Here is a 72,089-nt window from a genome sequence, read left to right as displayed (position 1 = left end):
TCTTGTGCTATAAACTTCTTAAGTAAATCAGCAGATTTTTGCTGCATTGTGATGGCTGTAAATCTCAGAAAAGCATTTTGTGAATGGGTCAATGCATTAGCACCTCAAGCTCAATTAGCTACGCTACCACCAGGTTGTGAAAATCTACAATAAAAATAAAACCGCTTTAGCCCATTAGATTAAAAGTGACTATAAATATTAAGTGTTGTTGTAAATGGAACCAACTTTTGGGTATGTCATCTAGTTTTTGAAGTCTCGTTTAAGATTTAATTCTTAAAGGACATTGGCATGGTTTCTTGCTACAGAGTACTAATACCTCATGAGAAAGCATTTAAAACATGAATTGAGGGAGCATCTATTAACAATAAAATACAGCTTTGTTCACACTCTATTTACATTTTGTTTTATTTCATTTTTCATTGTGTTTCTCAAAAAGTTACTTGCTTTGAAAAACAAAGTAGTCAAATTTGGAAACAGATATGATTTCAGTAACCAAGTGTAGCACTTTAAATGGGATACTTATAAAGCAAACTTAGACCCGAGTAAGTTTTAATAAGACAATTTTGATTAATAAATAACCTTTTTCAAACTCATGCTTCACATTTGAATACAAGGCATTACTGCAAAATAAGATGAAATAAAAGATGAAAAGAAAATTGTTTCCTGCCCCCATTCCCATGGCCCCAGTAATTCCGCAGCCCCAGGACCTGTTGCCTTCATGGAAACCTCTTAGGGAAGCAGTGGTATTTCTTAATGAACCAGAACCAGCTTCTCAGTGTGGTTCTGGGTAGGCTCAAAGAAGGGGAACTCATTTATGCTCACAGAGACCCAATTTACCTGAACTTCCATTGCTGTAACCCCAATTACAAAGTTGTGAACTTCCATCCCAGAAATTTATTAAAAACCAGGAAAGCCGGACTGTTACACTTGCTGGATTTACTCATGATCCTAAAGGTCAGCATACGTATATTTATCCATACATAAATTGGAGAGAAACGGGTGTACTTTGTGTGAAGTCCACCCCTGTTTAAAGGGCTAGTTAAGGAAATCCTCAGCGTATATTACTAGTATTTACCTGGGGGCAGAGGTGCAGGAAGACACCTGGACAAATCTGAAAGCACTGCTTCATGGTCCATGGCAGCGCAATGCAGGCCAGCTTCGACATAGCTTTGTTAGCAAAGAGGGACATTTAGCATGGGCAATGACTCTTGCAACAATATGTTTTCCAGACACTGACTAGCTCCCATCCAGCCGGTTCATATGGGAGATCTGTGCTGCTTTGACGTGCCCTTTGCCGGTTTCACGGACCTGTTAGTACCACTCATCTATTTCTCTAAATCCTTGTACTGTGCCCATCACTGAGGTGGCCAAACATATTCCCCTTCTACAGACAGCTATTCTATGGCACTTGGGGTTCTAATTTGTCTGTTTTGTACAAGCTGCATGGTATTTAAACAGCTCTGTCTCAAAGCTTCAAAACTTGCATGTACATCCCTTTAAGTCATGTTACTGAGAAGGAGCTGGTAAAGATTTTGTTTCCCTCTCTGTTCTTCTGTCATGATTAATAGTGACAGCTGAAAGCAAGTGGCAGAAGGCCAAGGAATCAAAGGGCATAGCAATAACAGTTCTGTTTCCCTGCAATTCACAAATTATTTCATTATCTTTCGACACTGCAGTCGGGGTGCAAATCCAACACTATACCAGCTGCCTGGGTTACAGACATTCAGGTAGGTTTGATCTGATTGAGTAACGCCCACTCTCCAAAAAACTTTTTCTAGTTCTAAGAGTAGACAGACCACTGGAAAATTTGATATTTTCTCTTCAAAGACCATGTCAATGTACTTGACTGTAAAGAAATCATTTCTGTATAAGCATTGCAGTCTGCTCACTTTGAAAGATCTGAATGCTCATGTTTTGCATCCGTTAAAAAATTGAATGCATTTTTCTACCTACTTTATAAGCTGATTGTCAATGTACTTCAAAAAAGACAAGTGGAAAAATATATTTCATGATGTTTTTAAATCATCTTCTTACGGGCTTCCTGAGATTGACAGCTCTGCAGAAAAAGAAAGATTCTTCATTTGAAATTAAATAGAATAACTTGGAATATCTGAAATTGTCAGGAGGCTTTTTGAAAAGATGTCCTTATGCACGTAACTGCAAGTCCATCTGTTGTTTTAATTTGTCTCTCTAATAATTCCCTGGAGTTTCACTTGGTTTGAATGTTAGAATAAATAGAAAGGAATCAAACCATGCATTCTTTAAACAAAATTTATCCAAAAATACAGTTCTGTGCATTAACTCTTGCCTGTGCCAGCCTCATTTCAAGTTTCACTGTTTTCATTAACATTTACTGAGCATCTATTTAAAGCAAATGTATTCATTCCAACAGTTTCTCTGCCTTAAACGGAACTTTATACAGTTTAGAGCTTAAAGATAATTGAAGTATGCAGCTTAGTTAAAACAGATAGCTGTATTAACCATATCATCTATTTATACTTCCGGATGTTCTTAAATTGTCAAAATTTCACTAAACATGTATTTCAAGTTTCAAGATGCTTGGCAACAAGAATGATATGTTACTAGTTCTGAAAAAAATTTAAAAGCAATTTGTTTACCTGATTTCAAGTAATTCTTCTTATTTGGATAAACAAAGAATAACACACTGCATATTAACAATTTTGCTAGCTCTGATGCATGATTCATCTTGCTGTGTACAAACTAGTGAAATTTGCTACATCTTTTTCAAAGTCTTAGAAGATAATACTAACTCTACCTCAGTGCTAGAAACACTCAGGATCCAGGCCACTTCTGGAGTGATTTAAGGGGAAGAACCGTGGTCTTCAATTACATTTAAATAGCAATTAAAAGGAGAGTATAAACTGATTATTTACATTACATAAACTGATTGTTTACATTATTCTGCAGCTAGAAAAAAAAATCAAATCATTGCTTCCAAACTACCTACAGCATAACAATCTAAAGAGGCAGTCTGCTAAATTCTCAACTTTTCCCCCAAGCCTAAATTCTACTATTTGTGTAGTTGAATTGGATGTTTCAGGCTGAAGCCAAATCTTGATCTTTCATGTTGATAGAAATGCATTGGAACCAATATGTCCAAGGCCATTATACACGCAAATAGTATCTTGCATTGAGTACCATCTCCTTCTGTTAAAATGGATATTTGGAGTGAATACATTGGAATTGGTCCCTAAAATTGTGTACTAAAACATAACTTGCCAATTTTTTCATATATTGTCAATTGTTTCTGTAACTGACTAGAAAAATCCTACAGAATCCGACAAAGGAGGCTTTGTTCTCATTCAAACACCTTATGGAATTTACTAGCACTTACAGGTCGGCCATTAAAATCTCAAAATGGCTAAAAAGGAATAAAATGCAGTGACTAGCTACCCTTATTTATGTTTATTCTTAAGCCCATTTTAAAACCCAGGCTAATTTCTGAGGAATCATTCTGGATTTTACCTGCCCTCTTCCACAAGCGACATTGCTAACTTGCATATGCCGTCATTGCTTTCATCCAGTGTCCACACGAGCTAATGATGAATCTCCCATTACATTTAGATGAATTTGGATTGGTCTCCCCCAGGGGCCTCAGCATGTGCCTGTTCGGTTTCACCTGAACATGGACAACCAGGGAAAGGGGGCATTCTTTGGGAAACTCAAAACAGGTATCAGACTCTCAGGAGTGCCTGTGCTGTGATTGTTTCCATGATCTACTTCAGAGTCAAACCTTCACCTGGTGTAAACTGACACAATTTTGGCATAAACTGCAGATTAAGAGATTGGAGGACACAGAATGGAGGAGAGAAAAAATAAGCCTCTGACCTGAGGTTCTATTAAATCTCCTTAGTTACCTAAACCACACAGAGATGGGGTTGTTATTAGTTTTATTCTATATATGAGGGAGGACAGAAATGCATTAACCGTACACTAAAGAGCACTTCCTCCTCCAGGTTCTCCTTTCAGATTCATGAGCTCCACGAGCTCAGAAATTGCCACCTTCTCACTTCTGTAGAGGCCATGGGCAAACTGATTCTCCAGTCTTCACCTATGCTTCTTAAAAAGCTTCCCTGTCTGTCCCCCCCCAGTACTCATAGAAGGCTACCAAGTCCCACTGGTAACCCTGATCAGTAGGCAAAAGCCATGACCTACTACCTGAAACTGTTTTAACTAGCCCAGAACTTTTTAACCCAAAGGGGAAAGTGAGACAGCTCAGTTGGAACACGAGCAGTGCTGCTCTCGTCTCGCAGCACTTTGGCAAAGAAGGGTCACAGAAGCTGGACGTGACCCCATGGACAACAGCTTCTTTTGATGATGCAGCTATTTGGAAAGGAAATCCTAGGGAGTATTTTAGTATAAAATGCAAGCCAGGGAGAGATTATTATTTTTGCATTACCCATTTTTCCAAAACTCATCCAGCAATGCATAGTCATGTCTGATTTTTGACTCCTTTCTACTGAAGCCTTCCTTATTCAATGCCATTACGACTAAAACACATCATTTCATATTGTTTTCACAGTACATTGACAACCTAAGCACCTCACTCTCCAAAGGCATCACTCATAACTGCATTAGCTTTTCCACCCAGTATCACCATATTCTACTGACTCTGCTTAAATCAGCAGCTTATAAATGGATAATGTCTCTCTCCCAACCTCCATGAGGTGAAACTGTTATAAAAAATGTGAACAGTGAAGTATGTCAAAACGGCAGGCAGTCCAGCATGGCATGCTTACTCCAGCAGAGATGCCAGAGTGAAGTCAAGCTAGATTTCTGCTTTGAAAGGCACAGACACTCTAGCCTCTGCCAAGTGACACCAAAAACTGCATACTGATGTTCAAAGACAACATTTCTTCCCTTCCTCCCCTACCAGCCTTCTGTCACCTGTGGACTGCTCCATTTGCAGCTATCAAAGGAATAAGGCTTTTAAATGGTACCTGAAGTAACATGCTATACACCACTGGGTGCATAAACACGTACAGAAGAATTAACTGCCCGAGAAAGATAACGATGATTCCCGAAGGCAAAAGGACACTAATTGGGACTATCATCAACATGGCTGCTTTAGGTTGCTAGAGGAAATAAAAGAGGATTCAGTTCTTCCTGAGGTTAATATAGATGTGGGAAAGGCAACATGAAAAGCTGAAATAGTGAGGGGGAGAAAAAAAGGATCATGCTTCTTCCATCATAAGGGTCCACTCGAGCGTAACCTGTATGAAGTTTCACTGAACTAGATCACCTCCTTAAAAAACCATGGGTTGCTCCTTGCCAGGGAGAAATAATCAGGGAGTGCAAGAGGGGAAGGTTGAATTTAAGTTCTATATTTCCTCTGCTTCTTTTTGAAGATGCATGCTTATTTGGTGCCTCTTACGGGCTGCTGTGACTAATGCCACAGTCAAGTATGCAAAGTTCTTCGAAGACATAAAACCAGCATGGATCCTGCTAAAAACACATACATCTCTCCCTCGCTGGTAGGGTCTCTGGGAGTATGCTACATTCTGCACATCCCTAAGGCAAATGAACACTCAGATTTTAGCAGTGGCAACATATTAATTTTAAAAATCACTGAAGTGCCCCTGGCTGGAGGGAGCCCAGCCTAATCATTAACACTTATTGCCTCAGGGAGGGCTGAAGACTCCAGTTCCCCAATATTTCTGTATTAAGTCTGTTAAAAAATATAAGCCCTAACCAAAAGCAAAACAAATCTCTAAGTCACTCGAATATTCTCCCAGAGATGCAAAAATGCTGCAGCAAGAAATATCCTTTAGTTGTTAGTTATGCTGCTATTAACTACGAAAACACCCTCTGAATAAGCAGTAGGTGGCAGACAGTTCTGACAGAAGAGACAAAAGCTTGCTATACATAGGCGCTACCAAGTTAAAATCTTCAGCGTGGTGCACAGACATTAAACTCCACCTAATTCCCCCCATTAAAAATGTTTCTTTTTTGTTTCATTGGTTTCATTCATCAAGAACATTTTGCCCGACTTGCATGTTCTTTTGGGACAAATTCCAGAACTCTGTCAGCTGCTGTGCTGATGGGGACCCGGTGGACCAGCAAGTTATGCTGCATCATGCACAGAGAGTACTTGCAGGGAGTTTAAGACCAAATAAACTTTACAAATATCATCATTGGGTTTAAATTACATGCTTGGTGAATTCTTTCTGTTAGATCTAATCTAAAGAGGTTTTTTTTTTCTCTCTCCTTCCTGAAGGATTCATTTGCCCCTGCTGCTTATTACTCATCAAAAGTCATCATTTTCTATCTGTGACATCCTGATAGGCTGTTGCCGTGGAAAAGATTATGAAGCTGAAAACAAGCAAGATGATTTGCATTAAGAAGTGAGTTTCAAAGTATGCAACTTTTGTTCACAGAGGGACTTAAGACACATTTGATCAGGCAAAGATAATGTTACAGGGGAAAATAAAAGATTTACTTGAGAGAGACCTTTTGCTTTTTTAAATAGCATAATGATTGGTATCGCAGAGCAAATTGTAAAATCAAATTATTAAAACTATTCTTTTCAAACGCTCCTTTCCTAGATGTTCTTCTCTAGTTTATCTTTCTCTTCTACTGAGCTCTGGAATAACAAATCTCCTACTGGCCAAATACCCAGCTGATGTGGCTCAGCACAGCTCCATTCACTTCAGGGTAGCTATGCCACTTTATCAGCAAAGGATCTGAATCTCTCCTTCAGAGCAGAAATAACACAGTACAACAGGAAAAGGAACCTCTCTGTGCAAAAAGGATCATTTGAGGAAAATCAGCCCTTGGTGTACTAACAACTAAGTGTAGCTGAGTGTAGCCAACAACTGCACTGCTTCATGGCATTTACAGCCTACCAAGTATCAACTGTTGATTGGAGCATGAGATAAAAGTCTGTTTATAATTAGACCTGACAACATTCACACACCTTGATTTGGGATGAAAGCATCCTCTTACCTCTGAGCTCTCTTTCAGCAACATACAGCACTCCAGATGTCAGGCTTAGCAATAGAAAATTCTGCTGGAGTGAGGAAGGGAACAATTTATTACTCCTTAACATAGGAATTGCATGGGGCTACTCTGCTGCTTTCCTTTTTGTGCTTTTCTTAGGTGAGGAAAGAAAGAAAACCTAGTTACCTTTAGACCCTACCTGGACAGCTAGATTTCTATTCTTTGATCTACCGCAGGTTTTTCTTCCTGATATTGAGTACATCTCTCAGGCCCAGAATACCCAAAGACACCTCCATAAGTCAAAAGGACAAACCCAGTGATGGGTCCTTCTGTCTCTAAAATTAACAGTTTGTCTGCAAGATGATGCTGGATAACTGCCTGTGTATTAAAAGCAGTACCTATATAGATGAGTGGCTGCACTGGGTTATATATTTGATTGATAACAACTTACAGTATCCTACTTTCATGGTGAAGGCTGGTTTGCAGCAGCCCAGGCTGCTGTCTTAGCCGAGATCCTCCCTCTGGGCAAATATCACTCACCAGTTAGTTCAAGGAGGACAAAGTCCAGGAAGATGCTGTGGAATGATTGCTGGAGGTGATTTATTGATATGTCCCCCTCTTAAGGGAAGGTAAACCTCCAGGGTGGAGTGAGGTGGATATACATGAGATCTGTTCCATAATAATTCCCTGAGCAACATAACTTGCAACCTTAGATGTTAGCAACACTAGGGGAGCTTGGTATGCTGACTCTGAGAGAAACAACACGGAGGGTGGAGCAGAGTGGAAGCACTGCAGCCAGGCTCTGTGGTATCACCGTAGGGATGGGAACTGGCACTACTGAAACAGGAATGGAAGGTCCCTGCATTGAATCCACTGAAGCAAGGAGGTGAAACAATGGGGTTCTGTCAATGCTATGGCCTTACTTCTGATTTATATCGTAAGTGCCAAGTTCTGGAGTAGACACACACGAAATCATGTCCTCTGGGTGAACTTTTCTCATTATAATCTCATTATAATACCAAGACACGCCTCCATCCCAAAAGCTACTCACCTTCAAGGTGCAACCACCCCTCACTGAATGTGTGCTCTGAATTTTCTCTAGCATATACCTTTAAAAGTAAGCCAAGGAGACATTATACCAATCCTAATAAAGTTATGTATGACTAGAGTCACTCAAGCTCCACCTAAAAATAGGAAAATAGTATAAAAGACCTTAAGAAAGGAGGAATGTCAGGGAAGACACCGTCATAGACAAGTCGGGAGGACATTGCTGACTTCTGGGATCACTTGACAGATTGAACCTCTCTTCCCCCCCCCCCACAGGGACGCCTATTAGGTGAGATTCGAACCCTCGGTTACACCGAGTGCTTCTCCGGGAAACTTAGAAATCTCTGTAGAGTTTTTCCATAATTTAGTGTGCTTGTAGTCGACTGTATTATTATTTGCATGTGCTTTGCAGACAGTGTATTTATCACCAGAAATCCAAAAGAACCTGTACTCCTGTTGCTTTAATAAACTATACTGTTCATTAAAATCCAGCCATGATAGTTCATTGAATGTGACCAAACTCCTTAAGTCTGGCTGTTCTAGTTCATTGAACGCGATTAAATTGAAAGTACAGTGTGCTGTTAGCGCATCCATAATCACGATAGTTCAATATATTGGACGGGACCAGAATTATAGTGCTGAATTGGACATCACTCAGAATCTAAGCTTAGCCACCCCCAGCCCCTCTGATATCTGAGGACAAGCTGGAATGAAAGGGGGTTTATCTTTTGCCAAACTTCTTTACCCTTTAACGCAACAGATGCGGGTAGCTCTGCTAACCTGCCTTTTCTGGCAGCTGCCTCTCTGAGGCTTCAGGAGGAATTTGCAGAATTTCTTAATTCAGTCTTAGTTTTTGTTGTGAATTTAGCTCATACAGCAGTGCAGTAATCAACTCTACCGCTTATTTATTTATTCACAGAACACTAAAATGTGATGAATTTCAAAACTCAGTGGCTTAATTATTTTATTTTCTCCTGCTTTTTCCCCCTTTTTTTCATTATCTTTGTTCATTAAAACTAATATTCCTTGATGAGAATATTGGAGCACGACACAACATTAATTTTACAGCAGTTTCCCTATGAATATAATAAATTAGCTCATAATAGACCCAGATCATTTTCATTTTAAATAGCATATTACAACACATCTCACTGAATTCATCATTATATTACTGTTAATCAGTTAACATAAAGTAGTGTTGAATTTGCTTGTTAAGCTTAAATAATAACCTTTATCTATACTGTTGACCTTATCTTATAATGTCCTATAACCTTGCATTTGTTCCAGCATTTTGGGGGATCTTCCTAGAATGCTTGCATTGCCAGGTCAGTGGATATATTTCTTTATGAAGTTTTAATCTATGCTCTGAAATACTTTATTGAGTATGGAGGAGATGGACAATATTTCCCAGGGATTTTAGAACTGTTTCAATAAACTGAATATTTTGGTGTGTTAATTCAATAGTGGAAAGCTGTAGATTCTGGGCTTATAAATTTTGCCACTGGATTCAAAGGCACAGTCAAGAAAATCAAATTAACATTACACCCAAGAGCAAACGGATTGAAACTCAGAGAGGAAAGTCCCCATAGCCTTGAACCAATACAAAGTACACAACTGTTGGCTGTTCCTCGTTACCTGTGAGACTTGCACAACTCCTCAACTCTCCGAGTCCACTCCCTCCTCAGAGCTAGAAAGCAGAGCATCACCTGTCTCCAGTGTATTTTGCTGGAGGCTGTCACACAGCTGCATGTCACAGTGTGTCTACTGGCACATACAAGCCGCATTAGAAAAGAGGAATTTTACGACATCTAAAATTAGTGGCTGTTCTTCACCTGCTTTGCATTGGTCCAGAGGACCATAGTCTTCAGTGCAGTCACTTGGCTGTAAAAACCCCTTTCAAAGGATGGGCTCAGTTTGGAAGCCATTAATAAAGAAAGCAGCCTGTTCATATGTGTACGAATTTGCAGTAGGGAAAAAGACATATGCAGAACTAAGTAAATGTTTTTTAATATAAAAAATTTTTTACCCTCTCTGCAAGCCTGTCCTAGTCCTGAAAGCTAACCATCATGCAATGTGACACATAGTGAAAAGGAAAAAAATCTCTGCAAGCTGAAATGAGGTGGTAAAGAGAAAACAGGGTAGGAAGGGAAGTCAAGACTTTGAAGGTGTCTTTTTCTTTCTCCATCTTGCCTACAATTTTCTGCTACAAGCATCACAAGAATGGCAGATAAAGATCTGTAGTAAAATTTGAAGTTCTTAATTTGATCTGCTAATTACCTGTTTAATGCTTGTACCTATCTTGACAAAGCAAAGAAATTCAACCTCCACTATTCAAGTTCTTAATTCCTCCACTGCCTGCAACAGCAATGTTGCTATTGCATTCCCTACCCCTAGGAGCGCGATTATAAAGTTTAATGTCCTCCTACTAAAGTCAATGCAAGTAGGGGTTTGACCTGCTGGTTTTTAGCCTCTCATCTCCATAAGAGAGGAACAGATAACCACAAATCTAAAAGTTGGATTACTTCCTGAATATTTTTTTGCTATGCTTTATTTAAAAGTGTTTTGAGAGTATTTTGTCTGTTTAGTCCTTGCAAAAAGTTGGAATGTTTACCTGAATATTATACTTCAGCCATATTTCACTTACAAGTGCTCTAACAAGAATTTGGTGCTATTTTTCTTTTTAGTCCTTTTATGAAGCATGAAGAACATCAATGGTTCTAATATGCTACAAAGTTACTCTACTCCAACCTGCTCCAATACTGTAGGTCTCTGTGTGCAGCTTAGTTTCAGATTATATCCACATCTCACTTACTTAATTTAGGCTGGAAGAGCTGCAAATTGTTTTGGTTTTGTGCTGGTGTTGGACAACAAATGTGTATGTCATCAAGAGAAAAAAATAGATTAACTGAAAATTTTTTTTTAAAATCCTTTCTTCCCTTATTTTAAAACTCAGGTCAGTTTTCCAATAAGAAATCAAAACATTTTTTGTTAAAAAAAACCCTCAACATGAAATGTGTAGTCTTACACATTTTACTTCTTTTGGCTGAATGTGTTTGCTGAATTTGATGAGAGCTCATGGAATTTTTATCACCTTGAAACAGGATTTTACATAAATAAAAATCTATCATTCTAAGTGTAATTATATAAAACTATGGAAATCAGATCCAAGTTGTTGGTCTTTTAGAAAACAAAGGGGTAGTGAATAGGATCCAGAAAATAATTTTACCTTTGTATATTACTTTTGTGAAACCTATACAAGAATGCTCCAAGTGGCTCTGGCATTCTCATTTCTTAAAAGTTGTTGACAAATTGAAGGGCTTGCGAAAAGAAGCCACACAAATTAGTTTAGGTTTGGAGAAAATGCCTTATATTGAGAAACAAAGATCTCGGTCTGTTTAGCTTACCAGAAAGAAGATTGAAAGGTAGTTTGATTACAGTGTACAAATCTTAAATAGGGGAAAACACTGGGTTGCACACAGCTGTTTAATCTAGCAGGAAAAGGCAAAGCCAAAGTCAAGAGCTGAACTTAAAACCAAATTGAATTTAAAAATAGGAAGGTGGGGGAGGGAAATGAGTATAATTAAAAGTAGCAAAAGAAGACCTGGATTCTCCACCTATTTTTAACTATATGAAAACTGGATGCTCTTTCAGAAGACAAATTGTTTTAAACCCCAACAAGTTATTAGGGTCAATATTGGGGTAACTGATTGAATGTTAAATGCCAGTATTATTGAAGAAATCAGACTCAGAGACAGTATGCTAGTGTTCAATGAATGAAGTATGTCTTACTAGTAGAGCAGAAAGCAAGACTAGACTGAAAAGCCCCTAGAGGGCATTAGCCTGGGCTTTATGCCAGCATGGCAGAGGTTGTGACAGGGATAGGGAAGGCAAAGGGCTTACAATATATTGGGCTGCTGCTTGCTCCAAGATCCTTGGTCTGAGAGTCTCTTGGCCTCAACCTCTACAGAAGACAGGCCAAAATACTGCTAATTTGTGAAGTCAGTGCTTAATAGCTTTGGCTGTAATAAAAATGTTTAATAATTACAACATTCAGCACTTAGAATGAATTTCATCAGCATCCCTGTGGACAACTCAAGGTTAAGTGCATCACGAAATGGCACTTAAATTGCTAAGTCATCAAAAACCTACTGTTGACTTCAGTTCCTCCAGGAATATCAGCTATCCCCTGTGAAGGCTTCTCCAGCTGATTGCTGGTACCAACAGTGAGTAAATATATAAATAGGTAATAAGCATTTTAAACACTTTTCTTCTCATTTATCCTTTTCTCTTCTTCCCCTCCAACCCTGTCAACCAAAAAAGCAACAACAGCCATGTAGAATCATAGAATCATTTAGGTTGGAAAAGACCTTCAAGATCATTGAGTCCAACCATCAATCATGCCCACTAAACCATGTCCTGAAGTGCCTCGTCTACATGCTTTTTGAATACCTCCAGGGATGGTGACTCAACCACTTCCCAGGGCAGCCTGTTCCAATACCTGACAACCCTCTCAGTAAAGAAATTTTTTCTAATATCCAATCTAAACCTGCCCTGCTGCAGCTTGAGGCCATTTTATCTCGTTCTATCTCCAGCCACCTGACAGAAGAGACCAGCACCCACCTCACTACAACCCCCTTTCAGGTAGTTGTAGAGAGCGATCAGGTCTCCCCTCAGCCTCCTCTTCTCTAGACTAAACAGCCCCAGTTCCCTCAGCCGCTCCTCATAAGACTTGTGCTCCAGGCCCCTCACTAACTTGGTTGCCCTTCTCTGGACACGCTCCAGCACCTCAATGTCTTTCCTGTAGCGAGGGGCCCAAAACTGAACACAGGACTCGAGGTGCGGCCTCACCAGTGCCAAGTACAGGGGAACAACCACCTCCCTGCTCCTGCTGGCCACACTATTGCTGATACAGGCCAGGATGCCGTTGGCCTTCTTGGCCACCTGGGCACACTGCCAGCTCACATTCAGCTGGCTGTCAACCAGCACCCCCAGGTCTTTTTCCACCAGGCAGCTTTCCAGCCACTCTTCCCCAAGCCTGTAGTGCTGCATGGGGTTGCTGTGACCCAAGTGCAGGACCCGGTACTTGGCCTTGTTGAACCTCATACAATTGGCCTCAGCCCATCGATCCAGCCTGTCCAGATCCCTCTGTAGAGCCTTCCTACCCTCCAGCAGATCAACCCTCCCTCCCAACTTGGTGTCATCCACAAACTTGCTGAGGGTACACTTGATCCCCTCGTCCAGATCATTGTTAAAGATATTAAACAGAAATGGCCCCAATGGTTCCCCTGGGGAACACCACTGGTGACCCGCCACCAACTGGATTTAACTCCATTCACCACAACCCTCTGGGCTCGTCCATCCAGCCAGTTTTTTACCCAGCAAAGAGTACACTTGTCCAAGCCATGAGCCGCCAGCTTCTCAAGGAGTATGCCGTGAGAGACAGTGTCAAAGACCTTGCTGAAGTCCAGGTAGACAACAGCCACAGCCTTCCCCTCATCCACTAGGTGGGTCACCTGGTCATAGAAGGAGATCAGGTTGGTCAAGCAGGACCTGTCTTTCATGAACCCATGCTGGCTGGGCCTGATCCCCTGGTTGTCCTGCACATGCCATGTGAGCGCACTCAAGATGAACCGCTCCATAATGTTCCCCAGTACCAAGGTCAGGCTGACAGGCCTGTAGTTCCCCAGACCCTCCCTCTGACCCTTCTTCTAAATGGGCATGGCATTGGCAAGCTTCCAGTTGTCTGGGACCTCCCCTGTTGACCAGGATTGCTGATAAATGATGGAGAGTGGCTTGGCAAGCTCCTTCGCCAGCTCAACGGGATTAGGAAAAAAGCTTTGAAATATACATACATACAGTATGTATATCATACAAAATGTATATATAATATAAACATTAAAAGAGTTTTCATGCACCAAATGTGTGCACTACATATATATTAGCGAAGAAGAAACCACTTATCCCTATTTTATTCTATTTGCAGGCCCTTCAATGTGCTAAATACAGCATAGGCTGTTGAGGCCATGTTAATTTTAGCTAAATACCATTCCAGTTTTAGAAAATAACTTGTGCCTAACTGCTGATGAGATACTTCTGTATCTTATCTGTTACAGAAATATGTTGATTTGCTGCAGGTGAAGATCTTGCCCATTGCCTTTAGACTCTCCATCCACTGTGGCATATAGGAACATGTCTTGTTTTAATTCTGATTAGAGCTGATTGTTTAGCATGCCTTCCTTCATCAAATATCTATCAGAGACATCAAGTATCTAAATGACATCATAGTTTTTGTAGACAGATCAGATCTATAGCTACATTTGTAGTCTTTTTCCCTTCCTCCCACTTAGTCCTTGACAGAAGCCTTACGTTTCCTAATGACCTATTAGAACTATAGTTCCCATTGAAACAGAAATAGCAAAGTGTCTTCAGAAGTTGACAACATAAGGATAACAAAGGAAATATTTTTTTTTCAAAATGCAGTGTGTTTCTATATGGAAGCCCCAGGATCTGTACCTGTATTTTCATTTCTTACTGAGGGATATACAAACCCTGTTACAATTTTACTGTTGTTTTTTAAATGCAAATTCAACAGAAACTTTTCATTTTGCAGGCAGAAAAGAAACCTTTGCTTTTCAGTTACATTTTAGTAGAGCTTGATTTTGATAAGTTGTTTTATTGTTTTCCCACAGGTTTTTGGTAAAGTATTTTTCATTTTGCTGCTTGATTTATCTAAGATGTGACAACATCATTTCTGGACAATGTCACTGAAAAAAGAATTTTAGAGAGGATTTGGATTAGTCCCAGTTTTTGCAGAACTGTCCTATTTTTTGCAGTTCCATCTCATGTACACTTAAAATTACACTACCAGGACATTAAAGAAAAAAAAATAATAGCTGTATTCCTGGTGCAATGCGCACATACAATCTGTTGTCTATAACCACTACCACAGCAATGAAAAAGTACATTTCAGTCACATGAGGTTTAAGACTGACAGATAAGTTGTTTTTTATAACACACCCAATACTTTTCATAACTGCTGGATCTGAAAATTCAGAGAGAGACAGACTACCTTTTCACTAAGGACTTAATACTGTTGCTTTTACTTCCAGTGAAATCAGGAATTAGTTATGAAAAAGTAGATTATCTGAAGACAAAATCACCTGAATTTTTACCATCTTTGAACTTGATACCATGCCCTTAAGATGCCCGTTTCTTCTCTGTCTTGCACTGTTGCATAGCGCAAACAGAATCAGCTCAGACGTATGAGGTAAAGGAGCTACAGAAATGCCATCGTGTATGCGGCATAGGCTTCTCTATACCTATTGCATCACCTCTCTGCCCACAAATCTTCTGAAGTCTGAACCTTGTGTAACAAATGCTAAAATAGCCTAGAAAGAAGGTACAAATGGTTTAATCCCTATAATCATTATTTATAATTTATTTATGAACTCAGTTCATAAGACTCAAAACATTCCTGAGAAGGTCTAGGTATTTTTCAGATTTTTCATATCACGTATTTATATTTTTTTTCAGCATGAAATTCTACAAATCATTTATAGTACATATATGCATCTATGGCTCTTAAAAACAAGAGAAAATTAACAGGTCTTAATAAACTTTATGCTTGACTTACTATTGACACTGACTATCTAAAGGAAAACAAATATTGTAATCAGTTTTCCTTAGGAAAGCATCTCTAAGTTAGTGTTGCATAAAATAAGACTTGCTCATATTGTAATGAATACAGCTGTGAAAAATATTCCCTTTAATTCAAAACCAGGCCAGTTTCAGCATCTCAGGGTTTCAAAAAATACTACACTTTTGGCACTAAACTTTGGACATCTGAAAAATTCAAATTTAAAATCTAATTTTTATTTGCTTTCCATTTGATGGTGTGGGGAAGCTGGAATGTAGGCAAAGCACTGATTTCTCTTGAGTTGATATTTTAGTTCTGTTTGAATACAATGAATTGTAGTGTATAAATGAGACAAACCTCTCAGGACATGAATTCAATTTCACCTCTTGTGTTGAGCATCATTGTAATTACTCAAATGATTAAAGTTATACACAACTTTAAGCACTTCACTGAATCGGGGCTGTAATGCTTTAAAATATCAGGATGGAATCAGGCAGCACCAGTATGGTCATGATCAAGGGAGGAGGGTGTTTTTCTCATCTCCCAATTTCTTCCCACATAATTGGATCACATTACAATCAGGTGGTTCTGCCTAGTAAACTTAGAAACATAGCACAGGAACATAAAATCAGTTTATCAGAATTTGTGGAGCTTTTTGTGAAAAATTAAATTAATACCAAATCAACTTAAATAAAAATATCTCAGTTGTCTTTGGATCAATATCCTAGCTAAAAGAAATTAAGAGAGAAAAACTGTTGCAGAAAAAATAACCAGTCTTCTGAAATTGTGAATAAGTTCTCAATAAATCCAGGCTCACCTTTCATAATCTAATAGCTTACAAAAACTCATGGCATTATATTAAACATATTTCTTATGCCTCTTATGTAGTTCATGTAACACTTGCTATAGGTATTATTGACAAAATCAAATGGGTAGATATATGGCATTTCATATCTGAGGGGGGCTATTGGTATTTTTCACTTAAAACGTGTTTTCCAGTGAAAACCAAGAAAAAAAATTCTACTTATAAGCTTGAGACATAGGCAGGCAGAGAAACTCTATCCATAAAAATCCTCTTAGCTGGAAAAATACTCTCTAAATAAACAAACAATAACTCAGTACTGGCAGACAACATAACAAGGGACAACAGCCATAAGTTGCAACTTGCAAGGTTCAAATTGGACAACAGCAAAAACTATTCCACCATGACAGTAGTAAGTACTGGAACAGGTTGTCCTAAGAGACAGGTACTTTTTGTCTTTGTCATGTAATTAAATGATGACCTGTGGAATATATTGTTCATCCCTGGGACAGTGGGTGAGGTACAGGTAGACCAGATGAGGGGAAATACAGTAAATATCCTTAAAAAGCAAAGAACAGAAAAAAGAGTCAGTCAAGCTTGATTCCAATTTCCATTCAAATACTCAGACAACACATTATTTAAAAATACCTGGAATAAAAAAATAGGGACATGAATGACACACTGTGGATATATCATAAGCAAATTAGATCGAACCAATTTATTTTCCTTCTCTGACAGTGAAACAGATTTTGTGGATAGATGAAGTGGTCTGTTATACATCTTAGCTTTAGTAAGGATTTACCTCAAACGTTATTTTTGTTGGCCAACTCAGGAAATCTTAAAAGGTCTAGGGAAATATATCAAAGCTCCAAAGTTGGTTAGAAAATCAAAGTAGTTATCAACAACTTAATGTTAAAATTGAGGGCATCATTACAGGACTCCTCTTTTGCTATAGTATCGATCTATACTTTCAATAATAGCTTGATGACTGAATATGGCATATGCTTATTGAACACTATTCGTGGCACCAGGCTGGGAGGGGCAGTGTACAGTGAAGAGTGCAGAATTCAAAATGATCCTGGCAAATTAGATGTGCCATTTTGAGGGTAAAGAGAGATTACAATTTAACAGGAGCAAGTGAAAATCAATTGTAACAGAATTATAACAAGATTATTAAAACAGAACTATAAAAAACACAAACTGCCTACCCATCAACAATGTCATGCTATTGCAACATTGTGTAAAGCCCTCACATACTGGGAGGCATTAATAGGCATACAGTCTGCAAGATACCGAATGTAGCCCTCCAGTCTTATCCAACCTTGGAATGGCCTCAAAGTATCGTGTCTGCAAATGTACTTCAATAAAAGGTATAACTAATTGGAAAGGTCAGGAGATGAGTAAGAAGACTCAGCGGTATAAGAGTTTAATGGCAGGATAAAGAAACTAGTGTTGGTTTTAGTCTATTGGGGAAAAAAAAAGCTGGGTTGAATGAGTGGATAAACAGTACTGCTAAAATATTTAAAAAGCTATTGTTCTCTTCATTTTCTTTGTAATACTTTCCTTGTGTTCATGATCATTAGAAGCAGAAATAACAGACTTGAAGCGATCCATGGGAGTTTCATATTAGGTTGCAGAGAAGACTTTGTAAGGATGGCGAAGTACAAGAGGCTGCCTGCAGAAGCTATGGAGTCTCCAGCGTTAGGAAACATTTTAGGGCAAAACAGACAAGCATCCATCAGGACTGACATAGATATACCTGATTCTGCCTTAGCATGAGAGGATGAACTTAATGACCTCTCCAGATCCTTTCCAGTCATCTGATGACACAAGCAATCACACACAGTTCAGAAAAGACCCAAGGAACAGACATCAAAACTGGAGTTCTCAAGAAATTACTTCAGAAAACAAGCTGTGGCAGACACAAGGCTGCTTTCAATGTCTTAGTAACCAGGTTATATTTGGATGTTCATAGGGATGAATGGTCAGGCAGAGGGAATTAAACTTACAGAGAAATACACTGGACAAAAATGGGGGAGAAAAAAATACACTGAGGTAGAAAGTGCCCAATATAGGCTTAAAATAACTCTTGTCTGTCGTTTCTTGTGAAGTATAAACTGAACCAAAGGACAGAGGACTGAAAAAAAATGAGAAACATACCTAAAGATGTTTTTAAGAGAAATGAGAACTCAGATACTTACCAAATTATTCAGCTCCATTCTGTGATGCCCATATTGGTCTCCTGAAGAGAAACTGGCTAGATTAATAGAGTTACTTGCTCTCTGACTGAGTAATTAAGGCTCACTTTTCACTGCATAGGACAAGAACTCATATGCATTCAGAGCAAATGGGTAAGCATATAGGATATTTTCTTCTTGCTACTGAGATGGGAACGTCTAGCAGAAACAGCTGACAAACTATTGCCCATCACTTGAGGAAGCTACAAAGACCTGGAAAAAAAACCCCACCCAAACCCCCAAAAGCACTCCAGCTACTTGGGAGACTTCATTTCCTTGTACTGCAGCTTATACTGTGATTGGTAGCAGTTTTGTTAGAAAGGAATCCATGATATAAAGGGATATTACCTGGATGAGATGATAATTTGGAGGAGCAAAAATATCAAGTATTTTAGGTAGCTCAAACAGGAGCAAGAGAGTGGAAAACAAAGGAGAACAAAATGTAGTAAGAAAGAAATCTAAGGGGCAGAAGAACAAACAAACAAAGAACAAATTAATTGCCTGTAACAGAAGCAATATAAGAGTGAGAGAAGATAACAAAAAAGCACATTATTTGGAAGCTGGTGCTGGACACTTATTTCCCAATAAGAGCAGTTATAAGGAGGCAGTGAAGAGATTCCTTTGAGTGTAAATTCAGTTTGGTAACTTAGCATCTCATTTAGCTATCTAAACCAGTACTAAGGGTGTGTTAAGCCCGAGGTTCAATGAAAAAGACAGTCTTGAGTTAAGATCTCATTTGGTTTCTCAGATTCTAAGTTTCTCAGACAGCCCAAAGGTACAACAAACAGAGAGGTAAATTGTCTGTGGGCACGTCCACAGAAGAAGTTAATGTCAGAGCACAGGCTTTTAGCAGCATAGCCAGAACTGAAGACCAATATCTTCTTTTTGTTTTAGTGTCTGAAATGCATAAGTGTTGATGTGTGCAAAAAGAAAAAGCCTCTTTGGCCTTAGTCTACAAGTGTAAAAGGTTTCACATCTTTATTTATGGGAGGCCAGTGTTGGATGAAATTGACCATAAACTACTTATTCCTGTTGCCAAAAAAGGTCTGACAAACACCCCCACTGAGAACAGAGCGCGCTTTTTTCTGCTACAAATATAGGATTTGCAAATTGAACACAAACCTGGAAAGATTTGTGGCTGTAGGCTCACCCTCTAGAGCATTTCAGCAAATCAAAGCAGCTGAACAAAGTCCAGAACTAAATTAAATGCATGTCAGTCTGAGGAAAAGGAAACATGTACACATCAACCACCACCTGTCCAATCTCGGATAAACTACAAATGGCAATCGTCAGAGTTATGGCTAAGAATGCAGAGAGTAATGAAGGCTGTGATCACAGTTCTATTATCAACTTGAAGGACAGCAGCTGGCAGTAAATGAGGTTTTACTTAAGGCCACAAGACGGCAATTCCTAAAGGGATAATGTTTAAAAACCTACAGGAACATAAGAAGTTTCTTCCTCACTGAGGTTGACCAAAAGGTCCATTAACCTATGTCTAAAAATGGTCACTAGTACATGTTCAGAAAAGAGCCGGCACACTTTACCTTGATGTTCTCAAATCTACAATAGTTTAGGGACCTGTGGAGCCTGAAGCTGTAACTAGACCATCATGTTTGATTCCAGCCAATGATTCTATTCACCATTAATTTAGTCATTTTGTTTTCTTGTTGTTCATACTTTTCTACTTCGCACATTGAGTTCTGTTTGGTTTTTTAAAGCTGTTCATTTCAAGCCCGATAGCTTCATTTGTTACCCCCAACCTCTTGTATTAAAGGTCAGTGAATAACCATTCCTTACGTAACACCGTATCGGCTTTTAACATACCACATCTTAACATATCCCTCTTTAGTCATACCCCTTTTTTCCATGATGAAGTGTAATAGTCTATTCAATTCATCTCACACCTCTGATCATCTCTGCTGCCCTCATCTATGCCTTTTTTGTCCTATTAGCTCCTTTCCAAGGTGGAATAACAAGAATGCCATATTGTGTTCAAGATGTGAGAAACACCATTATTTATACAGTGGTATACCGTTTTCAGTTCTGCTCACTGTTCCTTTACTAACGGTCTCTCACAGTCTATGTGCTTTTCTTGACTACGTTTGAGCACTGACCAGCTCTTGTTCCTGTACGATGACAACTCATTCAAATGCCATTACTGAAGACACTTTGCATTTACTCATTTACTTTGTATGAAAGTCATTTACAAATTAAAAAAACCAAACTAAACCAAACAAACAAGATAGAAGAAAGGACAGTTCTCCTCCCTTGTTGGACAGAAAATACTATAGTGCTCTCAAAGTTGAATAATTGAAGAAAGTGAGTGCCGGATAGCTTCCAAAAAATAACTAAACAAAACAAACAACACTGAAATAGTGTGGTTACCTCAAGACCAAAGATCCCTGAAACAAAGTAGATTTATATTTTGGGCCGAAATAACCCCATCTCGAAATGTAAGCATCCCTTAGATCATTATTTGAACTCTCCCGACATAACCTTACCAGAAAATGCTATGTCTAAATGAGTATTTGGCCGTATAAAATAAATTTTCTGTAGACAAGGCTCTTTCTGACAGTGGGGGCTAGTTTGGTGAAGACAGTGAGAACTTAGACCTTTAAAAGTCTCCTTGTTTCAGGTAGGTTCATCCCTGAACAATACAACCTGCCGAACATGCTTGTTTCATAGCTTGTTCACAGAGTTAGTAACTTAATCTTAAATTATTTTGCTATTCAGGACTGTGTATCTGAGTTGCATTTTAATGTTCCTTTTTCCTACGATGTAGTTAGAAAGTTTAATTTTTCATCATGCTTGGGTTTCCTCCTCCCCCCCTCCCCCTTTCTGTTTTTTTCCCCTCCACCTAACAATAATCCAAACTCCTTTCTACAGACAGGAAAATACAATGTGATTCCCTTAGAATTCCAGCCTTCATGCTTAGGGGTAACAAGAAAAGATATGGGACTCATTTTCAGACACCAAAAATAGAGTCACAAGTCATCTAAATTCTTACAGATTAGAGAAGGTTAAAAGGAAGCACAAACTGAAAACCTGCTCATCAGAAAAGACAATGGGGTCAGATGCCAGCTGTAATGAATATTCTGATTTATAATTTCTGGAGACTTTGCTAGGGCATGGGTAACTGCAAAACCCTTTGGTTTCATCCTGGTGTTTAATGTGGGCCCCACCCCCGTAGCCCATCAGCTGTACTCTCGGAGTATAAAATGGATTCTGGATCCTGTGAACAATGCAAAGTTCTCTCTGCTGTGAATTTCTGACTTTGCACAATCAACAAGAGAAAAGAGTGGCATGTTCTCATCTCCTCAAAGAATTAGTCACTTGCAAAATCAGCGCATTAAAAAGGGACCCTTCTACTAAGCCACAACTTTGGTGCATCAGCTGCCTGAAAATATAATTTAGAGAAAGGTACAAAATAGTGGAATAGTTTAGAGACACATAATAGCCCTGTAAATTTTTAAAAAGAATAAGAAATGTTTTTCTGTACCTCCCACACAGTGTTTTGTAAATGGGTTGTTGAACGTCTTTGAATTCTACATTTTGTATGAGTTAAATAAAATCCTCCCATGGAGAAGACTGGCACAATCTAGGAACTACAGAAAAAAATAACAACACTAAAAATCTGCACTAATTATCATATTGGTAACTCTAAGAGAAACAGAAGAATCAGGTTAGATAATGCCTAGGTTAGACACGAAATTGTCTTCCTATTATAAGTATTAAAATAACTGGCTAAGTTGTTTCATATCAAAGATATAAAGTAATATATAATAATATATATGTGTGTATATATATGTATAATATATATAATATATATGTATATAATTCCACATAGCTTTTAAATTCATATTTTAGGAACAAATACTTGTCTTACCTATGTACTTGTCCAAGTATTTTCCCTGTATTTACGAGGTTATCAGATGCTGAAAAATCAGTTAGTATGGTAACATTCTTTGTCTGCTACAGAGATCTCTAGGGGAAACGATCAAGAATTCTGAAAAATATTATTATATTGCAAAACGGTGTGGATATGGTCAAGTAATACACTGTGCTTAAACCATAACTACAGTACTCAGTATACACGTACCTCATCATCTGTTGCAGGTTCTTTAATCGGCCCTTATTAATTCTTTCCCAGCTACCCCAATATGGCAAAAGGATTTGAAAAGGAGACATTTGTCAGAATTCACCACTGTTAGAGGAAATATTCAGAAACAATGGTAAAACAGACTCTAAACATTCATACAAGCTAATAAACTGATTTACACCAAGCTAACTGCAGATCACAGCCTCAGAAACTGCTGTGTGCTAACAGTTGGCAGGTAAATGATTTCCTAATCTGATTTAATCTGTTTCTCTGAGCATTCGTTCCCCCAGGATATCAAATTACCTCGGGGACTACTTATCAATATACAACTGCTAATCAAAGCAATTGCTCAACATTTGAGATATATGTAGCTAACACAGCAATGTTTTGAACACTTAGGGATAAATAACCTTTCGATCAGGTAATAACAGTGACCTTTAAGTACAACCTTCTATTAAAGATGTCCACTAAAATTAATTAAGCAGCTTTGACAACATAATGTGCTTAAAATATTCTCTAACCCACCCATAAAATTCTCAATATTGAAAAAATATCTGCTTATGACTGCATTTTAATCAAATTAATCTTGCAAATTTATGTTATACATTTCAATGCCATCTGAAGGTGAAAGTTCTGGTGGATTTTAAGTTGTCTTTAGGTAGTTTTACATCCTTTTTATTATCACCATGTGATGGGTTGACCCTGGCTGGATGCCAGGTGCCCACCAAAGCCGTTCTATCACTCCCCCGTCCTCAGCTGGACAGGGGAGAGAAAAATATAACAAAAAGCTTGCAGGTAGAGATAAGGACAGGAGAGATCATTCACTAATTACCGTCACGGGCAAAACAGACTGATTTGGGAAAATTAACTCAATTGATTACAAATCAACCAGAGTAAGGTAATGAGAAATAAAACGAAATCTCAGAACACCTTCCCTCCACCCCTCCCTTCTTCCCGGGCACAACTTCACTCCCGGATTTCTCCACCAAGCCCCCTCAGCGGCACAAGGGGGATAGGGATGGGGTTTACGGTCATCACACGTTATTTTCTGCCGCTTCACCTCCTCAGGGTGAGGGCTCATCACACTCTTCCCCTGCTCCAGCGTGGGGTCCCTCCCACGGGAGACAGTCCTCCACGAACTTCTCCAACGTGGGCCATTCCCACGGGCTGCAGTTCTTCACGAACTGCTCCAGCGTGGGTCCTTTCCACAGCGTGCAGTCCTTCAGGAGCACACTGCTCCCTATGGGGACACAAGTCCCCTATGGGGTCACAAGTCCTGCCAGCAAACCTGCTCCGTGGGCTCCTCTCTCCACAGATCCGCAGGTCCTGCCAGGAGCCTGCTCCAGCGCGGGGTTCCCACGGGGTCACAGCCTCCTTCGGGAACCCACCTGCTCCGGCGTGGGGTCCTCCCCGGGCTGCAGGTGGAGATCTGCTCCACCGTGGACCTCCCTGGACTGCAGGGGGACAGCCTGCCTCACCATGGTCTTCACCACGGGCTGCAGGGGAATCTCTGCTCCAGCACCTGGAGCATCTCCTCCTCCTCCTTCTTCACTGACCTTGGTGTCCACAGGCTTGTTTCTCTTACATGTTCTCACTCCTCTCTCTGGCGGCTGTTTTCTCACCCTCCCAAATTTTTTTTCCTTCTTAAAAATGTTATCACAGAGGCGTTACCACTATCACTGTTTGGCTCGGCCTTGGCCGGCGGTGGGTCCGTCTTAGAGCCGGCTGGTATGGGCTCGCTCTCTCTCGAACACAGGGGAAGCTTCCAGCAGCTTCTTACAGGAGCCACCCCTGTAACCCCCCCCGCTACCAAAACCTTGCCACATAAAACCAATACACACCATTATAAACATTATAGTAAAATATAGTATGCTATTTTCCTCTAAATATTTATATATTTTCCAAAATATTTATAAGAAAAACATTTGCTAGATAATCTCTACAAAGCACTCTGGGAAAATAAAGAGAGTACTGGTTGCATACACTTTAGATAAATACTATGCAAAATATGAGGGACTGAACGACTTGGAGAGAAATGGGTTATAGGTGATTTTGAGGCTAGATTCCCAATTCAAATCCTCTCCTTTTCAACTTTATTGGCTGCTTGAGTGCCGCAGAGGCCTGCTCAGAGACCAAGACCCATTGTGCTAGAAAACATTAGACAAAATGAAGGCCTCTGCTCCAGAAGCACAGGCCATACACTGGGCTTTTTTGTGACAACAAGAGCATTTCAGGTCTGCTGACCCTTACAGGAGAACAAGTCTGAGGTAGATAAATTACAGAAGAAATCACCACCACTTTCTGATTTCATTTGAATGAAATCCATTTTAAAATACCACTTATAACACATTTTCTGTTAAAAAAAATTCAAAATATATGAATGAATGTTTAGGAAAAAAACAAAACCCTTAAGTGATCATCATGGTGCGGAAGGAAAGACCTTGAAAAGGCAGTTAAAGCCACCACTGAAAACCTGTCTGAGGACTTTTATTTGTATTGAAATATGAGAAGTTAGTTATGCTAGTCTCTCATCATGGAGGTGTGCAGCGAAGACAATAAGCACTCTGGTACATTATGTTTTACTTTTAAGCTCTATATTTATAGAAAAATGTATTATTAACATTAGCTCAAGTTTGACATTTCATCAACATTTACTTGGTTCCACTGAGGCTGTCGGTTTATGGTGCATGTGGATGAGCCATTCTACTCTTCACAGTGAAGTATTTGTTTTGCTTTTTTTGTAAGCATATATGAAAAATGTCAATAACGAAACACAAAAGCAAAAAAAACCACGAGAAGAAATAAAAAGCCTTCCCATGGAATATTTGAAATTTCAACCGATAACAAAACAATGTAGATGGAAGAATGAGACTAAATTGTGCCCTACTTTTGGGCAAAATTATGATCGACGGAAAAAAAAAGATTGTTCACCAATAGGTAATTTAAGAGTAGCCTGTGTACAATTTTCCTCATTATCTTGGCAGGCAAAGCTGTAATAAACATGCAATTAGTAATATTAGTGAGATACATTTTTCTTCAAAAGACAGTCATATTATATTTGCTTATGAATACATTCAATAATTTTTCAGTAAGTTTTGGCAATTATACAATACAGAGTGTTAAGGATTCAATGCAAATAAGCAATTACTATTTAGAGAGAGCATTTTTTTGAAGGTAGTAGACTGTCATCCCTTTTCAACTGCTGTAATAATAGTGAAGAGGAAATTACAATTTGAAAAAATGCCACATAGTCACATTAATTGTTTGCGTGATTCCAAAATCACAACTGGCTCACATGAGCTGCCTATTTTATTTTTTTGTGTGTGATGCTGCTGGTGCCTTAAGTCAGTATCCGAAGCACTGCCCTTTGTGTACTGTTAATCAGCCTCCTAGACCAGTGTAATGCGAATTCAGAGCATTAAATTTCCTTTAGGGATTCTGCACTGGCATAGGTGACTGCACAAATTGCCCAGTAGGGCCTTATCCATAAGGTACTGTGCACCTGTAATTTCTGTTCACTTCACTGGAGCGGGGGGAGGTGCTCAGCAGTCCACTCAAAGCTTCAGTGTACTTAAGAAATCCACCTTATTTTTTGGCTGGTCACAGCTGGCTGTACATTAAAATAACAGGAGTCTCACAGCCTGTTGCTGAAACTGTCTCGGATGCTCAGTTTTCACAGTCTCAGTCTCAAATACTCTCCCAGAGTCTCCTGGGAACAATGCACCTGCATCCAGTTATCTTCATATTTCAGCACAGAATGGGAACCAAAATACCACCCTGGACACCTCCTGCACTTTGAGGACACCGATATGTTTCCCAGCTTCCAGGACAGTAAGCAACTAGTATGAAACCAAACATCTAAACATCACCAAATGGACTTTGGTGGCTGCAACAGCACAGCTACAGCCTGTGGTCGAGATTCTGACCCCAGGTAGGTATAAAGTACAAGACTTTGCAGAAAATTTTCATCAGTGAAAAATTAATACCTTGGGAAATGGAAGGCAACCAATTTCTTTCTCATTATGTGTTCATTTCTTAATCTGCAAGGGATGAGTTTTGTCATCTTTGTAAAGCCTTGCTGAATATAGCAGGATTTGCACAGGTGTAAATGAGGGCAAGGTGTGTCCAATTATTTTAAGTTTTGAATTAAAAAAGGAATTACTACTAGATTGCTGTGACCCTTCATTTTACATAACTATCAGCTTATCTATTTTGTTTAAGAGAGCTTTTGTACTGTCATTGTAAACACTCACCATTGATTTGCAGTCAGATGACTAGAAAAACATCATTTTCATTCTGGAGGGAGACACTATGCTCTTTCAACTTATGTACCAGTTGGTAAAGACAAGGAGAGTTAGAGATATACACATTCCATTTAACATTGTTTACCTTTCATTTTCCTAAGAGCACTTACTTTTTTGTTTAGTTCAGGATGATAATAGAGCCTCAGGAGATGCAGGTCAGCTGTGATCAGAACCCATTGCTTTTTCCACACTCCCAGCCTTAGGTAGAATCTCAGATTTCACAGAATTGGCATTGTCTAATGGAGGGAAAGAAAAAAAAAGGGGAAGAAGAAAAGGAGAAAAAAGATCTTAGATGGAATAACTGGTAAAGGGGTCAACAGTGTTTGAAGAGCTGGTATATTTTAAGCAAACATCCCCACCTTGAAACTTTTCTAATCAAGTTCTGAAGCTTTCCAAAGCTACTTAGCTCTGATTAAAACAGAAACATTTTGGCAAGAATACCAAAACCCTGATGATTATTTATGACAAGAGCCTTTTATAGCATCTTAGATGTACAAACTGGCCTAAATATTCAAAAAGTCAAACAGTCCCATCTTAGAAGATCTAATGAGGAAATGCAATAGTAGTATGAGTTCTGTTTCTAGATCCTCCCTTAAAGAACATGGCAAAAGCTTGACCGCAGAACATTATGCTATTGATTATTTACCTTGTGGACTCTGGAAAGTAAAGCATCTTACCTTTTCTCCTTTTTCTGTCACTGAGGGGTTTTAGACTGTCATCTGAGCCACCACTAGATCAATGTTCAGTTTCAGCTAATGTCCCTGTCCTTTACTTTATCTTCTATGCCTCAAGCCTCTCATGTCATGCTCCTAATCCTCTGGAGTCCGCTAGCACAGACAGCATCAACTTTATGGACTTTGTCCAGCTGGGAAACAATTTGGGAACTAGAAGTGGAAGAACCTATTTTATCCAACACCCTTGAGATCAGGGATCTCATCAGGCATCAGCTCACATCTCATATGCCCCAGACAGAGCCCTAAATTCCTTAGTATTTGGGAGGGGTTGTTCAATTCATCGGTAAGCATTACAAGCAAAGTGGAGAAGCCACAGACAGAAGAGAGAGGAGGAAGAGGCAGGAACCCAGGTGAGCCGTTGTACACCACCGCACCCCCACGGTGATGCTACGGCATCTGGGTGCATACAAGGACTGCACACACGGTGGGAGGACGAGAAAGCTGTCCCAGACCACTCTCTAGCCAGGTGGCTTATCTGCTCACTTGTAAAATAGGTAGTACGGGTTCAAATCCCTCCAAGCAAAAGAAAAACCCAGAAGTCTGGGTGGGATTCCTCCCACCTGGTCTCTGACTCTGTTGTTTAGGACCAGTGTTATGGTCAGCACAGATCTCAGCCAAACTAGCAACGGAGTTAGGTTCACTGACTGACCAAGTGCACTTTGCCTGCCTCTGTATTAACTACTCCCACTGTCTAGAAAAGGATTCCAGGAGAATTCCTCTGGTACATTTGCCCATACTGTAGATATCGACAGTTATTTTGAAAAACCCATCTCAATCTCCCTCATGTTGATTGAGTTCCTTGCCCGTGTAGCTGGTGGGGGCAACACAACATTCCTCATCCCTGCATTTAGTACAAACAATTCTTCATTTTCTCTAACTTCTTTACAAAGATGCCAAAAAAAATTGGTGTTGGTTCCAATGAAACTTATTAGCTTGGTAAGAAAATTATTTCCGATCTCTGAAAGGAAATGTTTACATCTCGACTGAGACAAATAGTATGAATATCAGGAATCATAGCGTTTGACTCACAAACCAATACCATTGAAGAAACAAATCACTCGGCAGCAGTATGCATCTTGGTTAGTCTCCTTTCACACCTTACCTTTACCACATACTATTATGGGTAAAGAAATGTCTTGAATGTTACCATAAGACAGATAAAGCTGAGTGAATTAATATCAGACAGTAAATCATACTTGCATCAAAATCATTAGGAAAAAGCACTGACCATTATTTGGTTTGACTTACCTGTTCAGGCTACTCTCCATCTTGCCAATCTGACTCTCCCTTAAAGTCCTCCTACAGTTTCTCTTCTAATTCTCATTTTAATATCTTGTTTGGTTTCCATTCTCCCTTTCTGCTGAAATCACAGCTAATTATCAGTAGCCACTTGTCACACATCGTCCTTTAGTTTGTCTCCTATTTTATCTTTATTTTCCTTCTTCTATGCCAGCTATTCCTGTACAATCTCCTTTACTTCCCTAGATTTCCCAGAACTGTGTATGTATTCCCCTCAGTGAACTCCTGACTGTGTCCATTCTCAAGCAACAGCAAACTGAGCCATCCATTGACCTCCAAGCTTCCCCATCTGCTGCCTTTTGAATAACAGGTGTTAATAAGACAAAAAACCCAAAGGTTGGTGATGTTTTCTGGAAGCTGGCATATCCAGATTTGTCTGAGCTATTATTCCAGGTGTCCCAACAACAAAAATAGCTGCAAACCCACAGAAATAAAAGCATGTACCTTATCCTTCCATTTCACCTTCTTCCTTTCTCTAACACCCATTAATTTCTTCTGTCACATCTCACCACTTCCCAATACAAACATTATTTGTGATACCACCTGCCTTCATTCACCTTCTTAATAGAGTGCAGCCAATTAAATGATGATCCCCAAGAAAAATAAAAGATGGGGGATCTGAAGCTAGCAGCACTGTCTAGGATCTTCATCTTGTATCAGCTGTAACTGAGGTACTTTCATATTCTTTATGTTTCCTCAAGGTTATAGATTCCTTCAGTAAAGCCTGCATCTTCATCTATGCCTTAAATTGGGTGAACTGGATTGAGCATACTAAACAGCACTCAAACACCAGTAGCATCCATTTCAGTTATTGTTTCAAATTTACAAGTGGTTCCTGTAGTTCTGAATCAAGTTCAGCAGACAACTCAAAAAACAAGTACTTGCCACATTTTGTCAAAGGCGGGCAGATAAAAATCTAGCGAAGCCTTGACCAGTGATCAGAGGAATGCCAGTCTGAGGCATTCTAATGCTTGGGTTTGTTTTCTGAAGCAAGCAAGCAAGCTTATTCTGAAACAGTATAAGAAGCACCACTGAAGAAATTAGAAGGGTGGATGATGGGGTGACAATTCCTTCTCTCGTGCTTTGTACCGTTTCATTTGGTGCTTCAAAAGTACTCTCCTGTAATTGAATCTAGAGGAAGGATTAAAAAATTTATTAGGTATTTAAGCTGTGACGGTAAGGTCAACAGTACATCAGGACCTGCAAACAGAACTCCAATGGGGATAAAAGAAATTTTGTAGGAAGCCAAGAAAACCTACATTAAGGCCGTGAGCTCTTGTTTGTCATGATTCTCTCCCCACCACTCTCACAGTGACATAGCTCTGCAGGACTTTAACAAAATTTGTATACTTTCAGGCTATACCTATGTCTGTTTGTCCCTACATACATCTCCCTATGCTCCATTAACTTGTGTGTTATATTAAATATATGCTATGGTTTGGTTGAGGAAAATCTTGCTCTTTAAAAACAAATAAAGCCAATCTTTGGGGTTTTTTATTTTCTATTTCCATAAATTCTGCAATATAGACTAATTCAGAAGAGTTGCATGGAAAATTAAAGAACTTGTTAGCTGCACTTCAACTGAAAAATTCAGAAACGTTCAGTCAGACGGAGGACACTTGTGGCAATGATGCTCACATTTTGCTTTCAAATTACCTGTTTCTTCTCCCTAAAAATAGAATAAAGAGAAGGAAAGCTGGACAACTGTAGAGAAATAAAGCACCAATTATGCCTCTCTTAACTGTTCAACCCAAAGGATTACATTCTGTGCAGTTAGAAGGGGAAAATCATGCAATTGGCACAGGTAGAGGTGACAAAATTAACACATACAAATTTCTGATCTCTGTTACTGAAGCTCCTGCAGAGGAACACTGTCATTTATATTGAATTACCTTTAATCCAGCCCTTTCTTTTCTTAGTGCACTATCCAGAAATTTGTAGGCACGTTACTGGACATATCAAAACCAAATTCAGAAATAACATGACAGGAGAAAAGGATTTTATTTATTGCATGTATCTTTAACCAGATAAAGAATGTTGAACCCCATGCTGTTGCAGATGCCTCTATTTGATCTAATAGACTCCTTGTACCTAGTACAGCAAAAAGCTCAGATTTTCAGCAGGAGGATTGTATGCACACAGAGCAAATACGCTGATTGACATAAAAACTGCAGAAGAATGGTCTTACTTAATTGAAGTCTTGAAACAAAAAAATCATTTGAACTTTCTGCACAGCACTGCATCACCTCTTGAAATGCACACCCTGGGCTTGTCCTCTGCACAATGATATGAAAGGCCCGGGCCTGATTCTCATTATAATCAGCCTAGAAGTTCCAGACCAGACACGAGCTAGCCTGGCTCACCCTGAGCAGGACTTTGAAGAAAGAAACAACTGGAACAAACCCAAAACCCTTCCATAGGCAAGTCTTTCACCTTTAAATGCAGCAATTAAAGAGAGTTTGTGTCAAGTCAAATTGAGAACAGATGCAAATATCCCAGATTTTGCTAACTTCAATCATATGAGCTGCTCCTTCAGGGGGCTCAGCCCGGTCCCTGGTCTCCAGACCAACTATGGTTTTTTGCTTCTGTACCTCTGCTTCCGTATTAGCATTTCCTAAGTGCCTGTAAAACTATTTTATTTCATCTGAACTTATCACGTTCCCTTTAGTGTATCTCTATTTGGATAGCAAGTTGCAGCTTAGCTGTCTTTTTTCTCCTGAACCATTCACACAGCACTGCTGGAGACAGTGATAACTGCTGCAATTCTCCTAAACAAACAAGCAAAAAAACCAACCAAACAAAAAAGCAGAAAGTTGGTTTTCCTATATCTGATGAGGGCTATGCATGTCTCATAATTTTACAGTACGACAGCTTTTATACCCCACGTGTTCTTCTACTTCTAAGGATTACAACAGTTTAAACACAACAGGAAGCTTTATAGGGAAAAATAAATAAAATTTCTAGCTACAATCTATGCATGGTAATTTGTAGTTCCAAACAGCAACCCTAACTACTGCTAGCAGCTCATAATTTGGAATGGATTGCTAAATTTCACATTTTACTTGTGAAGTGTTGGCTTTTTCAGAGTGGGGGAACCATAAGGGCAATATTTGTTACTATGAAATGCATAAAAGACTGCATACTTTTTACAAGGCCACTAATATAACTGAGTCTGCTAAATTATGCCACATAGTGAACTGATAAACAGTAGCATTACCTGAAATTGCCAGAAGCTCATGCCTGAAAGCTCTAAATTATCAGTGGTCACTAAGAGCAAACATATGAAGCTGGGTGTCGGAGCTGATGCTGCACAAATGCAGACGTGCTGCTGTGGGTGAAACGTGGCTGACTGCTTGACGCCCACCCCGCTGCTCGCTCCCTCCCTCCCGCTCCTCAACAGGGCAGGGGGAGAAAATGAGATGGAAAAGCTCATGGGCCAAAACAAAGACAGGGCGATCCCTTACCAAAACAGACTCGGCCTGGGGAAAATTAATTAATTGACAATTAAGATAGATTTTGATGGTGACAAACAAAGACAAAAACTAAAACACCTTCCCACCATCCTCCCACCCCTTTTCCCAGGCTCAACGTCATTCCTTCATCCCCAGCTCCTCTACCTCTTCTCCCCCGCACAGTGCAGGAGGACGAGGAATGGGGGTTATGGCCAGTCCATAAAGAGCTCCTCTCTGCCACTCCTCCTTGCCAGCACCTGGGCACCTGCACCTGGTACATGTGTTCAAAACTAGTGGTTTATATTAGCAGCGAGAGAATTATCACCCAATGGAACAATTTACCTACATGCAAAATAGCAAATCCCCCCCACATCAACCCTTTTAATCAACGTGGGTGAACAGCTATGGATAAACTTTGGTCCTACTATTTACTGGCTTGATGCTGAGTGAAAAATCTTTGCCTTCCTTATACATAACATCTAGTTGTGTTATAGGTTCTGGCCTTAACAGTCTGTGAACTCAACCTCCTTCAGATCAGAAACACGGTGCTCCGACAAGCGGGCTAGAAGGAGGTGGCTGCTCTCATCACACGGCTCCCGTTGCTGCCCTTGCAGGATGTAGGTGGCTCTTGTCAAGAGTCAAGAGCAGCACAATATCCAACCCAGTTACCGATCAGATGGGAAATGCACGGCAGGCTTGGGCAGAGCACTACACAGCTCGGGAACACCGATAGATAATCCCATCCTTCTTCAGAGCAGATTGTATTAGTGTGTGAATAAATGAAGTGTCTTCATCAGCTCAGCGGGCAAGTAATGCATAAATAGGGCAAGTATCCAAAGTAGTTATTCCTGTATGTAGCATTTGTGTAAATCTCCCTTCTCTTGCAGGAATAGAAGTCACGTGATAATTTTGATAAGTGGAAGTGCAATTGCGGTGGGTAGCTCATAATAGAGCATCATCATCAAATCTGTTTGCATTTTAAAGAGCTTCTAAACAAGTTGTTATGAAAGACAAACATGGTCTTGTTTTAATAGTAAAGCGGACTCTATGTGAAAAAAGATGATAGTAAAGTTTTTGCCAATAATGCAGCACATTAGTCAAGAATATTTATCCAGCTCCAAATATTTCCCACTTTTAAAAATTAAACTGATAATTATTGCAAGAAATTAGGCCTGTTTCTCATACTGTTTTGCTATTAATTTGTTATTTTCTCCCAAAGCAGCTGCAAATGTCATGTTGAGCATGAATAAAATGTTTTAAATTGCTCTCCTTCAGATCAAATATCTAGATTTTCATTTTGGCTCCTACTAATGGAGTATACTTAGAAAAAACTTGGAAGTGTGTTTTCAATCTACTAACAAATTCTAGTCAGGACTAATCAGAATTCAGATGTCATGCTTAAAAATGATGCCTTTATGTCCCAGACCCCATAGGCATCTTGAATTTTGATTTTCAGGTTCTGCAGGCAGGTGTTTAAATCTGTGCTTCCATCTGTGGCAGGCAGTGCTCTGGCCTTGAACGCATGGCAAAATTTGTTATCCATCTTGTGGTTTTATCCTTTATCAGACTCAAGAAACTTTATGTTCCTGTTCCTGGGTGTTCTGAAAGATTTAACCCACGATTCATTCTCAAAAGGTGGCTTATGGATCAGGCAGTCGTAGATACCACAGTGATTGCCACCACTTAAAAACAAAAGAAAGCAAGAACTCTAGGGAAAAGAAAAGCTATTTTACATAAAAAGCTTGCAATTAGAACATTTCATTGGGAGAAGTAGGACCTGGAATAAATTTCTTTTTCTGCTTGCAGACAGAGAAACAAACTTCTTTCAAGGTCCACTAGACTGGCTGTATCATCTAATGGATATACATGCTGATGGCACACAATCCATCCTGCTGAGGATTTTCTAACAAACAGAAGAGAATTCATAACATCTTGTGCTACAGATAGTACAAAGAAGAGCTTGACAGTGTAGCCTAATGATTAGGATGGTCATCTGGAAAGAAAGGTTTGTGGTTGAAATTCCTGCTCCAAAGAACAGGATTTTAGTCAATGATTATACCACATAATAGGGAAGGTATGGGTAGGAGTGGAACGGGGTTTCCCCTCCTTTTCCTTCCAGAATTTGCTGGAACCAAAATTCTGCAGTTTTGACTGTGAATCAAGTCAAACTAGATTTGTATCCAATGGGCCAAGTCTGTACTTGACTAGAAAGTTTAGATATTCTCAGGTTCAAAGAACCAGTGAGGTCTCATTATGGGATCCAAGATTGCCTGGTCTTCCTATCCGCATACCCTTAAAGATGGCTGCCAAGACTACTAGACTATTAACAAAAATGGTGTTTATATGGCAAATATAGATAAGATATACTTTCATGAGCTAAATATAGATAAAATAAATCCAGCATTTTGAAAGACCAAAGACTTCCTCAGATTTGTACCGTTCTAAGATCTATGAAATTTCCTAATCTCCAAGGAAACAAAAAGATTTAGTCTAATCTTGTTTATTCTAGTATAGTTGGGAGAATTTCGGAAGAAGGCCTAGTTTTAGCTGAACATATGGTCCAGTTATACAGATTATACCATAATGAAACACAAATAGAAATGCTTGTGTGACACTTTTAAGAGCAAACTGGCTTGAAAATTTTGAGTGCAGCATTTTTATTGATTGAATGACACAATGAATTCTAGCATCCCTCTGCATTGCCAATGGATAATTATGATTATTATGAGGAGCATGCTTTGACTGAAAAGTTAAGCAAGTCTCAACTTTCTATAGCTCTGAAAGACTACTGCCCTCAAGAGGCCACAGGAGGAAGCACAAAGCAATTTTATATTACAATTTTCATTTTGACTTTTAAAAAAAATTAATTAATATGAATATGAATTATTCTTTTCACCCTCTAATATAATTAAGAGGACACAGCACCCCTAGAATTAAGGAGTACTTCAAGTGGAATATGGGATTCATACAGCCAGGTACATCCATTTTAAAGTCACTGGACCAAGAGCTTAAACAACAGCCAGATGCAAAGAAAACCCATTCTGCCAAACTTGCAGGCTGAACTCCACAGATTGTCATTCACTATTGCAAGAACATAAAAAAGTGACTTGCAAGAGCTGAAATCACACACATATATTACTTCCAAACTACAGACCATGTAATTTCCTTTACTTCCAGAAGATAAAAAAAAGAAAAGAAAAGATTAAAAAAAAAGACATGTTAATTTTATGAATTCAGGTTTTCTCAAATGATTTTCACCGAATGAACAGGACTGTTAAATATTTTAATCTGAATATTTAAGAAGTGTGTCCCTACAGACAGTTTAACATACAGCACATTTCATGTACGGCTTTACCCATTTACTCACAGGCTGTTCTAGAAAGTTTATCATTATAGTAACCAAGCACTTCATAAACCTGAATTTATCTTAATGATATTCCTTTGAGATTACTGTCAAAAGTACACACTTATGTTACCAATAGGAAATGCTAATAGACTGCTTTCTCAAAGTACTCTTAAACAGAAGAGTTTTTTGATAGAATATCCCCAAATTTAAATAGCAAACCAAACCAAATGTCAAAGGCCAGAAACTGCACCCTGCGTTCTCTAATCTGTTCCTACATGGCTCAGACTGCAGGGTGAAAATGCTTAGATCTGCCACACATACCTCTGTCACTTGAACAGAGCAACCCTTTGAGAAAGTTGAGTTCCACAGCTGTAGCAATCTCTGGAAGAATAGACATGGGTTTGTCATCTTTCCTCTCTTTTCCAGATCAGAGCCATTTTGTCAAGCACACAACTGTGAAATCTGTGGTTTTCTTCCTAGTTATATAGGATGACAGCCAGGGATGTAGCTTTTTCCTTCCCATCCCTCTTCAAGCTTCCTTTCCCCAGTCTTTTCCACACAGCCTTTGCCCAGAACCAGTCCCACATCCTTCCCAAGGCTGTGGAGCCCAACATCTCCCTCACCCTGTTCTTCCTACCAGTATGAATCCCAGTCAGCTTCTTTCTTCCACTCTATATTCCCTGCATTCCAAAGTTGTCCCACTGAATTTGACTGCAATTTGGCTATGTATCTTCCCTGCCAGTCATCAGATCCTTGCTGGAGGCAACAGGGTATCCAGATGATACCCTTGATAGAGCCAACAGTGTTTACGTGCAATTTAAAGGAAGTCCACACATTACCTTTTAATCTGGGAGTCTTTTTGCACATTGGTTGCTCACATGAGCTCCTTGGAGCACCTGCTCTCAAGTCCATGAAACCTCCTGCCAACTGCTTTCCCCGGCCACCCAGTCCTGCTTCTTAAAGCTCTCCCTTGCACATTACCAAAGTCCTTTCCCCTTCTGAAAATATAAGCTTTCTGGTTTAACCTTTTCCAGATATGCGAGAGAAAAGATTCATATAGGCATAAAGAGAGGCAACACACACAGTTTCTGAACACACAGTCAGTTTCTCCCTAAAGATAAAGCTAGGCATTATAGATGATTAGGTAAACTCACTCACTGCTTAAAATTAGCTCCCCTTCTGCCAGACATTCATGGGTGGAGGTGGGAGACCCAGATTTATTTAAGAGGAAGAATTCCCCTTAATTAATTTCTTATATAGACTCTCCCTTCAGTTTCCTCAGCAAAATGAAAGGCTCCTCAAGGTGGATCCAGGTCATTTGGTTTGACCCAAGTCCTCTCTTCTATAACATTTATTTTCTTTATTACCATCTTTCAGCTCGGTGTTTTGTTCTAAAGAGTCCTTTGACAAAATTTTCTTCTCCAGCTTAGCACCTTGTATGCCTACCCACGCTTTCTTACCACTGTTTCAGTCTAGACTGCAAAGTCTCACCTGTGTTTTGTCTGGCGACTATCCGTATTCCTTCCTTCTCCCTTTCATCTGAAAGGTAGGACAAACCACCTTCCCACTTCCCGTGATCTCCTTACAAGATTTATTGTTGATCAAATTGTTTTCATTAAAACCAAGCATGATAACACTGCCATAATCTGAAATTATGTTTTGAAAGACCAGGAACATATACTAACAGAAGCATTTTTAACAGTCATTTCAATAGCACCACTATAGAAAGCTTGCAGTAAAAGCAAACTGTACAAACAAATTATTTAGAAAACCTTGCCAAATCACCATTCTGGTTTACTCTAGTTCTTCCACCTGCATGGGGAATTCTGCTCCATGTTGAAATATTGGCCTGAGGCCTCACAGGATGAGGATACAATATCCCCAGCAAGCAGTAGGGAAGGGAGCATGCTCAGTGGAGGCAAAACATGAAAAAAATTCATTTTCTGAGGCTACTAAACAAAGAGCTTTTCAGCAAACTATAACTCAGCAGCACCTAAGCAAAGTATGACAGAAACAAATGAACACCTTGATAAGCATGCAAAATTTGCTTCTGAAAAGCACGTATGTATTAAAGCTTTTCAGTGAAGCAGCTGTGACAACTCATCATGGGTATGATGAGTTATTCTAATCTTACTGTCAAAAACAAACCAAAAACCCAACAATGGAACTGTTCAGATAGCATGGAAAAAACCACAACCTAATAGTTACAGTTTGTTAAAATTATACTGTTAAAAGTTTGCTTTTTTTCATGGACAACTGCAGAGTTTATCACCTATGCCATCTAGAATAATCTCGCTTTAGACCATCACATCTGTGAATGTGCAGGCATGACCCAGATCAATTATAGTTTGCTAGAGCCTGGTATATAAACTTGTTGACTGAAACGTGCCCGCTTCAATGGGCAACACTTGAAGCGTCTAGTTAATAAGCGCTATGAATCATACCGACAATTTATGCAATTCCCTTAAGCCCCCAGGAAGCGTTCTCATGAAAGTTGAGTGGGTCAATATGTATTGTGTTGTACTATGAGTCCTCGGTGAGGGATCTGGGCCTCTTTACACTGGGTACCCTGAAAAACGTGGTGACAAAAACATATTCTGAATAAAAAGAAGCACCTATTTGCTAAACCCACAGACAGTTTATGCCTTGAAGCAACCTCCAGCATTATTTTTCTCCCCTCCCTCCTGCATTTGCTACAATGTATACTATAAGGATTCACTTTATTTAATTTACTAGATAAGTTGCTAATTAGAAGCTGCTCTTCAGCCAGCTGAAAAGAGGCTGAAACAGCTTTTACAGCTTGTTACATGCACTTAGGTGGGTCACAGAGAAAGGCATACACTCATTTTCAACTGCTTCCATTCCATTTTCAGGGCTATGTTAATTCAATTGGCAGAGAAAGAAAATGAGACGCGTACAGAACATTACTCACTATTTTGTTCCTTTTATAGGTTGTCTTTGGTATCAAGGACACTGAGAAGGACAAGGTAGTCTTCATATGGCACTATTGTTTCATGGGCCATGGCACTATAAAAGCACTAGTGTCTTCTAATTGATCACTGGTAGTACATCTTTCCAATTGCAGCGTTGAAAACAGGACTGATGACAGCAGGGATGATTTAAGTTAGCTCTTACCACAACTTACGGAGGAAAGGTCGACAAGAAATTATTTGCGGTGTAGAAGGCTGAACTCAATCAGACAGTTTGGTTTTCTTGCTATTTGTTTTGACAGCTGTAGTTCAGATTTCTAGTTTGGGTTGCTCATGTGTTTCTTTATCCTTCTAACTTCTTTGTCATTAGTACCTTTATGATCCAAAAATACCAACTTGGTTGACAGGGGGGTTTTCCATATAAAAGTAGTATATTCTTTTTCAAAACAAACATCCCGACAGACTTTCATCCCGATTCTATAGAAAAGTATACTATAGAAAAGTATACATGAAAATGGTTGTTACTTTTGTGAGGCAGATTTAACCTTTGCATCTATCATTATACATCTGAAATGGAAACAAATGTCTTTGTGCTCTTGCTGAAAACCCAGTAGCCTGACTGTTAGAAAAGCAAGCAGCAAGGGATATTTTTTGGTTGGTTGGTTTGGGTTTGTTTGTTTGTTTGTTTTTTTCATGTTAACTGTGCTTACACAGCAAGGTAACTGCAATTCATTGACTCAGTCCCTGAATGAGTCCGGACACATCAAAACGAAAATCAGATGCGTGATCTTTCACAAGAAGTTGTGACACGTAGTAGCTGGTGTCCCAGTCTGGATGATTGGTGATGAGAAATACAAGACTTCCAGGAAGAGAAGTGAACCTGCCCTACGAGTGAACACGAGCACAAAGACCGCCACTGCCAGCTTGCTCCGAGCTGGAGTTGAAGGTACAACTTGGTCACACAAGCAGCACTGAGGCAGCAGAAATCCCCTTGCTGGCTGTTTTCTGGCAAGAGGGTGCTGTCTGGGCTGCTCTGATCAACAGCTCCTTCTGGTACTTTTACAAGTAATTTTTGAGCTCTCAGCTGTCCCTTTTTCCCCAGTGGTTGGTTTTCCCTTAGAACCAGCTCTCTGCCCTTGAGTTTCTTTTTGTCTAGCCCTTTCCTATCACAAGAGGCCTTTGTTTATTGAAGGCTGGACAAACATAGAGCCCACATTGTAAAATGACAAAAGAACCAAGTCTGAAGGACTTGAACCATCCAAGAATAATTTTTACTTACTTTTTGCAAGGCATAGGGATTTCGGTATGCTATCTGTTGTTTTCCTTGGTCTCAGTTCTCATGTACTGGTTTGTCACCTATTTATTTTATGGAGTGTTACTGATGCAATTTAAAGGTGAAATTCTTCCCTGTCCAGAGCTACCTAATTCTTTAAAAAAACCCCAAACTTATGATGGAGAAATGCATGAAAGGCAAGTATGACCTTTCAGATTTGAACACAGGGTTTTGTTCTTCCTCTCCACTTGCATGCTGTCTTACACTTCAATCTAGGAAAAAATGGACATCCACAACACAGAAAGGAATGACAAAGAAGAACTGAATTGCATATTGTGATTTTAACTCCATTTAACTAAATCAAAGCATGGCTAAATTTTTAACCTTTCTGTCTTTTATTCATGGAATATCAATTATCTCTAAATTCTTCAATTATTTTAACAACTTGAAATAGTTCAATTGAACTTTCCAGTTTAATAAAAGAAGTTATTTTCTTCTAAAAATTACTCTAGGATGACCTAATGCTATAATTACATATAAAGAAAGTAAAATACAAAATACTGCTAGACTTTCAGTAATTCAGTTATGAAAGGAATGACAGATGCATTAAAAGCTACTTCAAAAATTCTTCATAATTCTTTCACTCTGTTATAATTTAGGTATCCCGGTTGACTGAAAATAAGTCATTTCACTATATGAGGCTAAGATTCAACTTTGGCTTGTTTTGGGGTTTTTGTTGAAACTTGAAGTTGGAGTCAGTATCCCTAAGAGAAGTAACTAATGTTTTGAAAACTTCAGTCACGATAAGGAGAGAAAGCGCCTCATTTTAAACCTGTCCAGGATATTGTGGGGGTTTAGGCCCAACAGGAACTCTACTGCTTCTTTTAGAAAGGCTGGAAATGGAGAATTAAGAGGGAGAGAGCCACATGTAATAGCCAAGACTAATGGCACACGTGTACAGTGTCATGGAGACAGAGAGCTGAACATGGGAAGAGAGACATACCAACATGGCTTTACCATCTGAGAGAAAGGAACAGTATAGTTAGCTGGTAGATGGTTTTTTTTTCCTCTGTAAGCAAAACCACCAGAGGGGGAATAAGTAATTTTAAACAGGACTTTAGACTTAAGTTATGTAGTTTTGCCATCTTGTTAAAAAGTGTATTCTCCCTCTTAAAATGAGGTGTCACAGATCTCTGTGGAGACCTCCACCTCTGACATGAAAGACCACAGCCCTTCACCTATGAGAAAGGGGAACTGGTAAGTATTAATTGCTTTGGCCTCCAAGGAGTGGAATATTAGCTTGAACAACAGAAAATAGGGCATATCACTTCAAATTAAATGTATGGACATAAACATCTCTGTACCATTTTCTCCCAGTCCATAAACGTAGCATCAATCAGCTTGAATTTCAGTAGGTAGCCTTCATCCAAGCTCTCACCTCCATTACACACTAGGTAAATCACTAAGCTCTATAATGCAGACAACACGGCAATCTTTCTTCATTATCCCTTCTAACAGCACCATGTAGGCATTGGCCAGAGCATGTGATGGGAGGAGATCCATCAGCATCTTATCTAAGAGCATCCTTGGAACAAAAGACCAGTCACTGGGGATGGCCCTGACAGGATCAGTGTAATATTAATTATCCCTCCTAGTCTAATTGAATGCCAAAATATGGTCATGGTTATTAAGAGAAAGACGATAGATTTTCCTCAAACAGGGTAATAAAGTAACAAACAACAAGAAGTCTTTAATAGCCTTAGCCTTTAGCATTTCCAGCTTCTCATGTAGAAATATTCTTTTCTCTAGTGTGTAGATGTGGAAGCAAGAACTATCCCATTGCTCAAGAAACACTGGCCCCAGCAAATCTGTGTCTCTCCTCTCAAAGGCATGGCTGGATTTAACTGAAAGCAACTGCACTGTCCATTTGACTTCTCTCTCTTGTTGCAGTCCTTTCAGCAGGTATGAAACACTGGGCAATTACAACAGTAACATTTTAAAGCCAATTTGCACAGATATGAATGGCTACCAATGTACAAAACAGTGATCCCTTTTGCACATCCAAGGTGATGCTGTCTGGGCTAGAAGAGAAACAATTCCTTTTCCATGCAATTCAAGGTGAAAGAGACTGAAGCAAGCCCTAAAATATGTTCTTCTCAGATGTATAATCTGCTTACATTTTTAAATAAATAATCTGCATTTTGAAAATTTAAAAAAGCCCTTCAGGCTATTAAAAGTAGACTGCACAATTCCTTGGCTCCAGATGCTATTAACATAAGCAAATAAGTTTAAGAGGCTCCTCTTTCACAGCATTACAAAGGATGTACACTGTATGCTTCTCCATAATTCAGCTCATCCTTGGCACTACTCATTGGCTCTTCAGTAACTAGTCAATGGGGCAAGGCTGGTGAAGAAAGCTTCATTAGCTGCTTTGCTTCTATGACAGTTAATTCATTACCCTGAAAGAGTTTGTGTGTGGGAGAACACAACAGGGCAAGCAAAGCACTCACGGTGGAGATTTTCACCACATTATTATGCTTTGTTGGTGTTGCTTTGTTTTTCAAACCAGGATGGCTGCAATATTACTTCTGAGAAAGTCAAGGGCATATCAGGATGGAGTCACTGAACATATGCATAACCAGAATCTGATCAATCTCACAAGGATAAGTACATAAAAACTGTCAAAACTTCTCTCCAGACCATGAGATACAGTATATTATTTATTTTTTTAGCAGAGAAAATTCACAGCAGAGGCTCAGATACAAAACATCTGATCTGAATTTAAACAAAACCATCTATGCAATGAGAGAAGCTCTCCAAAAAGTGACACAACTAATTGCAGTTGAAATGAATGTCAGAGGGCAGCTCCTTCTCACACTCTAATGACATTGTGTAGAAGGGCTCTGCTGAGTTTATGGCTGACTCATGGTCAAAGTGATGTGCACCGCATGCCTCTGGAGACAGCATAACTTGTACGAAGTACAGCTACAGGTAAAACTTGCCATATACATTACGTCTTAACAGCAAAATTAGTTGTGTCATTTACACTGTATTACAGGCTGCCAATAGCCTTGTTATAATTACCTGTACAGCGTTTTACTTAATCTTCCTGTCACTTGTAAAAGGTGACATTCACATAGCAGGTGGAATCCTCCTTCAAGAAATATAACAAAGCAACTGGAAGCATAAATTTAAAGTTGTCCTGGTTTCGGCTGGGATAGAGTTAATTTTCTTTCTAGTAGCTGGTATAGTGTTAAGTTTTGGATTCAGTATGAGAAGAATGTTGATAACACACTGATGTTTTCAGTTGTTGCTAAGTAGTGTTTGTACTAAGTCAAGGATTTTTCAGCTTCTCTTGCCCAGCCAGCGAGAAAGCTGGAGGGGCACAAGAATTCAGGAGGGGACACAGCCAGGACAGCTGACACAAACTGGCCAAAGGGGTATTCCAGACCATGTGACGTCATGCCCAGTACATAAACTGGGGGGTATCGCTGCTCAGGAACTAACTGGGCATCAGTTGGCGAGTGGTGAGCAATTGCATTGTGCATCACTTGTTTTGTATATTCCAATTCTTTTATTATTATTATTGCCATTTTATTATTGTTTTTATTATCATTATTAGTTTCTTCCTTTCTGTGCTATTAAATTGTCTTTGTCTCAACCCATGAGTTTTACTTTTTTTCCCCCTCCCTGATTCTCTCCCCCATCCCACTGGGTGGAGGGGGAGTGAGCGAGTGAGCAAGTGGCTGCATGGTGCTTAGTTGCCAGCGGGGGTTAAACCATGACAAAAGTGCACATGTAGTGTAGGGAAGAGGGAAAAAAATTAGTATCTATGATTTTTATACCACAAGTGCTTACTGGAGCACTTCACTGAATCGAAGGGGTTAAACAAGGAACAGGTTTCCTTGTCATTTATTATTGATGTGTTATACTGACTACATATCTTGGCTAAAGAGCCCTTCATTTCCCTCTGCAATAAAAGTCTTAATTCCTGAAAAGGGAAAGTTCTCATTGTATGTGGAAAGAGAGAGGAAAACATAAAATTAGATTTTGTCATTCCAAATCAAAAGTATTAAGCTTTGCTGTCTCCTCCAAGGTTTCCTAACACCAAGTCCACTGCTGTCACCACTAGTCCATGAGACACACATCTATGTTTTGCTACAGAGTGTGCTCTCCAAGTGCAGGTATGAAGGTGAATATTTTCAAGAGCACCAGAGGTACCGATGCATAGTGGGTTTACGTAGTTATACAGTGTCACCACTAACAGTAATGTACCGTCTTTGCCTGGCCTGGAACCAGATGTGAATTATTCCTACTGTTTAAAATGTCCTGAAACATCTCAGAAGCTGTTCACAGTGAACAACTCCATACAAAACTCATCTTCTAAGAAAGCACCTATCTGCACATGGCAGGTATTCTTACCCAATGCTGCATGCAGCTGGTGTTAGCTCTCTTACTCAATACAAAACTTTCAACTTCTTCTATATTCCTGACAAGTAAAAATATGTCACGAGACTGAGAGAGAAGAACTTGTCAAACTGTTCATCAGCCCCCATCTCCCTATGCAGTATCCACTCCCCACCCAAACATCCATTTTAGCTCAGAGCACCACAGTCAGGCAGGAAAGTGATTTGTTTAAAATCACAAAACCCTACAAGAGAACCAGGAACTGACCCTGAGTCCCCTGGCTCCCAATTTAATGCCTTACCTACAGACACTCTTCTTCCTCTGTAAAAGTAGAGGGATTATTGTTCATTTCAGACATGCCTGGTGCTAAATTTAAATTGTGATACGGTTTAAAAGGAATGTCTCCCCCCCACTCCATGCATAATAGTCAGATATTAGCAACTCTACAACTGAGGCAGTAAACAACCTATTTGTCTGTTGTTTCATATGCACGTAACACATGAAGAACAGGAGGTACATTAACTTTCTATGCTCCCAGGATCTGAAGTGAACTGCTGAACTGGCTCTCTTGTCCATGTTCAAGGCAATCTTTCAAAATAAATAAAAGGGAAATCCAGGACTTTCACAGTGACTGGAAAAGAATTGTGTGGCAGCACATAAATCATCAAGAAGATTCTCCTAGAACAACTTGTTAACAACTGATGTGGCATTTCTAGGAAGATGTCTGTGACAGTGTTCTTTCTGAAAGCAAAATAACCGCTAACTATTTGCTAGAGTTTTCTCCTCCCCTGCTAAGTAAAGCATCAATTAGATGAGCACCATTTAGAGTTACACAATTCAACACTTACAGTCCCTTGAAGGTTGCTCTTGTGCCTTCCCTGCTTGCTTGCATAAGAATTACAGGTTGCTTATCAGCTTGAACAATTATTTTTCTGTTTAAAGAAAAGAAGCAAAAAGAAAGAAAAAGAAAGGTTTCACCATGCGATACATAGAAATTGTTCTGGAGGCAATGAAAAAGGACAAGTTTATCCTCCCAAATCACCCTAAATCTGAATCATATCTGATCAGAGTCAACACCCTATGAACTGTCATAACATGGTCTTTCTGTATTCTTTCCAGTAGCTGATTCTGTTAGCTTATTTGGTAAGTGACTAAAAAGTGCAGGGCTGTGGTCTCACAGGGGAAGTCTGACTCTGCAAAACAAATTGCTCCCAAAAAGAGCCACTGAAAGATGCTCAGTGAACTGTGTGAGAGTGAGCATGCAGGGAAAAACAAGATACCCAGAAGAACCTCCCAAGGCTGTGAGCCCCCCCCCCCCCTTACTTTCTCCAACCTTGGTTGACATCACTGGTAGAACTCAGCAAGATTAGGCTTAAAGGCACTTAAGAGATTATTGTAGAAATATTAGGTATTTTTTCAATTTTATGATTGAAGGGCACAACACATTCATATCTTTTTTAGCTACTCATAGCTGTTCACAGCTGTATATTTGGCCCCTACAGCTATAAGATGGGTTGCGTGACCTGTTACTTCCCCTCCAAGCCACTTCTACATCAGGTAACACCGTTGTTACAGATGGGGACAGACAAAGAGGAAAATTAATATGGAATCATAATTATGCCACAGATCTTACTGGGCTACAACATAGCACATCAGCTGATGCTTGATAAATTTCAGAGTTTGAGGGACCCATCAAATGCTCTGCACATTCGCCCAATGAAAAAGGAAGGAGATTTTTTCTTGGAGACCAACAACTCGCTTTTCTGCTAGCTTTCAAAAGGCTTATAAATCAATTTGAACAAGATCTTCTAAAGCCACCTGCTGCATCAAAGGGGCCAGAAAATCCCTATGGAAAGAACAGACATACAAACTGCACAACTTGTCCATATTATCAGAGTTCTAAGAAAGAAAAAAAAAATACAGATTTGTACACCTGTTTTAAACACCTGCCTAAATGCAAAGCTGTAGTAAACCAGGTCACAGCAATGTGCATGCTAATAAGCATCCTGTTGTGCTATCGAAGGGTTCAGGAGGAATCATGAAAAGCATTTAATGTTCTCTTTTCTATCCCTTCGCAGCATGCAATTATAGCCAAACCTTCCTTGCCTTTTTTTTTTTCAATAGACTTAGAAGAATGCAAATGGTCTTTTTAATTGTTCATGAGATGTATTAAATTTTCCTTTTACGCTTAGAGTTCATTCTTGTAATCAGCTGTTTGCTCCCTTCCAGACAAATGTAAGAGGCTGCATAGTTTCCTTTTTTTTTTCTTTAATAGAAAATGGAACTTCAAAGTGAAATGATTAGAGATTTCAATTTTTTAAAAAAGTGTACACTTGGGGGGTTAATTAGCATTTAAAAATGGACTTTTGTTATCAAAGCTAAACTATCTGACCTCAGCTTTGTATATTCATTGTGAATTCAGATTCTCCTAAAAGAAACTGATTTATGTTAAATTATTAATTTTTTTCTACCTTCCTTTTGCTGCCTGCAAACCACTTCCATGGATCAACACTTAAAAAACCAGGAGAATTAATGACCCTATTCCCAGAAGCAATGGATACATTTCAATAGAGAAGGCAGTACAAACACCATGCTTTTTCTTCCTTCTCTGGGTAGGTGAGCTCTTCTCAAACTCTTTGTAGAGTGGGAAAAAGATACTCAAAGTCAGCTTTAAAACAGTAACTGTAAAAATCTTCTGTTTGAGTACAAATGGTTGCAGGAATTAGCAGGAAGACTATTGGCAAATATAACACAATTTGTCTTCAGAATATTAGATGCCAGCTTTATGAAGAATCCTTCTAAACATTCATCAGATTTGAGAACAACGGAAGAGACAGCATTGCTCTGAAGCCAGGCAAAGGATAAAAGTACCTGTCAATTTAAATGGCAAGGTTATGAATACTACAAAAAGAAAATAAATATTTAACTCCAGTGGAACAAGCAATGTCCGTCTACGTGTGTGTGTGTGTGTGTTTCCAGTGATTGGGACTCAATTTTATAAGCAGTTTCAATCTCGTAAGTATGAGCCAGGTGGCTTTATCCCAGTTCTTACTTGTGGACATCACAAGGCACAGCACAATCAAAAACCAGGCCTAGGAAACAGCCAAAGTGTGCTGTGGTGTTGCCAACATGCAAAACGACTAGCCATGCGGTACTTGCTGAAACCTGATCTGGTTAGTCTCAAAGATAAATGAAAGCCAGATAAGCTCAGCTAGACACCACTGTCATAATGATCATATGTATTTGCTTATTTAAGCTTTCTTCTCTGCTTCTTCATGTTGCTGCTGTAGGGATTTTGTTTTGGTTTCGTTTTAGAGGAGCTTTGTTCCAAAACTACTTTGAACAGTTCCAGAAGTCTTGTAGTCCACAGACCTTAAAGTCATCCTGCTTTTTAGGGATCTATGAATGATGGCAAGTTTGTCTGGCAGCATTTTTTCTTCTCTTTCAAAGGTAATTAAGACTTTTTAAAAAAAAACCCCACAAACATTCCTATGCGACAGGACTAGAGGGCTGGTAGAGAAAGTGAGTGGATTGAAGTAGTAAGTGGATTTGATACTGTAAAGGATAATATCTCTGCTGGTGAATATCTACTGGTAGGTTAAGCACTGGGCAGGCATCTTATGATTGCTTCCATAGGGGCAGGGCAGCTGAGAGATGACATTAAAGGTTCAACCCCCAAAACACTGAAGTGACCTGTGATTAACCAAGGTCCAGTAGCATAAACAGCCACCTACAGATAGACATCACAGGGTCCCTAAAAACATCAGCAGGTGTGCAGGAACAGATTTTATTGGTGGAAGTCAAGTACCTCACTAGAGCCTGAAACAGAAATAGGATTTAATCACACGAGGATTACCTTAAAGATACAGTTTCTGCTGGGAGAAAAATAAAAAGAGAGTGCAAACTACAGACTATTGCTGCTACATGTTTGATTGGTTGACATCCTCAGTAATCATCCTGAAGACAAATAAATCAGAGACATATACTACATTTCTTTCTCCTTGATATTAATTCCACACACCCCACACACCCCCCGGGATATTTCTTATTTTGACACATTTTTATCATGCAACAAAGTGAATGCTGGTTCCAAGAATAGTACACCAATTCTCAACATTCTTATCGATACATTAAACTTATGTGCCCAACCCAGAAGCATTCACTTAGATTAGTTACATTTGCTGAAATAAGACAAAACATATCAGTACATCTGTTTTAACAGTGTTTTGTGCATAAACATGATGTTAATGGGGTCACTATAATACAGGAAGTATCAGGCAAGTTCCTACAGGGTTCATAAGTACATAAAAATATTCCTTATAGTATTTATAAAATCTGTAAGGGTCTGTCCATTTCTATGAAGATTAAAACCCCATCTATATCAATCCCCTTATTTTTACCATTGTAGGGTACCTGAGGTATTTCATAGAAACTGCTCACTCGCGTTCTACCTGTTATTTCAAACCTTAAATTCTACTACCTAGCGGCGTCAGAAATTTATAAACTGCTCAGGGTGCCTATAAAGAAGCCCATGCATTGCTTAACAACAAAATTAATCTCAAGCCTTACTGAAAAGAATAAGACACACTCCATGGTTCAGTCATATTTTTTTTAAGTTAAAAAAAAGAAGGCTTCCCAACTACCACTGCAGCAGACAACTTTCCAATACTTCCCCCCAACAGGCCACAAATGCAAAACTAGGAGCAGAAATACAATTTCCCCCATTGAGATTATATTCTCACTGCAAAGCCACAGGCTCCAAGTCAGCTTAGTCCATCCAGGAAACTACAGCTCTGACTCAGCTGTGGGACACAGGAGCCGCTCTGAGCTCTGCTGGCCACAGAATTGTCCTGTCCAAGGCTCAGTCCACAGTGGGATGACACTCACACACCCCCTTCCACCTCAGACTATGCTTTCCATGGTATGGGAAGACAGGGATGCAAGCCAGAGCTCAGTATATTAAAGAGCATTACACAATCAAGCAGGTCAGGAAACCTTAAAATGCCAACGTTTTCATAGTATAACGAGGAACTTCTAACTTTCAAGATCAGACGTGCTAACAAACCTTTCATGATTTCACATCGTATTTCTAGTATCTCTATTACAACATCCAAAGCGCATGCTGCAGGCAACAAAACTATGGCTCAACCCTTCAGATGCTAATTTATAGAAGTGATTTCTGAACCCCTGCCTTGGTTTTCCTCATCCATTCTACTGAGTTAGCTAATATGAATGACAAGCTCTGCTGGGAGAGAGACACCTGTAGCTGTGTTATCACTTGTGCTTTATTTAGGTGACTGACAAAATGTACAGCTTTTTGCATGTAGAGTACATAATTTGAAATCAGCCTCAAACATCTTAATATTCACACTTTGTTAACCTTAGAGATAATCTGTTTTCAGTATCACAAAATCCAAAGCTCAGACCATATGGTGAGAATATAGTATCTTCCCAACAGAGAAATCTCATTTCAATATCTCCAAGCTCATGTAGACATGAGCTCATTAGTCATTAATTGCATATTTTATAATTAAATGGGACATATTGGCAGATAGCAAAATCTGAATTAAGACAGCCTATAATTACTACAAAAACAAACCCACAGAACTCATCAGAAAACCAGCTTATTCTAACCTGTTTTCAAACTATTCAGTAATAACTTGTAAATATTTTCATACAGAGATTTGGTAATTCAGATAAGAAACAATGATTAACACTTTAGCAATTATTACTTGGAAGGGAATGACAATTTCATGGTGCACCATGTTACCATTAAAAAAGAAAGCACAGATTTTTCTTCAAAAAAGGTAGTCATTTTCATTTTATAGGTTTTAAACCAAAGTATTTTTGAGAAATCTATCCCTTGCATTATACCATTATCTACTAATAACCTTAAGAGATAAATAACATTTTCTAACTCAACAACACCTCCTATACAACAGCATCACCTTCAAATCTTCCTGCCTCTTTCTATTCTCCATTTTTGTTTTCCCCAGTTAGACTTTAAGCCTTTTACTGTCTCTCACTGAGCATTTGTATAATGCCTTCCAGCACGAGGTTGCAGGCTTGACTGGGATTTCCAGGTATTACCACAACAGTAGCAAAGCTTACTTGTCCATGTACCTCTACCCTTCCCTTCCCACGCTCACCTCCTACCGTGGCAGATAAGTATTCCTACTCATTTCACAGACAAGACACTATGAAGGCAACTTATTTGAAGGAGGTCATGGAAGAAACCTCTGAGAGAGGAGACAGAAAAGAGATCGCCTGACTTCCAGATGTGCAAGACCGCCGCAGCACTAACATCCCACTCCTGCAGACTCACCTCCCATCTGTATGTTTTCTCCTCATCGATACAAACAGACCTCAAGTACCTGACTCAAGGTCTTTCTGAGGTTCAGCTCCCTCGGGAATTAGAAAAGACAGATGCCACAGGGGGTGTGGGGTGAGAAACAATGCAAGCCAAGTAAACCTCAGCGCAGAGACAGAAAGTATTTATCAGATGACAGACGGAAGAGAGATTTCTGGAACACTCCAGTGCCAAACAGACATATTAAGACTGCAAATTTAATAGGCCAGTCCCCACATAGAAGCATGCTAGGAAAAGCTAAGCCTAAATGAGTTAAGGTACGCTGGCAGACAGTGAAGAACTGCATATAGAATTACTAATAAAAAGGTTAATTTGCAACAATTTGAGTATTAGCAACTGACACCTCAAGTAGCTAGAATTATGGCCATTTCTGGTACAGTACCCGTTTGGGTAATGTCCTATTAGAACTGATGAAAAAAGTCTTAAATGTATGAATGTGTTTAAACCAGGAAAAAATAAATCTGAAAGAAGAAGAAGAAAAAAAAATTATCTATCTCCACTATGTCTTTAAAACCAAGAGCAATCTACTCAGCCTACACTTCCCCAAAGACCATACATATCCAAGGAATGTACAGTGCTTTCAGGCATTATCTCCTGGCTGATCTTCTAACAGCAATGTCAGTCCTTTATACGTATCAAATTGCACAAGTGATTTCATGGATTGTTTTCAAGCATGAATTTTATAGTACAGAGTAGGCCTGAAGTTTCTAATGAGCAAAATTTGCAAAAGGGAGAGGGATACAACTGAAAATCAATTTCAATGCTCAGTTATCGTTCATTGCAGAGCCAGATTTGGAGATACAGGCATAAATTGTCAGTGAGAGAAACACTAGAAAATTCCTTCAGGTTGTTTGGAGGAAAAAAAAATCCAACACATCTCACTGGTCTTTGAGAAGCTTTCTACTTGAACAGATATCTTGAATGGGCTTTGGAATTAGATTATGCGGGGACGTGGAAAGACAGAGTGCCCCATTCTCTACAGGTTTAATTTGTGAGAGAGTAGGCTAGTTTTAAGTGAAGTATATTGAGGAGGAAGTAGCTGCCTGGATTTTCCTGGATATCCTGGAGAAGGTTGCATAAGGACCACTCCAGCCAACTAATTGGGACAATCTCGAAACACTTTTGGAGTTGCTTTCTGGCTCCTGTGAATGGAGAGCACCCTCTCCTATGCAGAACAGACCCAGCTCCTCAAGTGAAGTTGTTGAAGCAAGTCACGCTGAAGCTCACCTCTGCCAAGGATCTGGAGCCCTGTGCTAGGCACTGGTAAGGGGGACACCTTGGCTTTCAGGCTTAGATTAGCTTGAAGAGGTTCAGGCTCCACCAGCTCTCCTTCCTGAACGGATGTTGTAACCACTATTTATCTTCAGAATTGTCTTTCCTCCTCCTCCGTGGAAGGTCCCTGAGCAAAACAGCTCCGTGTTAACTGGATCACAGACAATGCCCTCACTCCAGAACTCAACTTCCCCACTTCTCATAGTTCTTGTAGGAAACGGAGACTTGAACCAGCTCACAATGAGAAAGAAACTGAACATCATCTATCCACTAACTCAGCAGCAATCTAAGTGCTCAGCTGTTTTGTAAGATGATCTGTCATATGCTCTTTCTCACTAAAATCCATTTCAGAAGCAAGTTGTAAGCACAAGTATGTGTTGTAGGTAATTCTTATCTGTCAGTGTGTCTTCGGTATCAATAAAACTAAGTCACTTCAGGAGTTTGGCAGAGTAACACTTGAAAATGTTCACACCACTGATTATTCCAATAGCTCTTATTATTGTTGCATCACATTTTTCTACTGGAAGGAAAAAACTGAATTTCCAGGCAGCTCTGATCTATATTTAAGTTTGGTTCTCTGAAGGCTCCAATCCATTCAAATGTCCCTGGAAGGCAATTTTATCCTTTCTGAAGAACTAAAGTTTTATCAATTTTTGGAGGTGCTGTCAGAACAACCCTAGCAGTTAAGCACTCAAATTTCTACTGACCTTATACCAGGGCTTGTTTCTTTTCATCTTGGCTAATCTAAAAAGCAGTCTAATACTTGTTTCAGTAATCCTCCCAAGTCAGTGCAACACAATATAATTTGGCTTTTTCAGTCTCCAGCAATCTAGCCTTACAATCACCATATTTAAAGAATCCCATTGTTAGCAGTCCAACTTTTGAAAGCAAGCAAACAACGCAACGGTTCTGATTTTGCTAACATTCAAAGACAAAAATGATTCAGATTGGAGTTCAAGTGAATCCCTCCTTGCCCTTAGAGTTTGGAGGCAAAAAAATCCGGAGGAGGACACAGAAAGTTTCTAGCTTGTTTTGAACCACGAATTATTAGTGACTAAGTATACTAGGTGTTAGATCTGCATCAGACATGAATGCAATTCTGTTGAAATAATAAAAACATGATACAGCTTAGGACAACTTTCTATTTTTAGTCTAGATTTATGAAATTTATGGGAAGGCAAGCAGTATTTGTCCTGATACAAAGCTAGATTATACATTCCACTCAAAAAAAACCCAACTAATTTTAATCAATAATTTGAATTAACACCAATTCAATGCTTTGGGTCATGTGACTGAGATGTTTGGGATGTTTTAAACTGATCATTGTAAGCCCTCAGCTAGATTTATTGTATCATCAAGCCACAAACTCTGATCTATTTTTGTGAATATGTGATTTCACAACTGGTTAATTTCCCAGTCCTGGGAAGAATCTGTACAGCACACAAATAGTTTAAAAGGCAGTTTTGGTGACATAATCCCTTCCATTCTGAATAAATATTATACAACAACATGATATTGTTGTAATGAATAGGACTATAAAAAAAATGGAACCTACGATAAATACAGATTGTTTACATTACTATTCTTTTCAGCACTCACACATCAGAAAAGCAAATAATAACAACAGTTAAGTGTTGCCAAAAAAGAGTTCAGCCTGTGTAAACGGAAAGCATTCCACTGACTTCAGTGGAGTTTTTCCATTTACATCAAAAGATCATTTGAGATGACTGTGAGCTATCAGCTACATGCATAATGAGAAGGGAATTACACACAAAATGTGGAAAGGCTTTTGTAATTAAAAAAAATAAAATATATATTTATGTACCTGAAAACTAAATTGCACATAACAGATTAAATGGGGAAAAAAGATGCAGTCACGGCTGCCCTCATGCTCTGTCTGTAAGGTAACTTCTCAAGAACAGTAGTTAAGTTTCAGCATACATTGTGCAGTTTTTGAACAGGATCTTGTTTTCTCTGTGGATTCCCTGGGTTCAGCACCTTTTTGTGAGATCTGAGTATGTTCAGGGTCTCTAATGGATTTGCTCAGAGTTGGCTTCACTTCTGTCTTGTTCATGAAGCCTCACATATTCATGGGGCAGGTGAGCAAAAGAAATTATTATAAATATATTCATAATGTATCATCAGTCCTGCACAGTGTAGCCTCATATGTTGCTATATTCCATGATGAGTGATGAGTAAATCGCTGATCTTCAAAATATCAGCACTAGGTATTCCCCACGAGCAGGTATCCCAGTAAAAGCTGAACTATTATTTGTTACTGCACTACATTTACAACACCTGATTCACATTCTCAGACACTTGTAGTCTGGAGGAAATAAGAAAGCAGTGATTTAGAAACAGCAGCAGAGCCATAGTGAGGCTTCACATAGACCACCAAGGGCAACTGTATCATGATGTTTTTCTCAGCTCTACTTACTATCTGGCAGTGGCAGTTCCAGTACCCAGAGGTGGCTTTTTCTGGCCACCATACCCATGCATCCTACCCACTGCAGGCTGGTATGCACCTATGTCTCACAATAACCCTAACTCCACTTACAGGTGGGATGCACATACGTACAGCAACTGGGAAGGGCCCTTCTGTCCTCTCTTTGGCAAGAATTCTTGAGGAAGCCGAAGCTTGCGATAATCTCCATCCTTGACACTCAGTCATCTTTTTGCCTCTACCGTCACTTTCCCCTAAAGCCTTGTGTAACAGACTTACCATAGCTCGCTAAAACAGATCAGTTTTCCAACAGCTCCTCAGGTACCAGCCCAGGGACTGCACGTCTCGCCGGGTCTCTCGGCAGCCTTCCTTGGCAGGCAGCCCAACAGCTGAGCAATCTGGGCAGCACGACCCTCAGGGAGCTGGGCAGCTAACTGGGGCAGTGACAGAAGGCCCTTCCAAAATGCTCAGCAGCAGGTTTTCAGCCAGGAGCACTCAAATAGTTTTCCTACCCAAATAAATAAATTGCATCCATTTGTCTGACAAGATTGGAATGTTTTTACTTTCCCCAAAGTCCTGATTTTTTTTTTTTTTTAACCACCAAAAATTTTGTTCCCTGACCAGCTCTGTTTACTTCCCAGTATCCTGCCTGCCCTCTCTGATGTGTATTCCCCCCCCAGGTTGTTTTTATTTGTGTACTGCCTAGCAGAATGAAGCATTAATCTTAGCTGGGAGATGCAGGAAGTATTGTAATGTGAACAAGTAATTACTAATATGAATATTTAATCAGGAATAGGATGAGCCTTGTCTAATATACACAGCCATATCTTAATCCCTGTGTAAGAAGACATGAGGTCAGAATGCATATTCACCGTGTCTTCTTCTTCTTGGAAGCAATTTGAAAAAAGAACAAACCAGAGCTGTAGTAGGCCAGATAACTTCCTTCTGGCTAGACGTGGGGTCAGCAACAAATGGAGCATCATCAAAAAGCAAGCACAATCACACTTCGGTTCCTTCAGGGAGCCGCAAGAGTGGGCTGCTCTTTACAGAGAAGTGAGCCAGGGGCTGAGGATGACAGCAAGGTGGGCACGGGCAGTGTCCTCGTGGACAAGGAGCACAGTACTGCGGGATGCTGAACGCAGAAAACAGAGGGAGTCTGATCGGTGACACTAAGCAGGGTCAGCCGAGAGTCCAGACCATGAGGCAAGCCCATCGGGATGAGATAAGCCCGAGGTTGAGCCGGGAAGTCAACAAGTCAGAGCAGGTTAGGATCAGCAAAGTCCGTGGCCAGCTACAGGCACAGCTGCCAAGTAGCCGAGGCGAGGATCGAGGGCAAGCAGCGAGCATCACCACGACTCCCCAGTAGGAGCGGGGGGCTAGGGGAAAGGCATCTCACAGCCTGCTCGCACACAGCTCTTTTCCAAGGTAACGCAGCTGTACATCAGAGCTAGCCTTGAGCACGAGTGGCTAAATTGATGGGAGCCCCGAGAAGCTGTGCAGTTTTCTGTGTCTATACAAAGCAGAGCGCTCCCACCCTTTTGTGGTCCCGGTATTACCGGGGCAGAGCACTCACCAGGAAAGGCATTTGTTCAGGTGAGGCATTGAAAGTATTGTGCAGCCCTCTGTACCTCTGTAGAGATTAATTTAACACATCTCCAGGGACATAAGCAGTCTAGCACAATATATTTCAGGGTAAGAATTTTTTTATTTTATTTTAAATTTTTTCACTCTGTTTTAATTAAACTGCACATGGTGTTCTAATAAGCTCTGATGCCATAGGGTTAGCCATGGGCTCTGGAGCATCATTTACAAGAGAGGTTTTGTATCACAATGAGAAACCACCATCTTAACACAAAAGGACTATCAAAAGCAGCAAGATTGAAGGAAAACTGGAGCTGTTTACTTAGCTGCAAGAGATCAGGCCCTTTAGGAGGCTACAATGAACTTCCAGCCTTTACTTAAAGCCAAGATATGGTAGTTTGTTTTGGTTGCAAAAATGCTGTAGACAGACGAAAAATATTGTAGACTGCCAGCTCTTGTGTAGAGAGCAGTAAATGCCTGTGCTTTTTTTTTGTGCCGCTTCTACCCATTAACTGTTCCCTTCAGAGCCTAACAAAAAAATCCACATGTGATGCACCTACTTCCAATTCCCCTCTGGTACTTCTAGTCTCCAGCATTCTTATGAAAGAGAAAAGGAAAGAATTTAATAGAGCTCTGATGAATAATTTATTATGGAAATTCAATAGGATTTACAAAAACTGCTTGTAAATAAATGACATTTACTAACAAATGAAATCCCATACATATGACACTTTCTGTGCTAGATCCCAGCCCAATTTAAACTCTGCAAATCAAGGGAGCTAAACAAGTAAATGCTGGGGGTCTAAACCCACAGAATTCTACTCTTAGTGTGAGACTGTTTCAAAACCTCCACGAGTAGATTTTTTTTTTTTAAATACTCTGTATGATCTTGCTCTTCTCCCAACCTAATTTGATTATTTTAAATAAAAGAATGATCAAGAGTGAAGCTGAACAATCATCAATAGTTTCCTTTCATGATATAACTGAGGCTGGGCGGTTAAGTTTTTAAAACACTTTAGATTCAGATACATCATTTGATTAATGTTCAAATTTTTAGTTGATTTCACAGCTGCCCAAAGCTTTGTAGGAAATACGTGTCACGGTGGATTAAAATTCATGTATTCCTAATGACAGTAACCAGCAAACCAAACACTTTACTACTTGTATGTCAGTTGATTTCCCCTACTCCCCAAGGTAAAACTTGCTTCCAGTGAGGTCAAGGCAAAATGCCCTTTGAATCTGAAGAGGCAAGGACTTCTCCTCTCACTTTGTTTGTTACTTAAGAGGGGAAAAAGGGTCCAATTAGAGTTTGTCATCCCCCCCCGCCCCCCGTGTTTTCAAAATTCAGGAACAAAACCACTACAGAGATTATGAGATTTGATACCATTTGCAGAAAAAAGAATTCCAAAGTGCATGAAAAAGTCTTTTACAAATGGAAATACTGAGATAGATGGAAAATGCTTTTATAAGTGTAAATCATAGAATGGGTTGGGTTGGGAGGGACCTTTAAAGATCATCTATTCCACCTTCCCTTGCCACAGCAGGGACATCTTTCACTAGATCAGGTTGCTCAAAGCCCCATCCACCCTGACCTTGAGTACTTCCAGGGATGGAGCATCCACAACTTCTCTGCACAACCTACTCCTGTGTGGCACCACCCTCATTATACAAAATTTCTTCCTTATGTCCAATCTAAACCTACCCTCTTTCAGCTTAAAACTGTTGCCTCTTGTCCTCTCACTACAGTCCTTGGTAAAGGTCTCTCTTCATCTTTTTCAGAAGCCTTTTTGTATATTGAAAGGCCAAAAGAAGATCTCCCAAAGGCAGTCTCTTCTCCAGGCTGAACAACCCCAGCTCTCAAAGCCTTTCTTCATAAGAGTGGTGTTCCAGCCCTCTGATCACTTTTGTGATAACTAAATCTAAGCATCACAAGAGTTTTAGCAAAGCTTCTGCTAGAGTACAGAGTGTATAAGCTGATCTCATTCTCATGCTAAATTGATACTTTTGTGATAGCACAGTAAAAATAACTATCAGATGTATTTGCAATAGATACAAGAATTGGAACACATTAGTACTGCCATGGATTTGAATCACTCCCTTACTTTTACCTTTCTGAACTGTGTTTTCCTGCATATAGAAAATTTTCTAGCTTCTGCCACATACCGCTCTTGGTATCTCCAAATACGATGTAGTACTCCTGCTCATTAAGTAATTGACAATGAAAACCATAGAATTTAAAGGGGACAAGGAATAAAAACTTTTTTCTATCCATAGCCACAAACCTCAACCTGCCTGCACTGTACAGGAGAATATGCACCCATAAACCTAAACCCCCTGTTTTACACTTACAAGAGAGGCGTGTCTATCAGCTTTATTAACTAATCTGTAGGTACAAGCATGATAGTGCCAGGCATATGCAGTGCTTTGAACATTTCTTATCTAAACTCTGTAAAAAGGTTTTGGTTTTGGTTTTTTTTTTGGCTGCTAATGTTCTTCTATCCTTCCAGGAGATCTTGAGAGCAATGCCAGGGAAGAAAGCATGGGCTGCCTGGTCCTTACAGCACTTTTTTGAGCAACACTACACACCTTCACAGATCACTTGAGGGAACCAGTGGTTCTGTAGTACAGCCACAAATGCAGTAGTCTGCAGGTGACATGAAAGCTTGCACATTAGATGCAGATGGAAGCTTCAGCATGTGGTGCCTTCTTTATAGCTCCATTTGGGCCTATAGTTGAGAAAGATTTGATTTTCATTCTTTTCCTTAAAGTGCTTGGGATTTGATTCACCTTCCATTTACACAGGTGTAAACTAAGGGGAAATGTATTAATGTTACTGGGTTTTCATTAACATAAAGCTGGTGTAAGGAATGGAAAAAAATTACCCTGTGGCTCAGCATTTTCATCTTGGAGACTTGCTCCAAACACCCATGCAGGTTGGGCTTCACTCACTGGTGCTGCCTTTCTAAGTAATTTGGTCCCTTAATTGCTGAATCCAGAACATTTTGCTTCTTATACATGAGAACAGATTGTGACAATGTAAGTCAACACTGAAAGCAGTAGTATAGTTACACACTGATCTTTTTATAGAGGGGAAAAAAAAAGAAAATATGGTTTAATTGTAATTAAATAGAATGCTAGTGTTACATTTTCTCCTTAAGAAAGTAAAAAGATGTGGAGCAAGACTCAAGAGTTGTGGATAAGTAAAACAAAAGTACAAATAGAGCTGGCTGGAATATTTAGTCTCACAGAAGTATGAGTCATGGCAATATACAATCTCAAAGACTGTAAAAAAAATCAGGTTGGCTTTGTTGAAATTTTATTTTAGAAGACACTTCGTAAATAACTCTAAAAGCCAGGATGACTGTTCTGCCACTTGCAGAATGAGATAGTTTAGTTTGAATTTATTTTATTCAAGAGCTGTAAAATAAAAGAAAGCAAACAGAAAACAGCTGATTGTTTCACTTGACCCAGACCAGGCCAGATTTCATTCCTATTTGGAATGACAGTGAGTTTATAAATCCTTGACTAATACTTCTGCAGAATTAATGGTTTTACCTGATGCTTTTTTTTTTTTTGATTGCTGCACACAAAACCTTTTCAAGAAAAATCCTTAGGAGAGTTAACATTTGGGGCTTGCATGGATTTGAAGGCCAAATCCAGCACTATTGATATTTTGACTGACATCCTCTGTAACACAAATCCCTATGCAGTTATTTCTACATCAGGCCCATGCCAAAATTCCTGCTTAAATAGCAGGCTCTCTTCTAGAAACATTTAGAATCTTCAAGAGATGGAGAATCAAGATCTTTCTAGACAATTTTTTTCCAACACAAACTAGTACTCTTACCATCAAAAAGCACGCTTAGTTTGTCTGTTGATGTATTCTTGTTGACCTGTTTTGGAATAGCATCTCACTAACCTCTCGTATTGTAGGGTTTTTCCCATTTATCTCATCATGTCCCCAAAGTCTTTCAGTTTTAATGAAGACTAAAATGTTACCAAATCTCACATTTGAGTAATGCCCTTTCCCCCAATCGCATGCATCACATTTGGCAAAGTCAAAATTGATGCTGTTCAAAGTAGACCCTTTGTCCACTTGCTCTGGATGGGTTTGTATGAGTATTTGTCATTTACTACTTCACAATATGTGACAAGGGCAAATTTTACCAGCAGTATTTCTACATCTGATTTCCAAGCATTAAACATCTATCTAGCTGTTTACTGAAAACATGTCCTCCTTTAAAGTCACTATCAAAGTCCCCCAATAAAAATCACTCTTTGATAATGCCTCAGTTGACAATCTACTTACTATGCACCTTTTAATATGGGCTACACTGATCATAAAATTTAGCATCCTAAAAAAGAGGCTGCCCTGTCAGACAATGTCAGAAACAACTTACAAAATTCTATAACCAAATTTATATCCAATCCTAATCTCTGTTTCTCTGCCTTGGCTTAAATCAATAACTTACAAGGAAGATGTAAGCACTTATTGCCCCCACAGAAGTCTGTGGGAGTCGACACCTTCATCTTAGTTTGATAAGTTCAAGCCCTTAATAAGATCACATGAAGACAGACTGACTTCAGTGTATTCCAGAAGTTTCAGTACATTTTGGAATTTGTATAGAAATTCATCCATCTGTTGCAGATTTTCTGCACCCCATGTATCTTGCTTGTAAATCCTAGCTACAGACTTAAATCTGACCTAACATCATTCTTGCACTGCTCCACGATGACATAGCATCCTTGCACTACGGCAGCTAGTGCCGAGATAGCACACACCTCAGGGGCATGAGTCAGCCAGGCTAATGGATGTCCAGATGGGTTACTAAAGAGTAGCCAAGAGGAACTCTACTCAGATAATATTTCATGTAGGTTTTAAATGTCTGTAGATTTATTAATTGATCTCTGTTAAAAGACACATATGGTTTGGAACTTAGTTTCAGAGGTACAGGGTTTAAGACGGATGCAAGTGAGACGCATACAGTTTATTCTCATTTATTTTATTTCAGGCATTTCATTTGTATAAAAATTCTTTTTCTTAGCATTTCTATGGTTTAAGCATACCTGCATTTTGTTAGTCTTGAGTGACTTCTTCCTAGGTAGCTAGAGAAAAAGTTTAAATTACTTGAGAAATCGAAGATATAGGACCAATTTACACAGCTTGGTTAGCAACCATTAACAATTCATGTGAAATGTCTATTCTAAGATTAGGCTTTTATCACTCCCTCAACAGATGAAAATTGCTCTGAAATTTAACATCAGAACAGGTGACGTAACGCAGAAGAAAAGCCTCACTGGTTCACACGCCAGCTGCTTGTTCAACTTGTTCAGCCTAAGGTGTTCTGCAGAAGCTATGACTGCCATTAACTTTTTTCAAAGAACAAGCACGAGTTTCGAGGCACCCAGAGCCTGCAGGATCAGAATGCATCAGGACAGCCTTCCTTACCCGTACTGCTGACATAGTGGTGGCCATCTCCAAACTTTCACAGACCTGGGCTCCTGCACCAGCCCTGCCAGCCTGCAGCTCCCAGATCCCACCATTCAATTGTCTTGGCTCACAGTAGCGGCACACTGCTCTTGAAACCAGGAAACCACCTCCCAGGGTCTCCAAAGTCTCCAGGGGAGGCGTCCTTCATGTAGGGAAAGCAAATGGGAATGCAAGGTAAACATCTGAGAGTGTCACAGTGCACGCAGGGAGCTGATTCACTGAACCCAAGTGAAGCCAGCGCTGCAGGCTGAACAGTCTCCAGCTCGGGGAATTTTGCTGAACTCGTTGCCAGTTAGCACCAACTTTTACTTACAGATTTAGGCATTGGGGGAAAAAAGAAAACAAACTATTAAAAAAAGGCTGAGGGGAACACCTTTCCTCCTCCTTCCTGAAGCTCAGTTCAAGTCCAGCTCCCCTCCTTCCCACCCTCCTAGTGTCACTCTACCTCAGTTTTGCCCTGCACTGCACTCAGCCCTTGGATGTGGCAATGGGTGGCATGGGAGGTTTGGGGTCGTTTTCCACCTGCCTCTCCTCCAAGCCTTCCTCCACCGCTCCTTTTGTCTCCCTGCTCCTCTGCCCCAGCACAGGCCACCCCCAGGTTGCAGTCCGTCAGCGGTACCTGCTCCCATGAGTGCATCCCCCGCCATGTCCCCATAATGTCCCCTTCTGCATGCCCCCACTGCCACTTTCTCAAACATACCTACACAGAGGTGCTACACAGCCCCCTCCCCTGCTTTGGCACACAACAGGCCCTTCATGGTGCCAGAATTCATCAGCTTCCTCACATGAAGTTTCACCTGGGCCAAAAGGCAGGTTCTCAGCCCACTCCTCCTGCTCAAGGTGAGGCAGATAGAAGGGGGGTCCCAGTGAAGTCACCCTGCACGTGCCCAGCCTCACAGAGAGGCTGGTGTGAGCGTTTGACCCGAAAGCACTTGGCACAGCAAAGCTGATGGCCAGACGTGGAGAACTGCAAGGGGGTTCAAGCACGTCCCACTCTTACAGAAGTAAAAGTCACAATATATAGTTTAGCTGTTGCTGCAGCAATGCACATCAAAACCTGGGATTTCTCTCCCCCTCCCAATTTGTTTTTGTTACTAAATTTTAAGTGAGAAATCCAACCATAATTGTATTTAATTTGGATACAAGGTATTATTTACACTGTTCAATAAAACAATTTATTCCAATCAATTGTGCTTGAGCTTTCTCCGTTTTAAAAGAAATGGATAATTCATCATAACGAGATCAATTTGTTCTTATTGTGGAATTCAGTATGGGTTGGAAAAGGCATTTCCACCAGCATTGAACCCTCCCAGGGCGTGAGAGGCATTCACACAGCTAAACAGCATCGCGGGGAGCCGTTCCCAACCACTCTGCAACTCCAGAGGGGCTGGTGCAGCATAACGAGGCATGAGCAAGCAGCATTGTGTAGCCTTGGGATAAATTTTCGTGGCCCTAAACAGAGAGGTAAGGTAAGAAGCTTTGCCTTCCCACTGTTTTTAAGTGTTGAGAAAAGCGCGTTGATCTTCCCCAAAAGGGTAAAAAACATACAGGGTTTTGCCCTCAGAATACACACCCCTTTCTTTCTAAAAAGGCAAGTGGACAGTCGGTTTTATGCTATACGAGAGCAGGGCCTGCACAGCACATGGGAGGGAGAAAAGAGCAAACAATCCCCTTTTCCCTCTAATTCAACCAATCTGTCATCTCTTTTCCCTTTTGGGAGAAAAAGTACATATAGTTTGCATGTATTTACTTTATACCAGTACTTAAATGAAAACACAGTAACTGCCATACTCATATTGAATCTCTACCCTAGTTCAGTATCCTCTGTACAACACTGGTTATTAACAGAGGATTAGAGAAGAAATTGTGTGAAATAATTCCAGTCCTGGGTGATTCTTCCTTTGGTATACCATTGGTGCTCTCGCTACCAATATAGGGCCACACATTAGCTCTAGAGATGGAAAAGCTAACCCAACACTGTGAGAAAACCAAAACGACTGCATGGTTCCAAAACCGAGCTGGAAATAGGCATTGTGATGGAGGTTTGGAAGACTGCAAAGAGCAACTCCAAACTAGAGCTGCTCTGCAAGTGACTATGAACAAATATGACCCAACATGTGTGAACAAGTCATGAGTATAAAAGGGAAACTGAACTGACAGAAGGTGATTGTTGCTTGTTTTTTTTATTTGGTTTTGTTTTTCTTTGATTGCCTGCTAAACACTGTTAGGTTAATTTGGAATGGCTGTTTATTCCACAGAACTGGAACAGCTAGACCCACTGAAGTCAAGGGATACTTCCTACAGGCTTCAATAATATTTCCACTGAGGTTCAAAAGAAATAAAACCAAAGATCTGTAAAATCCCCTATCTTTCTCAATACAAGGATCTATATTATAGTCACAAACAATCAGGTGATGCCCCTGGGATATGGATTACAAGCCCATCTAGCCCACTATCTAGTCTCCAACAATGGCTGTTAGAGAAACTTTAAGAAAAAAGTGTGAGAAGTAGGATAAACATAAGAAGACTTTCCCTCTGATATCCTTTAACTATCTGCCAAACACCATACTTTCTTAAAAGCATTGAAATAATCTGATCTTAAGTTTGTACTAGTATCTATATTCCAGGCAATTGTTTTCCATTATTCATTCATTCTGTATAGTTTCCTGCCCATTGAATCCATCAGGTCCAAATGAGTGATTTAGGCAGACCAATACGCAGATTCAAGCATGAAATAGTCATGTACTCTTCAGAGGCTTTTCCTTTCACTTCTGCCTTTGTTCTGTGTATGGGACTCCTAACCTGGAGGGCTGTATTACTTCCCCCTCCTTTATTTAACCAAGAAAGGAAAAAGAGAGCCTCCCTAAAACCCCCACACCCTCTTTCCTCTTCACAAAAAATGCCTTGTACCTACCATTGTCAACTACATCACCTGTATGCTTGGATTATTTCAATATGTTAACATTGCCATAAAAGTGTAAATATACAAGCAGGGGTTCTGCGTCTATATTTTCAGACTGCATACAGAACTGGATACAATTTTCAAAGCAGAGTCCTTTAATCGGCATGATATAGAATTAACCAACTGGAGTTAGCTTATACTTTTTACATAAAAAAGGTAAGATTTGGTTTTCATCTAGAAAGACAAAGTGAAGTTTCAAGTTTTTATGTCTTTGACATAGTTTAATGGACAATGTGATTTTTCAATTTAATTAACCTAACCTTCCTAAAGTCAGTGTGAGGCAGTACAGACCAAAACCTCAGCTGACATACATTGGCATAAATTGAGTAAAGACAGTGCTCTCATTAAATAATTGCAGAGATGTAGAAAAACTAAAAAATATTTGTAGATGCTACCCATAGGGACATGGACACATACACAACTGAAACTAATAATTAAAAAGCATATAAATCTCTATAGTGTGCCCTGCAGTTTTGTGAGGAGGAATACATAACTAGAGAAACAACTCACAGGCATCCTTTTCGTCTTGCATGTTAATCATCTTAGCTCAGATTCTCTCAGAATGTGAGCTTTGTCTCATCCCTTTCCCAAAAGAATATTGTAGTGCAAATTGCCTCTGATTTTGCCCAAGAGAATTGGTAAGACTTAAAAGTGTGGGTAGACAAGACAACTAAGATAAATTCAGAGTCATCCATTCAGAGAATCCTTAACCCAACCCAAGAGACTCCCAACTCCTAAAATTGGGACAGTCCCAATAACAGTTAATTTGAAGTGTTCTATAAATGCGTGCTCTTTTAAAACTCTATATTTGACTGTCTGTTTCAAAGTTCACTTTATAAAGCAAAGAGAGTTTTATCTGTAGGCAAGTTTTAAGTGAACACTTTTGCCCCTGTTCACATGGGAACAAGGATATTTGCTACTCACATCATCCACCACTGATTGTTCTGCTTTAGAAGTTCCAGACATTCAAGCTGAACCAACAATAAGCACTGGATGCAAAGAAAAGCCAGCAATCAGAACAAACAGACCGAAGAGAACTGTCACACTGAAAAATGTTTGATCAGACTATTTGGTAAAGTCTTGTAAACAGTAGAAGAATCCAAAATGCTAATCAACTTGCAACCAGAAAAGAATTTCCATTAACTTACTGGTACCCAATAAATTGGCCAGATTTCATTACCAGGTTTCAGATGTATCCTTACTTAGTAAGTACCGTGGCAACACTAATGAGATATGACCTCTCTGAAATCCTCATCTGGATTGGATCACCATCTCCTTTCATCTTTCTTCTTTCTCATCCGAAATCTGAGCTCAGCACAGCAGGATCGAAAGCTGCTATTAACAAGCAGGTTCTCTTTCTTCTACTGCTCCCTGGGATATTAACATGCCTTAGCACAAGGGGAGAGCTTGCTTTCCTCTTTTACTAGGTCTATTGTCTCTATACATACAGGACTTGCAGAGTTAGTCCACAGATCAGAAGACCACCTTCACCTTCAGTCTCTTTCGTGATTTCTGCTTCAGCTGACTGACCAGACCATACTCAACAGTTCTGCAGTAGTTAAACAGTGGGACAATGCTTCATCTCTTATCTTCTATGGAAGCAAGTATCTAGTTCTGTGTGGAAACGTAAACTAAACTGAATCTTTCAGATTCCAAATGTATTTTTTTTTGTTGTTAACTGAGTCCTTCTTGAAGTTATCTTACATACTGGAAATATATTTTTTCTTTAAAAAAAGCCAGTGATGGAAATTGTTTACTACCTACTAATAAATCTTACTCATGTATAATACCTGACATGTGGAAAATGTTGTAGCAAATAACACTTTACTGCATGATATTAACTGAAGCATTAAGTAGATCTAGTTAAATTGGAATGTTATCTTACTGTGTAAATTAACTTTAGTAAAAACCTTGGCAAAAATTTCAAGGTTACCTACCTAATTTTAAGCACATGCAACCACGCTTTTGATCCCCGATAGAAGCATCCTCTGTTCATTCTGGCATGGGTCCATAACATCAAACATATCCATAAAATTAAGGAGAATTGTAGCTGTTCAGCACATTGGGGCAGGGGCCAACACGCAGGACATATGGAAACACAGCTTTCAGGCTTAGACCCTTGGAATCAGTGGAGCAAGACATTCATGCTTTTTCTGGATCTGGGCCTTACTTCCATTGGGCAACTTCAATTTAAGCAAGCACCTATGCTAAATAGCCTATTTTTGCAAATGTGGTTAACTAGTGTGATCCATAGTGGAAGAAACAAACTCAAAAGTAAACTACCGCTGCTATTTTACTCATCTCATTCCATGTGAAACTGTCTTTCAATGTATATCTTATGTCATTTAAAAATATATACAGCTGCTGTTTAAGACATTCTTTTCTCCTTATGAGCATCATCTCCCTCTATACCTGTTTACACGCCATACATTGCACCAAAAAACCCCGAACACCTGAGGATTAAAATGTGTATTCCCACATTTGGCAGTAACTACTGCAGTAGAAATGGAATTGACATTTTACTGTAATTGGAATGCACAACTCTATAAATATTTATCATTTATTACATCTACCTCCACCCCAACAGTAAAGCACTGTGGGTCAGACTAACCTGCAGATTATTATACCATTATGGTGTTGATTTGCATTTTAATTACAAGATTCCCTTTTAAGAGAAAGGCAGGGAGATTTCCACAATTAAGGAAACTGCTTTTTTCAGGCATAGCAGTTGTTGCTGTTGGCCTTCCTCATTTTAAACAAGAGGCAAAAAAATGTCCATGCACTAAAACATCAAAATGTAGAACTGGCTTTTATTCTGTTCCCTCCAACTCTGGAAATGTTTGGAGTATATGTTGATGCCCACAATGGTCAAGTAGAAACATTCTCCTTGTGGTCAGCTACACGCAATAGTTATTCCTTGCTGTCACCTTCAGACTAGTGTGTAAGTCAGGAGGAGAAAAAAGAACAGAGAAGTTAAAGGACAGTTCTAGTAAGGACTTCAGGGAAAATGAACACCACACAGTGTTATTTATTTCCACACTGCTCTCTTGCAGGTGGGAACTTTGTGACTGGACATGTTGGAGCAGACCTTAATCTTGGCCTTCCAGATCTCAGGCGAGGGCTCTCAAAGTTCTGGCTATGGGCTGTTCTGGTCATTCTTCCCACGAATTTCAAGTCCTGTATAAGATTCAGCTATTTATGACCTGGCATTTTCTAGTCTTATGTTAGTTCACAAGCAACTCCTACCCAACACACAATAAATCAACAAAAATGGGATGCTAAGGATGCTAGAGGGTTGTACCTTCATTAAGAAAACTCAGCACGATTTGTACTCTCAAATATTCATTTGATCATATAACATCTGTGTTCCTGGTGTCATCCACATCAGGAGTTCATTCAGCTCTGGTCTGATTGGCACACTCCCAGTAAACAAGGGATTTAAGGGTAGGTGGATCCTTGGCATAGGGGATAAGAACTCCAGTATTTGGCAACAGAATTCAGGCACATTTAGTCCACAGGACAAAAGTTCGGATGTAAAGAAGGAAGGACATCTAATAGACGATCTGCATCTTAAAAAGGTTTAAATAATATACTCTAAGATTTTGCTCAAGGAAAAAAAAAAAGAATGCAGGCAGAAGGGGACAGTATATTATGATATTGGAGAGAGGTGGCAGGGAGGCTTCAGCCAGCAGAGGCCAGAAGATTCCTAATGTAAAGAGTGAGCATGCAGAACCAGACCTCAGGGGAAAAGAAAGTAAGGTTTTTCCTGGGGACCCAGACTAGATCATATAGCAATTGCTGTGATTTAGGAAGCCACCAACTTACTGGGTTGAAAGTAACACTAGAGAAAAGGACTCACCCTGAAAGAACAGAGAACTGGAGGAAGGTTTATAAGCCTATTTTATTTCCACCTCATTTTGTATTTTCTCTATCCTTTAAGAAGTTCGCTTTTCTAGTTTATATTTGATCTCAATGACTAGAAACCTCACTTTTTAAAAAGGTGCAGGAAATCTAGCTCAAAGCTCTGGGCTCCTGGAGGATCATAGCAGTGACACCTTTTTTCACTTCAAAGAAAATATCTATAAGCCAGTGCTATTTATTGCAAACAAACCTGAACCACTATGGAAGGGTGCCTCTGTTCTTTCTGCTTATTACTGTGCAAGCTTCTTTCAATTACAGTATATTGCTTTATTACAGAATATTCTGGACCAGTTGAACCTAATCTGAAAAAAAAAGAAATCCTTGTTTTACTTGGCCCTGAATTTTGAGATTAAGATCTAAGTCTCAGAAATGGACCATATTCAGTGGATCAATATATATTTATCTTCATGTATACTTTAATTAATGGATAACAATAACACTGAAACTTTAAGAAATAAATAATCTAGCTTTTACTACTGTAGATAGTATGCGTCTAAGTCAGACAAAGCCAGAAACAAAATAAAGTTAAAAGCTTGTTCTTTGCCTCAAATCACTTACATATACAGTCATTCTCACTGAAACAAAGTAATACTAATATTCAATTCAGCGGACTTACCTGATATGACCAAAAATTTATAAACAGGGTCACAATGCATAAACCAGGAACATTAATTCATTATGAAACAGACCAGTAATACAGGACATATATGCAAGATACTGTACAATGACAGGAAATGAGTACTCAGTGCATAAGCGAGTTACAGCTGTTAAGAGCCAAATATATATGAACTGATGGATCATTGAAAACTGGTGTCTTCTGGATAAAGCTTCTTACTCAGACTGACAGGAGATACCCCAGCTCCTGAACTTTCTTACCAACCTGGAATTCTGCATGGGGGGGTGGCACAGACTGTTCACATGAAAGACTGACACAATAAAAAGAAAGTTGTCCTCCATTATTTTTCTAGTTGTTTTGAAATTTCCAGGCCAAAGTCCTTCTCACAGACAGGTGCAGGTGTGCAGGATCCTACCTTGGATTTATAAAGAGAAGCACCGAGAAAAGCATCTCTCTTCTGCTATGCCATGGACAGAGAAACAGTGCTTTACTGTCCCACCTTCTCCTGATGCTGGCCCATAAAAAAAACTACATAGTGTACTAAGAAATTGGACGATGACATAGGAAATTAAAATGTTCAAGGAAAAGTAAAAAATTCATTCTACAAGTCTCAGACTAGAGTAACAGCACCTCTTGGATTTTGTCTATGTACGCAAATTTGCACCAAATCAATTAAAGTGGAGAGTTTTAAGCATTGATTTAAACTGGAATAAATCCCTACAAATGCATTGTTTGAAACTGGAATATAGCATGTCAGTTTAATTCAGTGAGCTACTGAGTTTAGCTTAGTCAATATTTTTATTTTGATTTAAATACCTGAAGACACCTCTCCAGCATGTTCCACACCTAATATACTATTAACAGTGCATTTAAAAATTCAACAGCATAAACCAGTCGATTCAAGGGGAACTCACCCAGCTGCCTATTGAAAACTCCTTTTTCCTTTCTGTCATTTCAGAACTAGACCTTAACCTGCCTAAGAGATTTTGCAGCAGGTCAGAAGCTCAGTGAAACCAACTCTAAGACAGATGTGTCAGTGGCAATTTAATTCAAGTTAATTAGGAAATTGAAAAACAAAACGGTCTCAGCTGATCTAGTTAAACTTGTGTATTAAGCTTTTGAGAGCAAATGTATCTCGGATAGGATAATATTCCAGCTTTGTTACTGAGATACAAGTGGCTTTTAGAGAATGTGCAGCCAACTAATGAATAGTTGTGCTTAGAGAATTTAATTTGGCTCTAGCAATATCATCCCAACTAAATAGATAATTTGCTTTACATATGAGCTTGATATTGTAAAACACCATAGCTACTACTGCATGAATATGTTACTAGGAAACACAGGGTTTGTAATTAGCCATCTTAATTATGTCTCTATAATCAAAGTGAATGCATAAGTTAGAAGAATGAATTAAAAAACTGCAGTTTATCTCTTGGCTTATTAATAATACAATATAAGCACTTGTTTTAACATCTTTATGTTCTATCTTTAAAATTTTTTCTCTATGTAATATTATCTTAACATTAACCTAAATCTTAATAGCATCTTGAAACATCTGGAAACAGGAGGAATAACAGCTTCCTTCTCAGTAGTCATGGCAGAAGACAGTTTTGCTATTGTCTTGCATGCTATCAGACCTCACATGGGACAGTTGCTTTCCTACAAGATTAGCTATATGATAAAAAAAAGGAGCTCCAAAGCAGTTAATTCACTCAGCTATTGCTCCAAGAGGCAATTTCTCTCCCTGCACAACTGCCCTACTTTACCTCAGCATCTCCTGTAGATTCCAGTGGAGGAAAGCTTTCTGTTCTAATGTCAAAATTCTGCAAGTCTGGTTTTCCTTATTAGGAAAGCTGAGATGTAGATGAGCCAAGGTTGAAATTTTCCATGTCACCTCAAGGATTTGGAGACCCAGGTGTCATTTATTTTACACAATTCTCCAAGCCCCTTAGGCAGCTATGAAATAGTCCCAGCTTACATAGCAGAAATAGCGATAACAATTCCTGGTCTGCAGAAAATAAACCGGTCCTGAGCACACCAAAATCATCAGTCTCCTTTCCATTGCCACATATTGTAGTTTTAATCCTGCTGTCTAAGCTAAGCAAAGGGCAGTGCTTGCTTGTACAGCCCAGGGAGAACAGAAGTACACAAAAGTAGTAAAAAGAAAAATGAGTGGCAGAGGCAAGTCCCTTTCTTTTACAATACTGGTAAATTTAAGTTATTAACCCTGAATTATATTTACAAAAGTTAAAAAATAAATTTATTTACCCAACTCATATCTAGTTGCAAAATTCTTTTAAGTAGGAGTACTCTCTGAGACTGTTAAGAGGGACTTAGTAGTTAGGTGATCTCATTAATGCCACACAAAGGTTTGCAAACAAAATATTTTCATACCACAGTTGAAAGCATCAGCAGATTGCCTCTCAAGACAGCAAAGAACATTGCTGCTTGTCTTCAGAAAGCATAAGCAGGTTCAGTACCTTTTTAAAGCATTCACCAAACATGACAAGGAGAGCATGACACATTATTTGGCAGAACAGCTCTAGAGAATGAGGCCAACTTTTAGGTATTCTTTGGAATTGTGCTAGTCAAACTCAACCTCAGAGGACAGACATATCACCAACAGGGTTAATCACCACTGTCTGGGTTTTTCCCCCCCGATTTAGCAAAATCCCTTGAATGGGCAGAACCATTAAGAATAGCATGCTTGCACCAAATGGCTGTAGCAAAAAATGCCTATGTGCAATACAATAGTCAGCTGGTAGGAAGCTCAGATATAAGCAGGTAGTACATCCTGTTTAAAGTCAGCTCTTGTCATGCAAGCAGATTTACCAGTGAAAGTTCTGTCATCAGATTCACCTAAAAACAGAAGTTAGTGCAGAAACCTATCACCAGTATCACACAGCT

The sequence above is a fragment of the Haliaeetus leucocephalus genome, unplaced genomic scaffold (genome assembly GCF_000737465.1).
Source record: "Haliaeetus leucocephalus isolate CR32 unplaced genomic scaffold, Haliaeetus_leucocephalus-4.0 Scaffold137, whole genome shotgun sequence".
Lineage (NCBI taxonomy): Eukaryota > Metazoa > Chordata > Aves > Accipitriformes > Accipitridae > Haliaeetus > Haliaeetus leucocephalus.
Note: the sequence above shows the minus strand (reverse complement) of the source record.